Source organism: Primulina eburnea, chromosome 3, assembly GCF_022965805.1.
Source record: "Primulina eburnea isolate SZY01 chromosome 3, ASM2296580v1, whole genome shotgun sequence".
Classification (NCBI taxonomy): domain Eukaryota; kingdom Viridiplantae; phylum Streptophyta; class Magnoliopsida; order Lamiales; family Gesneriaceae; genus Primulina; species Primulina eburnea.
This window is the reverse complement of record NC_133103.1, coordinates 18,668,600-18,740,688: the sequence shown is the minus strand read 5'-3', so window position 1 is coordinate 18,740,688 and position 72,089 is coordinate 18,668,600. Positions and strand designations below refer to the sequence as shown.

At 36.2% G+C, this 72,089-nt stretch overlaps 3 protein-coding genes and 1 long non-coding RNA gene across 4 annotated transcripts; 1 reads left to right on the top strand and 3 right to left on the bottom strand.

The window, feature by feature from the left end:
* Positions 1 to 9,180: 9,180 nt before the first annotated feature.
* LOC140827000 (uncharacterized) lies at positions 9,181 to 10,644 on the bottom strand. The gene has a single exon (XM_073189568.1). The coding sequence runs from the start codon at positions 10,642 to 10,644 to the stop codon at positions 9,181 to 9,183; it is 1,464 nt and encodes a 487-aa protein (XP_073045669.1).
* An 11,611-nt stretch (positions 10,645 to 22,255) lies between these two features.
* On the top strand, positions 22,256 to 25,758 carry LOC140827182 (phosphatidylinositol 4-phosphate 5-kinase 5-like). The gene is made up of 8 exons (XM_073189800.1): positions 22,256 to 23,618; positions 23,749 to 23,916; positions 23,986 to 24,151; positions 24,238 to 24,354; positions 24,426 to 24,619; positions 24,800 to 24,927; positions 25,053 to 25,131; positions 25,220 to 25,758. Exons 1-8 carry the CDS (start codon positions 22,447 to 22,449, stop codon positions 25,506 to 25,508), a joined length of 2,313 nt encoding a protein of 770 aa, XP_073045901.1. The 5' UTR covers positions 22,256 to 22,446; the 3' UTR covers positions 25,509 to 25,758.
* Positions 25,759 to 26,393: 635 nt separating this feature from the next.
* Positions 26,394 to 46,742, bottom strand: LOC140828387 (uncharacterized). The gene is made up of 3 exons (XR_012117173.1): positions 46,617 to 46,742; positions 46,360 to 46,467; positions 26,394 to 26,983 (listed from the first exon to the last, which is right to left on the bottom strand). It is a non-coding gene; the product is annotated as an uncharacterized lncRNA (long non-coding RNA).
* A 19,349-nt stretch (positions 46,743 to 66,091) lies between these two features.
* Positions 66,092 to 68,106, bottom strand: LOC140828386 (transcription factor ORG2-like). Its single transcript, XM_073191365.1, has 3 exons — positions 67,752 to 68,106; positions 66,618 to 66,986; positions 66,092 to 66,452 (listed from the first exon to the last, which is right to left on the bottom strand). Exons 1-3 carry the CDS (start codon positions 68,076 to 68,078, stop codon positions 66,291 to 66,293), a joined length of 858 nt encoding a protein of 285 aa, XP_073047466.1. The 5' UTR covers positions 68,079 to 68,106; the 3' UTR covers positions 66,092 to 66,290.
* Positions 68,107 to 72,089: the final 3,983 nt, after the last annotated feature.

Sequence of the window (72,089 nt, the reverse complement as noted above, 5' to 3'; positions counted from 1 at the left end):
TAAACTTAGTTCTAGTATCCCAATAGTACACGCTTCCGCGGCGCTACTCTGATGAAATAATAAATCTTAAGGTGTCTTTATGTCTCCTCAATCCTAATTAAGTTTGCCTACCAAAATCCTTGTTTGCGAATCGTAATTTAGAACAACTTATGGTAACTTAGTTTTATTCTACTATGACCTCAAATTTTGACTTATCTCACAATTTCTCATACTAGAGATGGGTGTACAAACTTGTCGCACCTTACTTTTCTTATACTATGCCCATATTGTTCATCAATCTATTACAATAGCATTTATGTAGTTCAACTCAAGAAACCTTAGCACAAAAATTTACTAATTGACTTCTATCCTTGGTAATACACTTAAATGTTAAACCTTACCTCAACCCTATAATAATATTAGTCTAAGATCCTTGAATCGAATCTTTATCTTACGGCACCAAACTTACATAACTTAATTATTTACAAGTACATCCCAAATATTAAATTGTCGCAAATCTTAAACTTCGAGTAGTGATAATCCATAAAACCCAAAATATACAATATCCATCTTCTATCTTAATAATAAAACCCTTCTAGCATCAATTACATGCTTAAAATATTATCTTCCCAATTACAATAAGGTTGAGGCCTAAGACCCTTGGACTTTCCTCATTGGAATGAATGTCTCATACTTATGTATCCTCAATGCTTAATTAATTCCAGCGTATAAAACTTACTAAGTTATCCCATGTTAATGTTGGACTAACTCTAGTAATCAAATCTACTTATAACCCCTAGAATTCTAGAATTCCAATATCAAGATTTTAGGTTGATTACTCGATAAAATCTTAACATTCGTCCATTGGTAACCTATGTTGAACACAACTCATTCTTTTTTTTTTTTTGTCACCAAAAACTTCCGTATAAACACTTATCTCAAAAACTTGAAATTCAAACTTACTCAACCCAAATAATAATGAATAGTATCACTCCAACACACATATTCACTTATTCTCATGTTCCTTAATGGCTTTCAAAAACTTCTTAAAACCAGATGTCTACCTCAATTCTTATATGCGTCTATCAAGTAATCTAACCATCGATCATACCCAAATTTCTAGAAATATTAAATTCCAACAAAGATATAATTTTAACTCTTAATGTCATGATTAAAACTTAAGTTCCCAAAATTTTGCTAACTGAATATTTTTTCTTATAACTTAACTAACCGATCAACTTTACCTTAGATAGCCATCACTTTAAATTCTTAATTTGTCACAACATTATTTCACTAACACTTAAATTCTTAAGCCCAAGATTGACTCATTCTACAATGTCCTTGAATATCATTTCTTATAACATTATCACCCAGATATCTCAAGGTTCCAAATATTCCTTCAAATCTAAATCATCAAAATTTCAGTCAATTAAACCATTCGCTTTTCACTTACTGCTAAACAAATCCCCCAAATTTCTTAAAATTATAAAATTAGTTCTTAGTTTCCTCGAATATTTTCCGATTTTTCCTTAATCTCAAGAATCCAACAATTACCCATAAGTTCTTGGCGTTTCTTATTCCATTTTATAGGTTCTCCGTATCATAAAGTTCAATAATTTCAAGCTTATTAAACCCAAAATCAATTCCCATAACCTCGAAAATTATTGATTTAACCCAAGTGTTTCTCAAAAGTTCTAATTTCATCCTTAAAAATTTCGAGATTGGCAACTTGGCCCTTAAAGTCCTCGAAAATTACATTCTTGGCCCTACAACTTTTCGAAATTTGTATTTTGGTCCCCATAAAATTTTCGAATTAGCCTCATTAAAACTTAAAATTCTCGAAACTCGAAATTTAATCCCAAAGTTTGAGAATTTCAAAAATAGTCCCTTAGAATTTTATTTTTGCACTTAGGTCCTCAAATTATTGGTTAATATAATTAGGTCCTTAAAATTCTCAATTCAGGAAATTCAATCCTTAAATCCAACTAGTTAGAGCATGCATCCTAAATAAATTTTACATTTGATACTTCCAAAGATCGTCGTAGTCTTCCAATCATTATTCCTTACATGAAATCCTCAAAATTTAACTCAACTAGCACCATGTACCATCAGTAATTTCTTAGAAAATATACATGTCCCAAAAGCATTCATAATTTTTCATGATTAATTTATGACCCAAAAAGTAAAACATGAGTACTACTAACCACAAATAAATTTAGTCAAATCATTTTCAACCATTTCCTAACGCCCAAAAGCCAAATTCCTAATCATGTCCAATTCTACCACAAAACCAGTATGCATGAAAATCATATGATTTCTCAACTCATGTCGCAATATGCATAAAAAAAATTTCAAACATCTAATCTCAAAACATACTGAGAGATAAACATGTACTGTAAAACGTATATCATGTAAACATGCAGGTGATAGCATTAAAAACATTAAAACATTTCAATCATAAAAGCTTACAGACTTGAGGCTTGAAGACTGAGCGGCAGAAGCTGGCGGTGGCACAACCCTATACAGGACCCTTGCTCTGATACCAACTGTAACATCTACTCATCTAAATTTCGGAATTTTTATTTTCTTTCTAAAGAAACCTTTAAATAAATCCCACGCAAACAATCCTTCTTAAAATCATCGTTTGAAAATAAGCATCAACATTTACCAATAAAATGAAACGGAGTAAAAACGAGTAAAATCCTAACATCCACAATAAAATAAATAGAGTGAAAAATAATCATATCCTCTCAAAAACCATAAATCTTGATGTGCCGAAAAATCATAGGTCCTCGGGTAGTGTCGCCCACCAGTCCCGCTTACTCAGAGTTCAGCACCTCCCGTCTCCTCATCATTAAGCTCACCTGCATCACACACGCCTAGTGAGTCTAAAGACTCAACACACCAGCACCATTAATAGCAAATACATATACATAGCACACAACAGTGAAAAATATCATACTCAACATACCTTTCATGAACTTTAAAACGTAACATAAACGTGTCGTGTAAAACCATGACGTGTCAAAACAACTCATCGTTAATCATCTTTATCATTCATCATTCATCGTTTATCATTCATCGTTTATCATTTATCATTTCCTTTGGTGAATTCAGTTCATTAGAGGTGACTATCGTACATCATCATTTACGATGGATCCATCATACATAGAACCGCGGTACCGGGTGGCTGTCGGACATCAGTGGCAGGATTACCTATCCACTATGCCTAGGCCTCATCATCATCATCATCATTTACATATACATCTTAAACATTTACATATACTTCGATAGCCACAACTAGTTCCCATCATTCAAAACATTATCATTTTCATCACTTATAAAATCATGCACCAATGCAATTTTTTTTTCTTAAATTCAAGCATGCAACGTATATTTTCATAAAATCTTAAAAATCGTGAATCATGATGCATGAACATTTAAAATATCATAATTTTGTGCTCAGGGCGCTGCCGTGACAAAAATCTCACCCCGGGTGGAAAATGACCATTTTGCCCCTGGAAACCCAAAAATTATCGTTTCAACCCTGGACTTCTAAAATTTACCCAAAGCTTACCAAACTCCTTAAAATGTCCCAAAACATTTTTAAAGGCATCCTTAGACGTAGTCTCGAGCCAAAACTACAACTAAATCGATTCGTTTTAAAACTTGGACTGGGGTCCCGATTTTAACCCGAATAGCCTCAAAAGTCAACCAAATTTTTCTCAACTTTACAAAATATTATACAAACACTTAAAGTTCCTAAAAACCATGCAACCAAGCCCCTAAACCCACGGCTAAATATTCCAGAAACTTTACAACTCTCGGCCATCCCTTTCCCTTGATCTCATCACAACACATGTCACCGAAACTCAATGTTCTTACGGTCCTCTCTAACTCCTCCACTTGTCCAGCCTATAACACTCACCATTAGGACCTAACTACTCTACTTAACTAAGCCTAACCCAAGAAACCAGCCGCTGCACCACCCATGAAAGCAAAACAGCTTAAACTACCACTCCCTTCCCAATTCACACCAATCCTCCGAAGGTCGAGCTTCTCCCTCAACCAAACACCCATGACTCCTTCCTAACATCTCACTAGACTCTACACTGTCTGAAACACGGCTGGCATTTAGCCCATGCACAGCCGCATTCTCCATACATTGATCAATCAATTACCGAACCGATAAACGAGAACCGAGACCACCCTTACAAGAGGCTGTGATGATCTCGATTTCAGCCTATCCCTCCACTCTCCTTGGTGATAACAGCCTTCGAACACAACTACAGCAGACCCTTTGCACAAACCGAATGAAAACGTGAGTTACAAACCAAAGGAATACAAGAATTATTTGAGAAATCGTAAACCATGTGAACGCTTGCTTGGATCAGAAGATTTACAGACAAATATACATATTACAGCAAGTATATAACGTGTATGATGCATAAAAGAATGGTGCAATGCGTGCCTTAATTGTATGAACGTGAGAAGAGAAGCGTCGGAGGGCCTTGGATCGAAGAACAAGCAAGAACCGAGGCTCTTACGAAAACCCTAGCTGGAGCCGTGAGAATTTCGAGAGAGGTGAGTGGGTGTCGGCTGATGAGAGGTGCTAATGACTAGGTTTAGGGTTAAGGGTGATTTATACAATAATTAAAAGGTTAAACAATACATTAATGGGCCCTAATGTTATTTTAAAAGTTTAAAAAGAATATTTAGGCCCAATAAGTTTAAAAGTACGTCCATTAAATTCAAACACAATCCCGAAAAATATGTCGTGTTGGAAAGATTTTGAAAATAATAGCCGAACCCTCAAAAAGTCCCCCGATTCGACAAAATTTGCGTACCGTTAAAAATTAAAATCCGACGGGTAAAAATACCCAAAAATTCCCATTTTCGAAAAAATACACTTAAAAACTCTTTAAATTAATTTATAAAAATAAATCGTGTAATAAAATAATTTTTCCTGAAAATTCTCCAGTCTCCGTTCCTCGTTCGGGCGTGAAATGCATCTAGAAACCCTAATGCATGAACTTCTAAAAATATCATGAAATAAATTCTGTCATGCAGTAATTATACATAAAATGCATAAAAATAATTAAACCCTTAATTTAATAAAAACCTAGATTGCATGAACTTTTAAAATTTAATGAATTAAATCCTATCATGCATGAATTATGCATAAAATGCATAAAAATAATTAAACACAATTTAATGAGATAAACATGCATTTAATGCTTTAAAATAGTTAAATAAAATACCAAAGAGATTTAATAACTTGCATGCATGTGGTTCACGTGGACCTTCAGATTTTTGGGACGTTACACTTCGGCTTAAATTTTTTTCTTCCTTTTCTTTACTTGGTACCAGAGACTATGGCAGAAGCCAATTCTCATTCAGAATCCAGCATTTACACCATCCCCAATCCTAATCTCAATCCAGCATTAAAGGTCTGGGTCTTGAGTATTTGCTTCATGAAGATACACCCACCACTCCACCAGAATGCTCGACACCAAAGATTCGACTCTTACCTTAAACAACGACCTCTAGATCCAAGGCTCGAATGACGTAGTTCGAACTTCAACTGCAAACACATAAGAAGTGTAGTCCAACCATGAAGGACCTGTCACGCCCCTAGATGCATGGCATGAACATCGGCAATGTTCTTGAAAATTCAATAATTAAATAAACCAAGAACACTAAGCCTAAACAACAATTTTATTCCCAAGAAAAATTTATTCAACAATTCATTGTCTTACAAACCAATGACAAAAAAACACAAATCCAATGTTCAACTTATTCAAATAAATGTCAATACTAAACAAAGAATTTCAAATTTTCTAGCCAAATCACCATCCCCAAAATTCAGCCGATTCTTGCTCTTCTATCTCATTCTCATCTGAAATGAAATGTAAGGGGTGAGTGATATGGTCGTCACTCAGTAATTGGAGGGAGCATATTTTCAAGTTTTTTTAAAAAGGAAAAATTATAATATTTTTCTTATCATCAGATCATATCTTTAAAACTTATTCCCGAGTAGATCTAAAACAGAAAACAACCAATATCAAATATCTGGCTTAACTCCCCAGATTGAATCATAATATCTTGCTTAACTCCCCAAACCGAATCATATTTATCTGGCTTAACTCCCCAGATTGGATCATGAATGTCTGGCTTAACTCCCCAGACCGGATCACAAGTGTCTAGTTTTACCCTACTAGACAAGGTCACAAACAAGATCAAGACATCATAAAAATATTTGTTGAAAACGATCGTCATGCAATACATCATACGCTCAAACTTAAAATATCATAAAGATAAATATTATAACGTATCAAGAAAATATATGTTTTACTTAAAATCTTTTGCTAGTATTGAAGTTAAGGTTGACTCCAAGAGAACTTGAGAGAGAAAGAGAGATAGAGAGAGAGTTATTTTTTTTTTAACGTAGTGTAGAATGAGAAAAGTGGAGGGTTATTAGTTTTATATACCTAGGACAAAGTTGAGCCAATGTTGTAATTGGGCTCAAGGGCTTGGGCCTCACATTCCTCCCTTCTTATAAGAAGTTTCGTCCTCGAAACTTGGTTCCGAAAAATCTGAAAAGAGGCATGGGTAGAGTTGGCGCATCCTCTCCTCTATCTCCCACGTGGCTTCTTAAGCAGTATGGTTTGACCATTGGACCTTGACATAAGGGATGGTTCCTCGCCTAAGGACTTGATCTTTCGTGTCTACGATTCGGATTGGGAATTCTTCATACACTAGATCTTCATTTAAGCTCCCTTCACTCACTAAGGGTTCTGCCTCCAGAATGTGGGATGGGTCTGATATATATCTTCTTAATTGTGACACATGGAAAACATTGTGAACCCTTGAAAGATTTGGGGGTAAAGCTAATTGGTATGCAAGTGTACCGACTTTGTCTATAATTTCAAAAGGGCCCACGTATCTTGGACTCAGCTTATTGGTTTTGTCAAATCTTGAGACTCCTCGCATTGGTGAAACCTTTAAGTATGATTTTTCGCCAACTTGAAAATCTAAGGGTCGTCTTTTTGTGTCGGCCCAACTTTTTGTCGATCTTGGGCTGCTTTGAGGCGTTCCTTGATTATTGAAACCTTCTCTATAGTGATTTGGATCAACTCTGGTCCCGTGACTGCTTTTTCTCCAACTTCATCCCAATATAATGGTGACCGACACTTTTGGCCGTACAGATCCTCGTACGGTGCCATGCCGATGCTACTGTGGTAACTATTGTTGTAGGCGAATTCAATGAGGGTTAGGTTCTTGCTCCAGTTGACACTGAAATCTAGTGCGCAGGCTCTCAGCATGTCTTCCAATGTCTGAATGGTTCTTTCAGTCTGTCCGTCCGTCTAAGGATGGTAGGCAGTCTAAGTGTCACCTTCGTGCCCATTGCTTGTTGGAAGCTCCTCCAAAATTTTGCTGCGAACCTCGGATCTCTGTCAGATAAGATGCTGACCGGGACGCCATGAATTCTTACTATGTTGTCCATGTAGAGGGTTGCTAGCTTGTCCAGGTTGTAGTTTATGCGTACGGGTAGGAAGTGGGCAGATGTAGTTAATCTATCCACTATCAACCAAATTGCGTCATGCCCTTGATTGACCTTCGGTAGTCCAACCACGAAGTCTATGGAGATATGTTCCCACTTACATTCTGGAATTATCTAGGGTTATAGAAGTCCTCCTGGTCGCTGATGTTCCGCTTTAACATGTTGACATAACAAACACCGTGCAACAAATTCTGCCACATCTTTCTTCATACCATTCCACCAAAAATTATGTTTCAAGTCTTTATACATCTTAGTATTACCAGGATGTACCGAAAATTTCGATTTGTGTGCCTCTGACATCACTTCCCGTCGAAGGTCCTCTGTTTCTGGTACGCATATCCTTCCTTTCATTCATAATGTTCCCTCGTCATCAATGTAGAAACCCGGTGCCTTCCCTTCTTTCACTTGCTCTCTAAGCTTGGCTAAATTCGGGTCGTTTCCTTGATTCACCTTGATGGTCTCCTTCAAACAAAGATGTGCCGTTAGTGATTCTAGAATCGGCTTAATCACATTCTTTCGACTCAAAGCGTCTGCTACTTTGTTGCCTTTCCCAAGTGATAGTTGATTGTCATGTCAATCTTTTAGAAGTTCCATCCACCTCCTTTGTCTCATGTTGAGTTCTTTCTGAGTGAACAAGTACTTTAGGCTTTGATGGTCGGTGAAGACTTCACACTTTGATCCATAAAGATAGTGCCTCCAAATTTTAAGCGCGAAGACCACTGCTGCCAGTTCCAGATCATGAGTAGGGTAATTATGCTAATATGTTTTTTAATTTCCTTGAGGCGTACGCGAGTCCCTGCTTGGATGCATAACTGTAAACTGTGAATATTTCATCTCCAGAGGGTAGCACCAAGACTGGGGCTGACGCTAGCTTTTGTTTCAGCGTCTCAAAGCTCTCTTCACAAGTTTCATTCCATTCGAATTTGGAATTCTTCTGTGTGAGTTTAGTAAGAGGTACGGCTATAGAAGAAAATCCCTCAACAAATTTTCGATAATAGCCTGCCAAGCCCAAGAAGCTCCGAATTTCGGTCACGGTTGTTGGCCTTGGCCATTCTAAAATTGCCTCCACCTTCTTTGGGTCTACAGTCACGCCGCCTTCGGAAACAATGTGACCCAAGAAGACAACACTTTTCAGCAAAAATTCACATTTCTTAAATTTAGCATAAAGTTCTTTTTCCCTCAAGGTTTGTAGTATGATTCGAAGGTGTGTCTCGTGTTTTTGCTCGCTAGAAGAGTGAACTAGGATGCCGTCAATAAATAAAACAACAAATTTATCTAGAAAAGGTCTGAACACTCGGTTCATAGGGTCCATGAAAGCTGCTGGGGCATTTGTCAACCCAAATGGCATTACCAATAATTCGTAATGTCCATATCTAGCTCGAAATGCAGTTTTCGGAATGTCTTCTCCCTTTATTTTGAGTTGGTGGTATCCTGACCTCAAATCTAGTTTCGAGAATATTTTATCTCCCTTCAATTGGTCGAACAAGTAATCTATTCTAGGCAGTGGGTACTTGTTCTTAATGGTAATTTTGTTCAATTCTTGATAGTCTATGCACAATCTCATGTTGCCATCTTTCTTTTTCACAAACAAGACTGGAGGCCCCCACGGTGATGAACTAGGTCGGAACTGTTTCTTGTCAAGCAATTCCTGAAGTTGTTCCTTGAGCCCCCTTCATTTCTGATGGAGCCATGCGGTAAGGTGCCTTGGATATTGGGGCGGCCTCGGGAACAAGGTTTATCTCAAATTCAATCTCTCGATCTGGTGTTGGAGCTGGCAATTCTTCGGAAAAAACGTCAGGGAATTCTTGTACTATTGGGATGTCTTTGAGTTTTACCTCTTCATTTTCTTTAACTTCATTGATGAAGGCCAGAAAAGCTTCATTCCCCTCCTTTATAATCTTCCATGCCCGAGAGGCGGAGAGAATGACTTTCTCCTTAGATTTTCGTTCTCGTATGCTTCCTTGATACTTAACTTCTGCATGGTCTGGCCGTTTAAGTGTCACACTCTTACCATTACAGTCCACAATGGCGTTGTTCTTTGATAGCCAATCCATCCCTAATATAGCATCAAAGCCCGACATGTTGAGTTGTAGAAGGTTGGCGCTGAGTTTGCACCCTTTCAAGTCAATATCGCATTCTCGATAAATGGTGTAGGATACCAAGGTATCCCCTCCGGGAGTTGCAACTTTGTATGGTTCAGTCAGTAACTCACTTTTCATTCTTAACTTTCTAGCAAATCTCTTTGATATGAAGGAATGAGTAGCACCACAATCAAATAGTACATAGGCAGGTAAGTGGCTAATAAGAATGGTACCTGCCACCACGTCATTTGAAGCGTCAGCCTCCTCCTCTGTCATTGCAAACACTCGTGCGTTGGTGCCTACCTTGTTCTCCTTATTGCTAGTAGATGCTGGGGTAATTTCTTTATCTTCTGGCTTTGGGCATTGGTTCATGCGGTGCCCAAATTTTCCACACCGAAAACACGCCCCCACAGTGTAGCGGCATTCACCAACATGCTTTCTCTTGCACTTCGGGCAGTCTTTGGCTTCTTTCTTGTACTGCGGTGGTGCTTGCCCTTGGTATTGGCAATTTGAGGCTAGCTTCTTGAACTTTTGGTTTTGGTTGAAGTTGGACGAAGGCCTCTTGAGCTTATTTTCTTCCTCTCGTCTCTTGATGTCAGACTCTGCTCGAATAGCGGCTCCTATCATGTCTTCAAAATTGTTCGGCTCATAAACGGCTAGTGCAAACTGAATTCGGCTTGATAAGCCTTTCGTGAAGCGGTGTACTTTCACTGTCTCGTCAGCCATAATTGTAGGTGAATAGGTTCCCAAGGAGTGGAACTTGGAAGCATAGTCTATAACCGTCATTTCGGGCGTCTGTTTCAAGTTTTCGAACCCAGACATCTTTTGCAATTTCACCGCAGTTGGGAAGTAGTGTTTCAGAAAGGCTCCACGGAACCTTTGCCAAGTTATGGGTCCCGTCTGCGCCATCGGGGGTGAAACTCCTTCCCACCACTTGGTTGATTCACCGACAAGGAAGGGAATGGATACTTCAACTCTTATATCCTGAGGAACTTCCATTAGCCGCAGATTAGTCTCCATTTCCTTTAGCCATTTCTATGCTATTTCTGGCTCGGGACCCCCTTCAAAGGTGGGGACTCGCGCCTTCTTAAGCGCTTCATAAGGGTACTTGGTCCCTTGAGGTTGTGGAGGTGGATTCGTCACAGTAGGGTTCCGCAAGCCGTGCAAGGTCGTTGCCACTACCATTGCTATCGCCATGAGGTCTTCACGCCTAAGGCCTCCAGGGCGTTGATTGGGTTGGTCATTACCCTCACCATCGGGGTCACGCGTGTTGGCATAGCGAGGGTTGCGGTTGGTGCGGGGTGGTCTGCCTGCCATCTCCTGCCAGGATAGTAGCTAACTAAGATGGTTTGTTGTAATAACAAGTAACATGGAAGAAGATGTAAATGGAAGAGAGAGCAAGTACTGGCAAATCAGGAGCTCACTTATTTGAAGATAAACAGTTGAAGTTTTTAACAAAATAAATAATAAGCATAATAATCATACTCAACTCAATATTTTAACCTCAATGATCCTATAATATTAATAATAAACCACCAATCCTAATAGGATCCCTAGAATTCTATATTATTAACATTAAGACTGAGTTGTTAGCACTAGTCCGTATCGTTCTTGTTTTTTGGGTCTTCCTTGGGTTCTTCCTCATTGCCCACCTCAGTAGGAGAGATTCGTAGTATGGGTCTTCTTCTTCTTCCTCTTCCTTCGGGTTGGTTGGTTGCCGTTGTGACATTGTTCTACCATCTGGTGTCGTAGGTCTGCCCTTTGATAGCGATCAAACATGTCTTTCATCACGGTGGTCTGTCTTCTCTCTTCCTCACATCTAACAACTAGCTCTTGGTTAGTAGTCCGAACTTCCTCAATCGTCCTCTCGGCCTTGGCTAAGTAATACACAAAGCGCTCCACATCATGTCGGTGGTGCTCGACCTCATCCTTGAGGTCTCTTAGCTCCTGTCGGGTTTGTTCCAAGGTTCCTCGAAGTGCGCGATTCTCTCTTGTCTTGGTTTGTAGTGCGTGTTCGAGGATGAGGATGAGAGATTGAGAACGAGTAATCGGCATCTCCTAAATTAGTAACAAGCAAGTTACGTTAGAGTACAAGATCGTAAATAGAGTTAGTAATGTAAAGGGATTTGCATGGTTGTTGTCGATATACGTGAGTTCCTGTTTTATTTTAAATTTTTTTTTATACTGATTAATTATTACTATTAATATTATTATTATTATTTTTAAATAATAATAAATTAATTAACTACTACAATTAATCAATTATTGAATAATTAATTAATTATTTTTTGTTCCATTTTGTCAAATAATTAATTAACTTATACATATTTTATTTTTATTTTTTAAATTTTTTTTCTTAATCGATTAAATAATTAAATAATTTCTTTCTTATTATTTTTAATTAATCCTTCTTCCCATAGTTTAATGGTTTTCAATCTAGTTCAAACAATCTCCAGAATTTGATTAGATTTGATTTCTGGACATCCGTTTTAATTTATATTTATCTTTTAGTTAATATATAAATATATATTTCTCTCGTAAATCGGCCAAGATTAATCCAACCTTGAAATTTGAATAATGATAACACTTTATTTTCAAAGATTTAATTTGATTTTAAAGTTAAATTACTCTTAACAAATTGGATGGATTTGGTGAGATTTGGTGAAAATTCGATTCTATCCTAAACTATTAAAATCTCATATCTTACTAAACACTTAAAAATCTTATCCTACCATCAAAATTGTAATTTGTGATTACTATATTTATTTTCATTATTATTATCATAAATTTTATTCATTATCGTCAAATCTTTAATGATTTTTATTGGGATATTCTTATCTAAATAGTAAATCTTTTGCCACTGCTCTTCTCTTATTCCCTTCGAATTTCGGCAATTTGCTAAAAATTTAATAATCGAGTTTGTGATTTTAAATTCCTGAATAATGCCAAGGTTGTAATTAAGACTAAATGAAAATAAGAGATTATTATCCTAACTCCCAAAAATATCTACCTAATGCCACAAGTGCCTTCCTCCAGCTTCTCAACTGAATTTGATACAATAAGAGTAATTTATATTTATTGATACATGAGATAAGGGAGAGATTGATAAATAATCCTAGGCTCTATTATTCTATCACCATCTAAATTCCAAATATATCAACCACCGAATCCTAGGCTCTGTTATCCTATCACCATCTAATCAAATTTTGATTTTTTTCTTATCCTTACTAGTTACAAATTTAAATTAATAAAATTTTAAATCCTGATCTTAGTTCGAATTACCGAATCAAAATTCCATCTTCTTAAGGTAAACTTAAATTTCCCATCAAGATCATGAACCTTGTGCTCTGATACAACTAAAATGTCACGCCCCGAGATGCATGGCATGAACATCGGCAATGTTCTTGAAAATTCAATAATTAAATAAACCAAGAACACTAAGCCTAAACAACAATTTTATTCCCAAGAAAAATTATTCAACAATTCGTTGTCTTACAAACCAATGACAAAAAAACACAAATCCAATGTTCAACTTATTCAAATAAATGTCGATACTAAACAAAGAATTTCAAATTTTCTAGCCAAATCACCATCCCCAAAATTTAGCCGATTCCTGCTCTTCTATCTCATTCTCATCCGAAATGAAATGTAAGGGGTGAGTGATATGGTTGTCACTCAATAATTGGAGGGAGCATATTTTCAAGTTTTTTAAAAAGGAAACATTATAACATTTTTCTTATCACCAAATCATATATTAAAACTTTTTTCCGAGTAGATCTAAAACAGAAAACAACCAATATCAAATATCTTGCTTAACTCCCCAGATTGGATCATAATATCTGGCTTACCTCCCCAGATTGGATCATAATATCTGGCTTAACTCCCCAGACCGGATCATATTTATCTGGATTAACTCCCCAGATTGGATCATGAATGTCTGGCTTAACTCCCCAGACTGGATCATAAGTTTCTAGTTTTACCCTATCACAAACAAGATCAAGACATCATAAAAATATTTGTTGAAAACGATCGTCATGCAATACATCATACGTTCAAACTTAAAATATCATAAAGATAAATATTTTAACGTGTCAAGAAATATACGTTCCAATTACAATCTTATGTTAAGTTAAGGTTGACTTAGAGAGAGAGAGAGAGAGATAGATCTTATGTTAAGTTAAGGTTGACTCAGAGAGATAGAGAGAGAGAGAGGTTTTTTAGAGAGAGAGAGAGAGAGAGAGTTTTTTTTTTTTTTTTTACGTACTGGAGAATGAGATAGTTAGGATTATTACAAGAGAGAGAGAGAGAGAGAGAGAGAGAGAGAGAGAGAGAGGTTTTTTTTTTTTTTTTACGTAGTGCAGAATGAGAAAAGTGTAGGGTTATTAGTTCGGGTTATTACTTATATATATCTTTTTAACGTAGTGTAGAATGAGAAAAGTGGTATACCCAAGACAATGTTGGGCCAATGTTGTAATTGGGCTCAAGGGCTTGGGCCTCACAGCAGGGACGGATCCAGGAATAAGAGTTGGGGTGGGCTTGAACTCAATATGATAAATTATATATTATTAAAAAAAAAGTACATTATATCGTTCAACGAAGTTGTGCCTTACGGGATTTTAAAACATAAAATTCATCAATAATAGAATTTACATCAATATGTTTAGCTAAATCTCGTTCAACATAGAGTGTCAAACAATCGGCAAGAAAGTCATCCTCCATTTTATTGTGAAGTGTCGTCTTCACATGCTTCATTGCTGAAAAAGCCCGTTCAATAGTGGCAGTAGACACAGATAATGTCAAAACAAGATGAATCAATCTAGTCAACATAACATAAACACTTGACCGTCCACTCTCGGTCAATTGCTGACACAACTCAATAAGTGTAGAAACCTTTAAATTCTGCATCACATCGAGTTTATAAATGTATCAATGCATACTTCAAAACAACAATTTCTTGATCTGTGAAATCTCCAGGATAAAACTTCTTCGCAAGCTTGCAAATATCATCACTGTTAAATGAGTCAAATGAATTTTTAGGATCTAAAACTATACTAAGAGAAAGAAGTTTCACCGATGACTCATTGAACCGAGTATTTAACTCCATCAAAATGAAATTTATTGCTGCATTAAAAACATCAAAGTGGTAATGATGTTCTATTGAATAAACCGTCGTTAATTAAAACCGCCGATCCACCTTTTTTTTATTTTTTAATACTTTAGCGACGGTTTTAGAAATAACCGTCGCTAATATTTGCGACGGTGTTTGATAAAACTGTCGCCTATCCACATCGGCGACGGGTTTACTAAAACTGTCGCAAAAGTAGCAACGGTTTTCAAAAAACCGTCGCTAAAACCGTCGCTAAATAAAAAAAAATGGGCTGGGCTACAGCCCAGTATAGCCCTAGCGTAGATCCGTCTCTGCCTCACAGGAACACTTGAGAAAGATGAAGAACTATGTTAATATGCTTGCTACTTGTGATCATCCTGTTGGTAATTAAAATAAGAAAGAAGAGAAAATACTAAAATTAGATGATGTTTATTGAATGGAAATCAGAACACACCTTTACGTTGAAATGTATTACAATTTAAATAACAAATCACTAACAGACTAATCCTAAAAAAGGCCATGAAAAAATGAACAGCACACACCAACCAACTGCTAAGAATGAAGAACAATCTTGACTCAATCAAACTTAGACTTGTTTAGCAGTCCTAAGCATTTATTCCAACACTCCTCCTTGCTTTAGGAGCTACAAATACCAAGTTTCTGCCTTAGAAACTCAACTTGTTTACTGGAAGTTGCTTTGTAAGCAAATCTGCCAACTGATATTCAGATTTGCAATAAACCAAAGTCACAAATTCTTCTTTCTGCACTTCTCTTAGAAAAAATAACTTTATGTTGAAATGTTTAGTTTTCCCATGAAACACATGGTTATGGGAAATGGCAATGGCAGCTTGGTTGTCAACAAAAATCTCAGTGCTTTCTTTCTGCTCCAGATTGAGATCCATTAAAATCTTCCTCAGCCACAAAGCTTGATTGACAGCAGCTGTTGCAGCAACAAATTCTGCTTCAGTAGTGGATTGAGCTACGGTTTCTTTCTTCTTGGAACTCCATGAGAAAATACTAGCTCCAAGAGTAAAACAGTAGCCTGAGGTACTCCTCATATCATCAATGGAACCTCCCCAGTCACTATCAGAGAAGCCAACCAGATTGAACTCCTTACTTCTTGTGAATTTAACACCGAAATCACTTGTACCTTTGACATACCGAATCATTTTTTTGGCAGCCCTGAAATGAAATTCACTTGCACAATGCATAAACTTAGATAAGATACTTATAGCACTTAAAATATCAGGACGTGTTGCTGCAAGATACATCAAGCAACCAATCAAACTTCTGAAATATCCTTCATCAACTTTATCAGCTCCATTTTCCTTATACAGCTTCTCCTTTTGATTCATAGGAGTGCTTGCTTCCTTGCATTCTTCAAGCTTGAACTTCTTCAAAATATCCTTGGCGTACTTGTTCTGACAAATGAAGACTTCATGCTCAGCCTGAAGAAGGTCATCAACCCAAGATCTGTCATCTCAAAAACTTTCATCATTTCTTGTTTGAAGTCCTCAACCAGTTGTGCATTATTTCATGTCAGCAAAAGATCATCAACATAAAGTGAGACTATCAAAACATCATTACTTTGATGTTTGACATAAAGAGTGGTCTCAGACAGGCTTTTTTTAAAACCTAAGCTCAGAAAATGTTCATCTATCTTGTTGTACCAAGCTCTTGGGGCTTGTTTCAACCCATAAAGATCCTTTTTGAGGAGACATACCTTGTCACCCTTTTCCTTTTTCTCAAAGCCTTCAGGCTGCTCAACATAAATTTCTTCCTGTAAAATGCCATTTAAAAATGCTGATTTTACATCAAGCTGATACACTCTCCAATTCATTTGAGCAGCTATAGCACGCAAACGCCTTATTGTGTCCAAACGAGCAACTGGTGCGAAGGTGTTTGAGTAATCCACACCAAAAACTTGGGCATATCCTTTCACCACAAGTCTTGCTTTATGCTTGTTGATTGAGCCATCTGCATTAAGCTTGGTTCTGTACACCCACTTAACTCCAATCACCTTCCTATTTTGGGGTCGATCAACCAACTCCCGTGTTTTGTTTTTCTCAATCATGGACAACTCCTCCTTCATTGCAGCCATCCAATTCTTGTCTTTCATTGCTGATTCAAAATCTTCAGGTTCACACACGGATACATTGCACCTTGCATAAATGTCAGTGAGTAATCTAGTACCTCTTACAGGAACATCATCCATCATCTCATTCTGCGAATTTTCATCAGTGCTTGAAACATAAAACTTATGCTGTAGATCTGCTACATTTTGGTCATTTTTCTTAGCCTCATCCCAGTTCCACTCTTCATCTTCCACGAAATGAACATCTCTCTTATAAAAATTTTCTTAGTTTGTGGTTGGAAAATTTTATAAGCTTTCGCAACCGTGCTGTAGCCGATAAAGATGCCTGGAAGTGCTCTTTTGTCTAACTTGTCTCTCTCGACTTGTGGAACATGAGTGAAGCACAAACAATCAAGTACTTTGAGAAAACTTAGAGATGGTTTATGATCATACCAAGCCTCATAAGGTGTCTGATCCTTGACTGCTTTTGTTGGTAGTCTATTTTGCAAGAACACGGCAGTATGAGCTGCCTCTGCCCAAAATTGTTTGGGTAGATTGTTTTCATGCAACATACATCTAGTCATTTCTAAGATGTATTTGTTTCTCCTTTCACTAACTCCATTTTGTTGCGGAGTATAAGGAGGTGTTAACTGATGCTCAATGCCAGCTTCTTCCCAAAATGCATTGAAATTTTCTGAGGTATACTCCTTGCCATTATCAGTCCTCAATATTTGAATTTGGTTGCCACTTTGATTCTGCACAATCTTCTTGAACTTCGAGAATACTCCAGCCACTTCTGATTTGAATTTTATGAAAAAAATCCAACACATTCTAGTGAAATCATCAATAAAAGCAACATGATATCGACTAACAGCTAATGAGGGAGTTCTCTGAGGTCCACAAACATCTATGTAGACTAATTGCAGCTTATAGGTGGCTCTCCATGCTGATTTAGGAAATGACTTTCTGTTTTGCTTTCCAAATTGACAAGCCTTACTGGTTGATATGTGATCATCAAATTCTAGAAGATCAATTGCCATATTTTTGGACTTCATTTGCAGTAGCCCTTGGTGGTGATAGTGCCCGAGCCTCTTGTGCCACACCATTGAGAGGCTTTCTTTGGTTAGAAAACCTAATTGTTCCTGCTGCATTGGATTGAGTGAGAAGCTCCTCCCTACCATCTTAACTTCAAACATCTTTTGGCCAGTAGCATCCTCTATCACACAAGCCTTCTCCATGAACATCACTTTGAATCCTTTCTCTATTAATTTGACCAAAACTGAGCAAGTTTTGATCAATATCTGGTACATAGAGAACATCGGTGATCAACTTGGTTCCTGAACAGCTTGCAATGGGTACGGTGCCCTTTCCTTTGACTGCAATATATTCACTGTTACCAATTCTTACTTTCTCAGACTCGGTGCTCTTCAATTCTTTGAACAACTCCCTGTCATGTGTCATATGATTAGTACAGCCACTATCAATGAGCCAGTTTTCACTTGTTTCATGACTCGTGGAACAGGTTGCAACGAAAAGCTGGACTTCTTTTTCTTGATCTGCCACTTGTGCTTCATCTCCTTGCTGCTGATTTTTATTTTTGCAAATGACAGCTTCATGTCCCATTTGATTGCACTTGGTACACTTTGCATCTGGTCTTCTCCAGCACTTGAAAGGAGGGTGATCTTTCTTGCCACAATGTTGACATGGAGGGTAATCTTTCATTGCCACTGATCTTTTATTTCCAATTATGCATCTGTTCCCAGGTGCAGAGCTTTGTCCACTGATAGGCCTCTTATTCTTTTCGTCATCTTGATGCTTGACTCGTAGAGCTCCTTCGACGGCTCCTTCTTGCCTCATTACACGCATCTGCTCTTGTGCTTGCAAAGCACTTAGGAGTTCTACCAGAGCAATCTTTGACATATCCTTCGTGTTTTCTAAATTAGTGATGGTAGCCTCAAATTTTTCAGGCACTGTTACAAGGATTTTCTCAACAATCCTTGAATCTTCCAGAAAAGAACCCAATAACTTGACACGATTTGCTATGTTGAGTAGTCTGTCAGAATACTCCTTTATGGTTTTTGTCTCCTTCATCTTTTGCAGCTCAAAGTCACGAACTAGGTTCAGTACCTGCATCCCTCGAATTCTTTCATCTCCTTTATACTCAGTTTTGAGATAATCCCAGATATCCTTTGCCGTTTTTAATGACATGATACGAGTGAAGATCATGGAGGAAACTGAAGCAAACAAGCAGGATTTTGCCTTGGACTTCTTTGTCTTCTTCTCCTTCTGTGCTTTAATTTGTGCCACAGTGGGATTGTCCGGGAGAAGAGAAATGTCATAGTCTTCTTCCACTGCTTCCCAGAGATCCAAAGCTTCCAGGTATGTCTCCATGTGCACTGCCCAGGTCTGGTAGTTATCTCCATCAAACACCGGTGGAGCAACTGAAGAAAAGCTAGCTTCGATCTCCATAATTGCTCAAACTCACACACAGGTCCCTTAAGAAGAGTGCTCTGATACCAGATTGTTGGTAATTAAAATAAGAAAGAAGAGAAAATACTAAAATTAGATGCTGTTTATTGAAGGGAAATCAGAACACACCTTTACGTGGAAATGCATTACAATTTAAATAACAAATCACTAACAGACTAATCCTAAAAATGGCCATGAAAAAATGAACAGCACACCCCAACCAACTCCTAAGAATGAGGAACAATCTTGACTCAATCAAACTTAGACTTGTTTAGCAATCCTAAGCATTTATTCCAACACACCCTATCTCTGAAGAAGACCATGTCCTCTATGTTCTTGTAGGAGTCGGGATTATGAATCGGTGGTAGTTCATATTATTACCCCCAGATATGATATTTTATCCCTTGCAGATGCTAGTGCACTGCTTCCGACTCATGAAGGGCGCATTGACTCTTACAATATCAATACCGATAGTGCGATGCCTATTATCAATGTTACCATTTTCTCACAATTGAAAGGCCGTGAGAATTCTTATCAAAGCTCCCCTGACCTTGGCCATGGCCGCTCCTTCAAAGGTGGTCGGAAAAGCTGGAACAATGGCATTGCTCACCCCAAATGCCAATTTGTGGCTATTTTAATCATATTGCAGAAAAATCTTTTTATCAATTTTATAAATTCTTTGTTCCGCATCATAGAAACTCTAGCTCTTTTCAGTTTGCTACTCCGCCTCACATGCGAGAGAATCAGTTTTCTCCCACTGCTACTATGGCTATGAGACAATAGGAAGAGCTCAATGAGGAGTGGTGGTTCCCTGATTCAGGAGCTTTTCACCATTCACCAATGACCTTTCCAATCTCACCATTGGATATGAGCACACTGGTGGAGGTAAAGTGTTTATCGGTTATGGATCGGGTTTGCCTATTTCACATATAGGAACTTGTTTTTTTGAATCTCACACTTTTCACGTACATGATTTACTTCGAGTCCTTCATATCACTAATGTGATTTTTACAAGTCAAGAATAAGAGATATAAATAGTTCTGGGAGTGTAGAAAAGAGTAAGTGAAAATATCATATATCCCGAAGATCATCTTGTGTGTGAGGAAGTACCTAAAGATTCAAGAGTGTGAAACAGTGTTATACACCAAGACAAGAGTTTTTTCTTGTAAATCTTGCAATATTCTACATTATAGATTGCCCATCTCCTCTTGAGAATAAAGTAAAATTATGTACTCTATAACCCCGAGGAGAGGGATTATCATGATCTAACATTTCTGGATATAGCTTATTAAAATTCTGATAATCCAATTTTAACACTTGGTCCATTTATGTTATTCTCTTTCGCAAATGAATCCTATACATGTCAGGTTGTGCACCAAGATTGGTAAACACATAACCGTTTGGTTCGTGTGATAGGATAAGTAAATGATATATAATAAGAGTGATTATAAAATAAAAAGTAATGATAAACAACACACTATGATAAATTATATAATGTTTGACATGATTTTAACTTACTTGATTATTTTTATTAATTATTTACTAAAATACCCTCATCATATATTAATTAGTAATATATTCTTAAAATGATTGATTAAATAAATAAAATTTCTAGAATAAATTGATTTAAAAAATTATAAATAGAATTAAAATATTTTATTAATTATTAAATTTTCATTAATTCCAATTTCCGAAAAAAACTAAAAAATCGATTAATATTATAGAAAATTATTAAATTTTGATAATAACATAAATATGCATTTATTGTGATAATTAAAATATTAATACAAATTTGAATATTAAATAATGGTTAATAACAATTGTAATATTATGGTTAAAAATATTATAATAATAAAAATCTGATGAATAATAATTAAATTATTTATAATATTAGTCAAATTTAAAATTTTATTTAAACATTATTTATTTTTTTTGAAATTTATAATTATTTAAACTTTAGGATATTAAAGAAAAATTTAAATTAATCAAACACCATCCATTCTCCCCCAAATAATTATATAATCACTAACAAGATGATAATAATTCATACAATGTGGGTTGGGTGCGGGCTGAACGGACCTATCGCAATCTTAATCATGCACACTAAACACATGATAAATAAATGACTAAAAATCAATCACACCTTATCATGCATACCAAACAATACCTATGTGTACATGTTGTTTCTCATTGCTACGATTTCTAGTCCAAATTTCTCTCTCTACGATGTGGACGAGTATACATTTTCTTTGTCGTTGGATGTGTGAATGGTGGAATTACCAAGCGGCGTACTTCGCCTGATCGATCGGTGTTGTCGACATCATGAGTTACATTTGAATTATTCTTCTCGATGAATTTTGGATACAAATCATTCTTCTAAGATGCCAAGCAATAAATGCATTGTATAGGTTTTTGATATAATTGGTGATGTTAGCCTACAATAATAAATGTCATAGAACACGTTGAATATAACAATACATACAACTTGTAATATTTTACGGCATTGCATCGAAATGAGTTGTTGATCTGTGTAACATATGTAAAAAGCTGTGTCTGTGTTGCTATGTTTAGACCCTAAATTCTCTGAACTTGCCAAATGTAAGGTGGCCTTCATGTCTGAAGCGATGTTAACGTTCGATTAACGAAGTCTTCATCTTAAATTTTATAAGATAATGTGCATAAAAATTTCTATGTTATGGCTGTCAGAGAACAATCAATGTCTAAACATAGTACAGTGAGATTTTTTGACCAAATAAATCCAAATGAAACAACGATCAAAGGGTCTCTTTAAAAAAAAAAGGATTTCCATTACATAAACACAACTTATGCAAATGTAGCAAGAAAGGGGACATATAATATATATATATATATATATATATATATATATACACGAGGTCGAGAATTTCTTTTCTTTTCTTTTCTTTTTGTTTGGCTTAGATTGTTTGCCTCATTGTTTCCATTTTCTCTCCACAAAGGGAGGAAAAAGAAAGGAAGGGTAATGAAAGAGAATGAAAGATTGTTTGTTTGCCGATCTTAATCTATCTATCCTTAACTTGCATGACAAATTCTTCAACAAGAATGGAGATTATATTTCAATAAAACTTATATCTTGGTTTGTTTGATTCAAATTAATGAATATATTCTGTCATTTTGAGATATTTTTAGCCTAGCCATGAAGGCGTGGGAGGCGACAGTGCGTAAAACACAGGCTGCAGCCAAGAAACGTGCCAACACGATATTCGGCACATCTTATGCAGTAGATAATGTTGAGGAAGAAAATGAGGATCAAGAAGATGGCCATGCAAGTGGAGAAGTGTATCATGCAGAAAGATTTCTACCGAATGGCGACTATTACAACGGTTTTTGGGCCGATAATTTCCCACATGGGCACGGGAAATACTGGTGGACGGATGGATGTATGTATGTGGGAGAATGGTTTCGAGGAAAAACAATGGGAAAAGGCACATTTAGTTGGCCATCTGGCGCGTCATACCAAGGAAATTTCAAGAGTGGTTTTATGGATGGAGAAGGGACGTACACTGGGGCCAATGGGGGAATGTACAGGGGTTCATGGGTGATGAATCTGAAGCATGGTTTTGGTTTGAAGGAGTATGCTAATGGTGACAGTTATGAAGGCGAATGGAGCCGTGGTTCGCAAGAAGGAAATGGTAAATATCTATGGAAGAGTGGGACTTATTATGTTGGAGAATGGAAAAATGGGAAGATCAGCGGGAAGGGGACAATATATTGGACTAACGAGAATTTGTACGAAGGAAACTGGGAGGATGGATATCCGAAAGGAAATGGGACGTTTAGATGGCCGGACGGAAGTTTTTATACTGGATATTGGAGCAAGGATGCTAAAGAACAGAATGGGACTTACTATCCCTCAGGATCAGTAGTGGTGGGAAATCTTGAATGGGATCCTCAAGAAGTATTTAATAATGATTTGAAGGATTGTACGGTTTGTCCTGCAGAAAAGGTCCCTATATGGCCATCGCAAAAGAAGCTCGCGGTTTGGAGGTCTGCTAAGGGCACAGAATCGAGTGTTAAGCCGAGAAGGATGTCTGTTGATGGTAGAATAGATGCAGCTGTAGATAAGGATATGGCTAGGATGCGTTTGTCGGATGGAGCTTCTCCTTATCATTGCAGTGCCGGTGTTCTTGACAGGGGTGCAATAGCGGGAAATGACAGTGATGAAACCTTCTCCGGTTTACCTGTTGAGGGTATGAGTACTCGAGGCAGTCCACTCAGGATACCGAAAGTGGTGAAGAGACAAGGGGAGACAATATGTAAAGGGCATAGGAATTACGATCTTATGCTTAATCTGCAGCTGGGAATCAGGTAATTTACCATATCTAGGGGCTTTCAGAAATAACTCTCCCCAGTTGGGCCTGCCTCGGCTTTTAGTAATTGTTCTTGAAATTTATTCTTGAAAGATACAATGATTCTATTTATCCATGGTGATGTGCAGGCATTCGGTCGGAAGACCTGGTCCACCTCCATCATTGGATTTGAAGCCGTCTGCCTTTGACCCCAAGGAAAAATATTGGACAAAGTTTCCTCCGGAAGGTTCCAAGATTACTCCTCCACACCAGTCCTGTGAGTTTAGATGGAAGGATTATTGCCCAAAAGTGTTTAGGTAAAAACACAATTTATAGCTGAGAATAGCAATCTTGGATTCTAAACATAGAATGATAAATTCATGCAGGACTTTGAGGATGTTGTTCAAGGTGGATGCAGCAGATTACATGTTATCAATATGTGGGGACGATGCATTACGAGAACTTTCCTCTCCGGGAAAAAGTGGGAGCTTCTTTTACTTAACAAATGATGATCGCTACATGATTAAGACGATGAAAAAGGCAGAAGTAAAAGTGAGACTTCTCTTTGTTTCCCTGACTTAAAATTCCATCCAACACAAAAGAAGTATTCTTGTTTATGCATATACCGTATGTTTCAGGTTCTTCTGAGGATGTTAAATGCATATTATAATCATGTTCGAGCATTTGAGAACACCCTAGTGACAAAATATTTTGGCCTGCACTGTGTCAAGTTGAATGGACCTGCACAGAAGAAGGTAAGATTGAAAACATATTACGTTAGGCTTTTTAATATATCTTGAAAGACTTAACATGCTTCATGGTTTAGGTACGGTTCATCATCATGGGAAATCTCTTCTGTTCTGAATATATGATCCACAGAAGATACGACTTGAAAGGCTCGACTTTTGGGAGATTGACTGATAAACCAGAATCAGAGATTGATGCAACTACAACACTCAAGGATCTCGATCTCAACTTCATCTTCCGTCTCCAAAAGACATGGTTTCAAGAATTTCGAAGGTAATACCCTATTTAAGCCAATACGTTAGAAAAGGATGAGACAAGCCCTTCTCTTTGCTATTCTTCTTTTTTTTTTTTGGAAGAAGGAAAAGTAACTACAACTTTTAGCATTAAAAAAACATAGCATGTCCTATAATTTTCATTTGGTTCAAGAAAATGAAACTATTTTTTCCCCTGCAGGCAAGCTGACAAGGACTGTGAGTTTCTTGAACAGGAGAGAATTATGGACTATAGCCTCCTAGTTGGTCTTCATTTCATAGAAGCATCAAATGATGATCATACTCCTTCTGGTGCAAGAACACCTGTCGGTAATTACTTAACTTGTCTATCATTATTGCCATTGTAATATTCCTTTTCCTTCTTGATTATTCACAATTGACCTCGAGATATAACGTTGCAATAACCAATAAATCAAATTTCCCATCTGGTGCAGATAATGGAGGTTCAGAAACCGAATCAGTTCCACGTTTATCTAGAGCAGATGTAGATCAATTGTTTCTAGATCCTGAAGGGTAACAAATTTTGATAATACTTTCCATTTTCATCGTCACATTATTAGTTTCAAGTGCCGATACCTTACAAGGCAAACTTTTTTCCCAGGTGGGCTAGCATAAAATTAGGAATTAACATGCCTGTAAGAGTGGAAAGAACTGAAAGAAGGAATGACGGTGAAGTTCAACTCGTAGGAGAACCAACTGGAGAATACTATGATGTAATAATGTTTTTTGGAATCATAGACATTCTTCAAGATTACGACATAACCAAGAAACTTGAGCATGCTTATAAGTCCATCCAATACGACCCCAACTCGATATCAGCTGTTGATCCGAGACAATACTCAAGGCGTTTTCGTGATTATATTTTTAAAGTTTTTGCTGAAGACACATGAAAGTTAATCGACCCCATCTGTGAAATCTTATCATCGTTGCATATATTGTATTATTTATTTGTTCTTTGTGTATATTTTTGGACCTGGTTTGAGCTGGGAAAGATATAGGAAACACCGCAGCAGCCACAAATGTCATTCATCTGTAAAAGATAAGTTGCCACAGTGAGTTTTAACTTATACATTCTAGGATTGCCCTCTTGGGCCAAATTTACTCGGATGAAATTTTAATATCAGATTTGAAATATATTTGCTCGCCAATGGAAATTATTAAGGGATTACCTACAGAATGAAAGAGTTATACAATCAAAAAATAATAAAAAAGAAAATCACAATATGACCATTCTGTGATGGCAAGTTCAAGTTTAAACACTAGCATACCAGCCAACTGAAACCTCAATACTAAGAAACACATATGCAAATTGTAATATCAATACACAAATATAATCACTAGCAATGTCTTCGCAGTAACCAATCAATATACATTGGGGGGAAAAGACTACGAAAGTTGGAGTCCCTTTGACACTTATATAGTCACATACTACCTAACATTCATGTGATATACTAAATCAAATATAACACGCACGAAATACTCCCGTTGACATAGAATATTTGAAAATAGAATTTCAAGGCAAGCTAGATAACTGACAGCTACGTAGACACTAGAGAGCTTGAGGTTGGCGTGCAAGTTAAGTACAAGGACTTCATACCAAGAATCTTCACCGGCTAAAATGCGATTATAGCACAATTTCTCTTAATTCCATCCAAACAACAAAGATTGTTGGCGAATTTTGATATCCTTGAAGGTTTGCTTACCCTGAACTTATCCAACAAGACAAGGCAATCAAGCTTATCAATAACTTCACCGTTTTACACAGAAGTTGGAAAGTGGCTACAAGCTGCATATGCACCGAAAAAGATACATTTTAAGAGAACCATAAATGTATGTAAAACTTGAAAAAGAATGCATGATCTAAAAATCAAAAGGAATATGGTTTAGTTTAAAGAGCAACTAAAGACAAAATAAACAAAATATAATTGAGCCAACAGAAGTAACAAGCGTATAAACTACATCCGTGCAGGTTCCCGAGTATTTCCTCAACAACTAGCAGCTTTATATATGTTTATACATAAATTTCAATTTGATCCTTGCATCAATGCAATGATCTTTAGATACATGTTCATATTTTCAACGGCGCATAAGATGAATTCAAAGTGAAAGTCTCCATGTCTACTCCAACCAACTGGTTTCCTTCTCTAGATATTCAAAGAACCATAGTAGAACTCTCCAGAGACAGGAGATATAGTGTTCTGTTCATCAATGAATTACTTCCACAATAATATTTATTAAAATAATTGCCCAAAATATCATCAATTATTGAAAGCACATATGCCAATGACATGCAATAAGAGAGATGGACAGACAGACGCACTCATACATAAATAAGCAGAAAAACCTGTTCAATAGCAGGTGCCTGCTAGACTCTAAGACCATTTGTTGGATCGGTTTATTACTGGAATAAGTGTTTAGAAGGGGGTTTGAATAAACACTTTTGATTTTGTAGCTTTTGAAGAATATAGTGTCAGTTTTGTAAGAAAATGAAACAGAAAATCTTGTCATCGATAACAATCAGTTTAACTGAGAAAACAGTTACGGAAGTAAAATGACTGAAAGATAAAATATGTAACTGAAATAAAATGAGACACAAGAGTTTATGGATGTTCGGAGATTTAATCCCTCCTACGTCACCCCTTCTATCACAAAGATAGCATATTCACTAAAAGAATTTGATCAATACAAGATTGTATAGACTCACTTCAGTTTTGGACTTAACACTGTCCACACTGAAACTCTTAGTATACAATATTCTTTCAGTTCGTGAGCTGATCTTAGCACAACTTGAATGAATATACAACAAATGACTTGTGCTATTTAAGCTCGAAATATAGCCTTGAATGCTACTGATATTTCTGATAACTGTGAGCTTGTGAATGTTCTTGAGCAGCGTAACAGAAAGATGAATAGAAGCTTGTTATGTTTTCAACTGCTCTTCTCGCCTATTTATAGACATCTCTTTCAACGGTAACAATACATACAATTTGATTCTTTATAGCCGTTGATTGCCACGTCAACATTCTTCTGACAATTGTACACTGTAGACTCTGAAATGCGGTGTTCCACTACGAGTTGTAGTCTGTTCTACTATTTGTCGGTTGTCGTTCTCATCTGATGACGTGTACAGTTGAAAAACACTCTGCTGGAAAGCTCATAACTGATTGTTTCAACTAATCGGTTCCCGATTGATTAGTTAGTTACATTCTGCTCAACTGATTAGTTTCCAACTGATCAGTTCGACGTAGATAAGATTCAGCTGGCTTTAGTTTCCATTGATAATGTACGCATTAATCTTCAGCTATGGGCAACTATCAGTTGTATGATTTTAGTAAGTTAAGCTCATTTTCCTTTGATCAATTATTCCAACAAGTTTAAACTCTTAGTTTGTCAAACTACCAAAACTTAGTTTCCAACAATTTCCCCCTTTTTGGTGTTTGACAAAACTTGTAATGTATGAACTGATCAGCAGAACTTAAGATAGAACTCTGATTTTATTGTAGATAAAATAACTCTTCTAATGTACAGATTCGTACAAAGAATAAAGAATAAAGAATCTTCAACAATTGAACTGAAATCAGTTGATCTTCATTTCTTCTTCTTCCCTTTTTCTTCTTCTGTTTCTTTCATAACTTCTCCCTTTTTGTCAATCACATCCATTTTTCTTGTTAAAATGCGGACATCTGCTGCAATATCTGATACGACATTCAACATAATATTTTGTAGCAGATCTATCCTTTTATTGACTTTTTCTTCAAGAAGTTCAAATCGCTTGCCGACAAGTGCTTGAGTTTGGAAGTGAGATTCAGTCGAAAACCTGTCTTTCTTGATATTTTCATCTGTAGAAAGAGATCAGTCACACTTCTGTTAAGCTGACCCAGTCTCTCTGTTGTAAATTCATAGTTTGAATTTAGCTTCAGGGTATGTGCCAGCTGAGTGGATTGAATAGCAGAAATAACATTCATCATACTGACGAGATTTGATGGAACGTTTTGGAGTTCTTCAAATAGAGCATCAGAGTCTGAAATTCTGGGAGACATGGCTCCGGAAGTTTCTGGAATCTGTTCCCTTTCTTGTGAAGCAAACACAACCATAGCGCCGTCAGTTTGTTCTGTTTCATGCACAGCTATTTCTGAAACTTCTTCAGTTGTAGGTACCTGAGGAGGAGAAGAGACATATAGAGGAGCAGAAGAATTAGAAGGTTCTTTTATTGGCTCAATAACTGATTCTAAAGTTGGTTCAACAACTGGATCTTCAATTGGCAGTTCAGTCGGAACTGAATGCAGTTGATCCTCTTCAGTTGTTTGAATGACTGGTTGTACAGAGCCAAATGAATCGAAAGATTCATGTTTGGTTTGGGAAAACCGAATCGGAAAAAAAGATTTTTTTTGTTGAACGTGTTTGAAGGTTACAGATTCGGCCAGGATGAAGAAACTTATAATATCGTAGCCGCTCATGGCTATTTTGGCCGATTGATCTTCCAATATGCTAGTAAATTGCTTGTTCAGTCACAAATTCTGACTAAACTGACTCTGTAGGTTGTTCAAACAAGATTTCTTCAGCTGGTTCTTCAGAAATGATAGCTTGATCAGCTTTCTCAGTTGCATCTTCAACTGATCTAGTAGAGTCCAGCTGAATATCTGAGGTCACTGATTTGATTACTTCATCTAGATTTGCCAAATATAAATCAGCTTCAGAATAATGCGGTGGATCAACATTAGAAGATAGAGGTTCTAAAGATGAGGATGAAGGAGCAACTAATGTAGAAGGAGCAGCAGCTGGTTCTTTTGAAAGTTCTTGAACTGATGGTTCAGTTGCCTCCTCTGTTACATCTTGAGAGGCAGCTGGGATGATCAGTTCTTAACCTGTTTCCCAGTCCTTGATCTTCATTGTAATGTAATCAGATCAGAGTCCAACTGATCATACACGGCTTTGTCATTGAAAGCAGTCGGGCTAGTTGGATCATAATTTAATCGCAACTGAGTAACTATCTCCTGAAGTCTCTTCACTCTCAGTTGGTAGAAGAAATAATGCTTACGTTCCAAAGCTTGGACGATTGTAGGGGCCTTAGCTACCTTCTGAACGAGATTGTCCAAGTCAACAAATCTTTTCAAAGTGGATTTCTTCTGAAGTTGCTTAGCAAAAACTTCTGTTCTGAATTTTACCCATTGTTCATAAGCCTTGAGCTTGTCTTCTGCAAAATCATTGATCTCTTGCCAAATAAGATCTATATGTGTTTTAACAGCATTTGTTTTCCTGGGCTCTTCATGCAATTTCCCTTTGCCCTTGGGATCAGTTAAGGCATGAGTAAGACTCAACCCTGAAGTGGTTTCATCTAGTTGTTTTCGGATCACTATCCCCTTTGGTCTGGCAAACGGTAAAGGAGTATAGCCAGAAATAGTGATTAAAGGCGCCTTAACTCCAGCAAGTTTCTTTTTATCACTAGATTTGGTGACCTTCTTCTTTGGTAGAACTGAGGATAAAGGCAACTGATCCTCAGTTGAGGGTTCAGTTGGGATTGCTTGTAGTGGGACAGCCTTGATAGGCTGTTCAGCTCCAGACAGCTTCAATCTATCGGTTGGGATTGTCCCAACAACAGTAGTAGGCTTGGCTTTTAAAGTACGTGGTTTCTTCACAACTTTGGGTGAAGGAGTTTTCACAGATTCGGTTTCGCTGACAATCAGCTTACGCTTGATTTGTTTTCTTTTTAATCTCCTTTCGAACCTTCTTGACTGATTTGGGAGCTGCTCCTGTCCCAATTTCCTTCTTCACCTTAATGAACTGCTCAGGTGACATGTCCAGTTTCTATTTGGGCGGTTAGACAGACTTGGCATTGAAAATTTTTATCTTCGATGACTTCTCAGAATCATCAGTCATCAAACCTTTAACTTTTAGCACATGGCTGAGCTGCACCGCAAAGCCTTTTGACTGTTTGGCAGTTTAAAACATGTTCCTCAGAATATTGAAGATGATGTTTCTCCAGTTCATCTTCCTTCCAGTCATTATAGCAGTCATGGCTTGAAATTTTTCGAGAGTGAGGGCAGCAAATGATCCTGCCTTGGCTACAATATCAGCCAGTAGTTGTACTTCTAGTTTCAGTTCCTTCTTAGGATCAGAAACTTTGATCTTCTGACCAGTAACAGAAAGGGTAGTTTGCATTACCTCAATATCATATGTCTTTATCTCAGAAAGATTGATGAAAGAGATTACATAAAAATTCTTCCTCAATAATCAGTAATTGGCCACTTACGGTCGATGCAATATGTCCTTCTTGAGTAACATAGCCAGTGGCGTAGAGTTCTTGGATTTTTTTCACATAGATTTCCTGGGAAGATAATCCCAAAAACTGCTTCAGACCCGCTTCTTCCAATTTCAGAAAGATATTCTTGATTTCCTCCTCTTCCATAGTGAAGATAGAGTCAAAGTCAATCGCCATTGCATTCAAGAGGTGAGTTGGATCTGGTTTGCCATTTGATTGCTAAAATCTGCGAGAAAGAAGATCTGTTGTGGGTAGATTTTTGCTCGGGAAATGCTGAAAGTGCTTGTAAAGAAGAACTGAATTGAAGCGAGGAAGATGATATATGTTGGTGACTTTTCAAATTTTTGGACACGTGCCAGTCCAGAAAAAAATGATTTGAAAATGTGTGTTCGTGTGGTAAAATCATGTGTAACAAATTGATGGTTTACATGAGTCCACGTTTCAAAGTACTAGTCATTGAAAGATAGCTTTAATGCTAATATAAGCAGTCACAACATTTGATTTGGAATAAAATACGATTAATTAGTTAACTTACATGAGAAGATTAGATAAATTATCAACTGACCGATCAGTTGTGAAACTGAATTCTTTCAAATGAAAATTCACTAACTATTGAAAATGTGTGTTCGTGTGGTAAAATCATGTGTAACAATTTGATGGTTTACATGAGTCCACGTTTCAAAGTACTAGTCATTGAAAGACAACTTTAATGCTAATATAAGCAGTCACAACATTTGATTTGGAATAAAATACAATTAATTAGTTAACTTACATGAGAAGATTAGATAAATTATCAACTGAACGATCAGTTGTGAAACTGAATCCTTTCAAATGAAAATTCACTAACTATTGTCTTCTCAGTTAACTTCTTAAAATCGATATTCCCCCTAAATAAATGCATTAAAAGGACGAAGATTTTAAAATGATAGAAACAATGTAATAAATCTTGTGCTTCAGAAGATGAAGCGCCGAGGCTAATGATTACGTCTCTTCAGATGACTTGAACCTGCGCTTATAAATAAGAGCAACAAAGTTAGTTTACATTAGCAAAAATATATCCCTAGATATAATGACAGGTCCTAGTAGTTCAAAGGTTCTTGACTTGGTTGAAGAGTTCAATGAATCGGCTTCGAAACAAGAAGGATTGCTATGGAAGATGAAGTCTTCCACAAAGTTCTCCGCTTTTGGCAAAAACTCCAAGATCTCCAGCTCAGTTTGCAGGGAGTAGCAGGTGCCACCTCCAAACAGGTGGCACTACTGAAGAAATATCGTCAGCGCCGGCGCGTTGATGATGAGGTGGATATCTTCACCGATGAAGGTGTCTACCTACTAATGCTGAAGAAAGAGAAATGGACTCTGAAACGCATCGCGATTTCAGAGAGCTTTCTGAAGACTTCCACGATGGCCATATCTGGTTGGTTGACCTCATGGAGGTCTGCTGTTAAAAAAGAAGTTAAACTTGTATGCTCAATTTATTATAAATGAAATGTTTATCTATTTTATTGTTGTCTCTTTACTTTCTGCAAACAAACCAATATCAGTTGGTAAATATATAACAAACTGAATACGGCAAAAGATAAAAAACTAACTGACATCAGTTGAGAAACGGTTAAAGAACTGAATAATGTAACTGATAAAAGACTAACTGGTATCAGTTGATCAACATCTAATGAATATTCTGATGAGACACTTAAATGAAACCAATTGATAAATATTTTAATGAAAGATAGCACACTGAATAATTAATCAACTGATGAAAACAACCATAAGACTGATTAAGATAAATAAATTACATCAAGTATATTAGAAAAGTGAGAAAACTTAGTCTCTGATAATGGTTAGGTGAAGATATCTGCAGCTTGTTGTTCAGTTGACACATATTCCAGTCTGATAGCTTTCTTCAAAACATGATCTCTGACGAAGTGATGCCTGACATCAATGTGCTCGGTCCTTGAGTCAAGAACTGGATTATATGTAATCGCAATTGTGCTTGTATTATCACAGAATATGGGAGATTCTTTAGCGTCTCAACTCCATAATCTTTCAGTTGTTGCTGAACCCATAGCAGTTGAACATAGTAGCTTCCAGCAGCAACGTATTCTGTTTCAGTTGTGGAAGTTTCTATGGATGTTTGCTTCTTGATGAACCAAGAGATCAATCTATCTCCAAGAAACCGATATGATCCACTGGTGCTTTTACGATCTAGCTTAAATCCTGCATAATCTGCATCTGAATATCCAACTAAATTGAAGGAGGAGTCTTTAGAGTAATGAGGACGACTAGCAGTTAGGTACAATAATGAACCTATTCAACCTATGTATAGTGTCGCCTCAACTGATATTCCCCCTTGATCATTGTCTAGTTTCACTGATGAACTCATGTGTATACTTGCAGCCGAGCATGTTTCCATACCAAATTTCTTGAGCAATTCCTTAGTGTATTTGGTTTGACTGATGAAAGTACCAGTTTCCAGTTGCTTTACTTGCAGACCGAGAAAAAATGTCAGTTCACCCATCATACTCATCTCGAATTTTTCCTGCATCAACTTAGCAAACTTCTTGCATAATTTGGGGTTAGTTGACCCAAAAATAATATCATCAGCATAAATTTGCACAAGTAAAATATGATAATCTTTGGAAATTTTGAACAAAGTCTTGTCAACTGATCCCACAGTAAAGTCGTGATCAGTTAGGAATTTTGAAAGAGTTTCATACCAAGCTCTTGGAGCTTGTTTAAGACCATACAATGCTTTGTTCAAATGATAAACATGATCAGGAAATGAGTGATTAATAAAACCTGGAGGTTGTTCAACGTAGACTTTTTCTTGCAACTGACCATTCAGAAAGGCACTCTTCACATCCATTTGATAGACTTTAAAGTTCTTGTAGGATGCAGAGGCGAGGAATATTCTTATTGCTTCCAGTTTAGCAATTGGTGCATATGTTTCATCGTAGTCAATTCCTTCTTCCTGCCTATACCCTTGTGCTACAAGTCTTGCCTTGTTGCGTGCAACTGAACCATCTTCATTCAGTTTATTCCTGAATACCCACTTCGTACCTATAATAGTTCGCAAACTGGTCTTGGAACTAAATCCCAGACTTTGTTATGGGTAAACTGATTTAGATCTTCTTGCATTGCATTTATCCAGTTAGGATCAGCAAGAGCTTCATCAGTTTTCTTTGGTTCAAATTGCGATACAAAAGCGGAATGAATGAACAAGTTAAGCATTTGATTCCTTGTCCTTATTGGGTCAGATGGATTACCTATTACCAAATCTGGTGGGTGAGATTTCTTCCATCTGAGTTCAGCATTTGTTGTATCAGCAATTGCTTCTGTTGGCAACAGAACAGTTTCAGTTGTAGAAGGCAATTGAACTGTTTCAGTTTCAGTTGAAGTTGTTTCAGTTGGTAACTGAATATCATTTGTTTGCTCTACAACCTGACTTTCAGGAACGACTTCCTGTTCAACTGATTGATCCACAATTTCAGGTTCAGGTGTGAAGAACCTAAAGGGGGGGGTGAATAGGTTCTTTTAGGCCCTTTAGCGTTTTTAAAACGAGTTTGCAAAAATTGCAAGCGGAAGACTTGAGGGACAATCACAAATAAAATGAATGCGTAAAGTAAGTGCGTAAAATAAATGCGTAGTAAAGTAAATGCGTAAAGTAAAGAGGGATAGAGATGTTTATGGAAGTTCGACGAAGAATCGTCTACGTCTCCCCTTCTCGATGAGGATCGAGGTATCACTATATCGACTTGGCTTTAGGAGCTCCAAGCTAGCTTTTACAACCACGCCTCGATGCGTCTACTTGGCCTTGAGGGCTCCAAGGATAGCCACGAACTTTACAACCCACTCGAGAGTATTACTTTCACTCTTTTTCTACAACTCTTTTGATATTACAACTCTTTTAATCAACGCACACAAGAGATAGTAGAAAGCTTTGTAAGAGACAAGAGAGTGGAGTGGGATGATTTAGAATGCATCCTCAAAGGCCTATTTATACTAGTCTTGGACGCCAAGGTTCGGATCTTCTGTTTATGCTTCGGAACGTCCGATGTGATTGAAATCAATTTCCGTAATTTTGGGATGACTTCAGATCGTCCGTTCTTGACTTCGTAGGGTCCGAACATGCGCTTCGGAGGGACCGATCAAACTTCGTATCTTCCGAACAGTTCTTTCAGACAGTGTGTGAACAGCTTCGGAAGGTCCGAACTCAAGTTCGTACCGTCCGAACATTCCCGCGTTTCCAGAGATTTGAAATCTTCAACACTTCGTAGCGTCCGAAATGTCCTTCATAGCGTCCGAAATCTTACTCGATCAATCAGTCATATCAATTTGTCTCCGCATTGAAGTGATTTGATTGCTTGTGTTCGGAACGTCCGATCACGTCTTCGGAACGTCCGAACGCTCTCCTCGCAGCTTCCGAACAGCTTCTATTTTGCTTCTGAATTGCACAATTTCGGACCGTCCGAACCGAATGTCGGATCTTCCGAACGTAACCTGTTCTTAATTTCCTGCATGCCTCAATATAAAACATTAGTACATTTTTAATCCAAGTTTTGGTATCATCAAAACAAAAACTTTGGGATATGTTACAGCATTAAAAACATTAATCTCATCCTCGAGATTTGTATGCGTTTAAGGCGTAACAATCTCCCCCTTTTTGATGATCACAAAACTTGGTTAAAAAATGAGATAACAATAATCAACATAATCGAAATGGTTATTAAATAACTCCCCCTTAATCAAATAACAAGTCTAAGAGGTTGAATTAAGGCGAATTTATTTAATAACCAATTAACAGCAATTTTAACCAAATAAATTCTCCCCCTTTTTGTGATAAGCAAAAAGACATAAGCATAAAGAGAGACAAATAAACAGGTAAAATATCCACTAATAAATGCAAGTCTTTTATACAATGATGCATAAAGATAAAATAAACAAAAATAACAAAAACATAATCTAAGAATCCGCATCCCGCGACTCTCTATGGCTCGGTTCGGACGATCCGAACACGTTCGGTGGATTCCGAAGTAGCCAAGATGAGGAACACCTAAATTTTAAAATATTTAGCACATAAATGAATGTTGAGCCATAATTATGGATAAATACAATTAATTTGTATTATCCGACATTATAATGCTCACATTAATAATACTCCCCCTCAATTTAACAAATATGTACGAGAGTATTCGACTAGTGTTTACAACTCAATCATGCCAAGTTCACCACGCAAACGAATAAAAGTAGATTCATCTAGTGGTTTTGTAAAAATATCAGCAATTTGATTCTTGGTGTCAACATAGTGAAGTTCAACATCATTTTGCTCAATGTGATCACGAATGAAATGATGTCGAATGTCAATATGTTTAGTACGAGAATGTTGAACTGGATTCTTTGTTAGACATATGGTGCTTGTATTATCACAAAAGATTGGAATTTTTGAAAAAGTAACACCATAGTCGAGTAATTGATACTTCATCCAAAGAATTTGTGCACAACAACTACCGGCAGCCATATACTCGGCCTCGGTCGTTGAAAGTGCAACACAGTTTTGCTTTTTAGAAAACCATGACACCAAGCAATTTCCCAAAAAGAAACAAGTTCCACTAGTGCTCTTTCTATCCACCTTATATCCTCCAAAGTCGGCATCACAGTAAGCTTTTAAATCGAAAAATGAGTTCTTAGAATACCATAATCCGAGATTTGGAGTATTTGAAAGATATTTGAAAATGCGTTTTAAGGCGAATAAGTGTGATTCCTTTGGACATGATTGAAATCGTGCACACAAGCAAACACTAAACATAATGTCAGGTCTACTAGCAGTCGCATAGAGTAGGGAGCCAATCATGCTACGAAATAACTTTTGGTCAACAGGTTTACCTCCCTCATCTTTGTCGAGTCTGACTGTCGTGCTCATAGGTGTGGATGAGGCTTTGGAAGATTCCATCCCAAACTTTTTTAGCATATCCTTGATATACTTCCCTTGGTTGACAAAGAAACCATCCTTGCATTGCTTGATTTGGAGACCAAGGAAGTAGTTGAGTTCGCCCATCATGCTCATCTCAAAGTGATCCTGCATAAGCTTAGAAAAATCTCTACACAAGTGTTCATTAGTAGCACCAAAAATAATATCATCTACATATATTTGTACTATCAGCAAATCATTATTTTTAGTCAAGGTAAATAAGGTAATATCAACTTTACCCCTACAAAAACCATTAGACAGCAAAAAGGTAGATAATTTCTCATACCAAGCTCTAGGAGCTTGTTTCAAACCATACAAAGCCTTATCAAGTTTATACACATAATCAGATAAGTGCACATCTTCAAAACCAATAGGTTGCTCAACATACACTTCTTCTTTCAAATCACCATTAAGAAAAGCACTTTTAACATCCATTTGAAACAATTTAAAGTCTCTAGAGCAAGCAAAAGAAAGTAGCATGCGAATGGATTCTAGTCTAGCGACAGGGGCATAAGTCTCATCATAATCAATTCCCTCTTCTTGACTATATCCTTTAGCTACTAGCCTAGCTTTATTTCTAGTGATTGTACCATGCTCATCTAACTTGTTCCTAAATACCCATTTAGTTCCTATGACAGGTCTATCAGTGGGTCTAGGTACAAGATTCCAAACTTTATTCCTTCTAAATTCATTTAGTTCATCTTGCATAGCAATAATCCAAGAATCATCAAGTAAAGCTTCTTCTATGTTCTTAGGCTCTATGTGAGAAAGAAAAGCAAGATAATTGCACATATTAGAAGAGCGAGTAGATACTCCCTTCGATGGGCTACCAATGATGAGGTCCATGGGATGATCCTTGTGTGTAGTCCACTCCTTCGGAAGAGGTGCGTCCTCTTGATCTTTAGGAACATCATCTAGGCTTGTGGACTCCAACTTTTCGCCAAGGATATCTATATCATCATCATCAGAAACAACAGTTCTAGGCAAGCAAGGGTTAGTTTCATCAAATATGACATGAATAGATTCTTCAACTAGTAAAGTACGTTTATTAAAGACTCTATATGCTTTGCTAGAAGTAGAGTAACCAAGAAAGATACCTTTGTCCGATTTAGCATCGAACTTACCCAGGTTGTCCTTACCATTGTTGTGGATGAAGCATTTTGATCCAAAAGCGCGGAAGTAAGAAATGTTAGGCTTTCTCCCTCTCCATAGTTCGTATGGAGTTTTCTTGAGAATTGGCCTTATTGATACGCGATTGATGATGTAACAAGCAGAACTCATTGCTTCAGCCCAAAAATATTTTGGTAGAGAATGCTCACATAGCATGGTCCTTGCAATCTCTACTAGGGTCCTATTCTTCCTCTCAACGACACCGTTTTGTTGAGGAGTTCTAGGACAAGAAAAGTTGTGACCAATGCCTTTGCTTTGACAAAAAATTGAAAAATTTTCATTTTGAAATTCCGTTCCGTGGTCACTACGGATTTGTTTGATCAAAAGATTTTTCTCATTTTCAACCTTTTTGACAAAAATTTTGAAATGATCAAAGGCATCATTTTTGTGGGCTAAAAACAATGTCCAAGTAAAACGTGAAAAATCATCTACAATGACAAAAGCATAAGATTTTCCTCCTAGACTAGTTGTCCTCGAGGGACCACATAAATCTAGGTGAAGTAATTCAAGGGGCATAGAAGTGGATACAAAATTTTTATTTTTGAAAGATTCCTTTGTGTGTTTACCAAGTTGACAAGCATCACAAAAAGAATCTAATTTTAAATTCAGCTTTGGCATTCCGGAAACTAGGTCAAGTTTTAAAAGTTTTTCTATGGTGCTCATCCCAACATGACCAAGTCGTCTATGCCAAAGAATGTTGTCATCAACATTTAATGTTACAAGGCTTTTTATTTTTGAAAAAGATGAAATCTTTAAATCGACCTTGTAAACATTTTCACTTCTATAACCTTTGAAACTAATGGTTTTGTCAGTTGTGAGTGATACAGTGCAATCGTGTGGTGTGAATTTGACTTCATAACCCCTATCGCACAATTGACTAATGCTTAGGAGGTTATGTTTAAGCCCTTTCACAAGAAGTACATCATCAATAATAGTAGAGTTAGATATACCTATTGAGCCGATGCCTTCTATGATCCCTTTGCTGTTGTCTCCGAAGGTCACCGATCCCTTTTCTTTTGGTCGAATGGATTGTAGCAACTTCTTTTCTCCCGTCATGTGTCGAGAGCATCCACTGTCAAGATACCAAGTGCTCGATGACTTGTCTCCCCTTTGTCCCTACAAGGTTGAGATACAGTTTGATAGTTGGTACCCGTTTCTTTGGGTCCTTTGGGGTTAGTAGTAGTTGGGGATTTGGGGATCCATTTCCAATAACTATTCTTGTTGTGTTGGTGTCTAAGTTCCTTGCATTTAGGTCTTATGTGGCCTATCTTACAACAGTAAGTGCATGTTGGTGGTGTTTTTGGTTTTGCCTTTGCGATAAGACTAGCGAAGTTGACTGATTTCTTTTCATATCCTAGACCTCCTTTGTCGAAGTTACACCTTTGCATGCTCAAGAGGTTTTCTAGTTTACCGCTACTCACATTGAACTTGTTGAAGGCTTTCTCTAAGTCTCTTAGGTTTGTCTTGAGCTTAGTGTTGTCATGCATCCTAGCTTCTAGTTCAGTTTTAAGTTGTTTATTCTCATTTCTAAGTGACTTAGCCTTATTGTACATACTAGTGTAAGCGGAGAGTAATTCATCGTAAGAGGGTACCTCGTCGTCATCCGAGTCGGTCAGATGATCTTCCTTCGCCATGAAGCATAGGGTAGACTCCTCTTCGTTGTCGCTGTCGCTCCACGTGGCTAGAAGGGCCTTTTTCTTGTCTTTGCCGGCCTTCTTCTTGGAGGGACACTCGTTTGCATAGTGACCCTTTTGTTGACAGTTGTAGCAGGTCACTTCCTTCTCAAACTTTTTGTCTTTCTTGTTGAAGTTGGAACTCCGCATGAATCTTTTGAACTTTCTAGTGAGGAGTGCCATTTCTTCATCGTCGCTATCTTCAAGTTGACTGGTCAAGGCGATCCCTTTCGCCTTTACTTTGTCGTCATCTTTCTTTGTCTCCTTCCGGGTAGATACTTCAAGTTCATGGGTCTTTAGGGTCCCATGAAGTTGATCAAGGTCGTAGGATGCCGCATCTCCCTTGTTGGATTCAATGATAGCCGTGCGCTTTGCATCCCATTCCGCCGGTAATGCTCGAAGGGCTCTCCTCCACACTTGTTTAGTTGGGTAGTTCTCACCAAGTTGGGCAAGCTCATTGATGATTTGGGTGAGCCGCCGGAACATGGTGTCGATATCCTCCTTGGGTTCCATCTCAAAGGTCTCGTACTTGAGTTGGAGAAGGTCTATCTTCGTTTCTTTGACTTGATTGGTTCCCTCGTGGCAAATCTCCAATTTGTCCCAAATCTCTTTGGCGGAGGTGCAAGCCGAGATTCGGTTGTATTCATTCATATCTAGAGAACAATGAAGAATATTCATAGCTTTAGCATTTTGAGAGATAAGTTTCATATCGTCCTTGGTGAAGTCATCCATTCCCTTAGGAATTTCCTTATTATCCACCGTTTTCATGGGGATATAGGGACCTTTCACCGTTATTTTCCAAAGGTCGTAATCGACGGATTGGATGTATAGAGATATTCTATTTTTCCAATATCCGTAATTTGTACCATTGAAAAGAGGGGGACGATTTGTGGATTGTCCTTGGGCATACTCGCTTGCTAGATTGGCCATTTTAAAAGATTTTGAAAAACCTTGCTCTGATACCACTTGAAGAACCTAAAGGGGGGGTGAATAGGTTCTTTTAGGCCCTTTAGCGTTTTTAAAACGAGTTTGCAAAAATTGCAAGCGGAAGACTTGAGGGACAATCACAAATAAAATGAATGCGTAAAGTAAGTGCGTAAAATAAATGCGTAGTAAAGTAAATGCGTAAAGTAAAGAGGGATAGAGATGTTTATGGAAGTTCGACGAAGAATCGTCTACGTCTCCCCTTCTCGATGAGGATCGAGGTATCACTATATCGACTTGGCTTTAGGAGCTCCAAGCTAGCTTTTACAACCACGCCTCGATGCGTCTACTTGGCCTTGAGGGCTCCAAGGATAGCCACGAACTTTACAACCCACTCGAGAGTATTACTTTCACTCTTTTTCTACAACTCTTTTGATATTACAACTCTTTTAATCAACGCACACAAGAGATAGTAGAAAGCTTTGTAAGAGACAAGAGAGTGGAGTGGGATGATTTAGAATGCATCCTCAAAGGCCTATTTATACTAGTCTTGGACGCCAAGGTTCGGATCTTCTGTTTATGCTTCGGAACGTCCGATGTGATTGAAATCAATTTCCGTAATTTTGGGATGACTTCAGATCGTCCGTTCTTGACTTCGTAGGGTCCGAACATGCGCTTCGGAGGGACCGATCAAACTTCGTATCTTCCGAACAGTTCTTTCAGACAGTGTGTGAACAGCTTCGGAAGGTCCGAACTCAAGTTCGTACCGTCCGAACATTCCCGCGTTTCCAGAGATTTGAAATCTTCAACACTTCGTAGCGTCCGAAATGTCCTTCGTAGCGTCCGAAATCTTACTCGATCAATCAGTCATATCAATTTGTCTCCGCATTGAAGTGATTTGATTGCTTGTGTTCGGAACGTCCGATCACGTCTTCGAAACGTCCGAACGCTCTCCTCGCAGCTTCCGAACAGCTTCTATTTTGCTTCTGAATTGCACAATTTCGGACCGTCCGAACCGAATGTCGGATCTTCCGAACGTAACCTGTTCTTAATTTCCTGCATGCCTCAATATAAAACATTAGTACATTTTTAATCCAAGTTTTGGTATCATCAAAACAAAAACTTTGGGATATGTTACAGCATTAAAAACATTAATCTCATCCTCGAGATTTGTATGCGTTTAAGGCGTAACAAGGTGTTTGAAAGATGTTTCGATTGATATGATTTTATTCTTCATGATCATCCTCCAAACTGATATCTGTAAATCGTTCAACTAGCTCAATTGGATAAGTTGGCTTATCAGTTAGTACAGTTTCATCAAAAACAACATGTATAGACTCTTCAATATTTAGTGTGCTCTTGGTAAAAACTCTATAAGCTTTGCTGACTGAAGAATATCCCAGAAATATTCCCTCTGCAGATTTAGCATCAAATGCTTTTAAATGATTTTTGCCATTGTCAAGAATAAAACATCTGCAGTCGAATATTTTGAAGTAAGAAACCACACTTTTTTGTCCATGCCAGATCTCGTATGGTGTTTTCAAATGATTTTTATTAATCATTGATCTGTTCTGAGTATAACATGCAGTGTTTACTGCTTCTGCCCAAAACTTTTGAGAAATACCAGAATCAGCAAACATTGTTCTAGCAGCTTCTTTTAGGGTCTGGTTTCTTCTCTCAGCTACACTCTCAGCTACACCATTTTGCTGAGGAATTCTTGCTGCTGAGAGCTCATGCTTAATTCCAGTATTTTCTAAAAAATTTGAATAGTTTGATTGATAAATTCAATCCCTCGATCAGACCTGATTCGATCAATCTCAACTGATTTTTCATTGATAATCTTTTGAAAAGCTTGATCAGTTGTGCAGCAGTTTGGTCTTTAGATTTTAGAAATATGACCCAAGTAAATCTTGAAAAATCATCCACAATCACCAGAGTGTATTTCATTCTCCCTAAACTCATTACTGGTATTGGACCAAAAAGATCCATATGCAGCAGTTCTAAGCATCGGGAAGATGATTTACAACCTCTGTTTTTAAATGAGGATCTTACTTGTTTACCAAACTGACATGCTAAACAAATTTTCTCTTTTGAAAAATCTATTTTGGGCAAGCCTGTTACAAGATTTTTGTTACTCATATAGGCAATAGATTTAAAGTTTAAGTGGTTCAATCTCTTATGACATAACCAGTTTTTAGAAGATTTAGAAGCTATGAAACAAACTGGTGTATAAGAATGCTAAGTCCAGCTAACTTTGTATGTATTTTCACATCGATTGCCAGTTAGAATGACTTCATCAGTTGAGTTTCTAACTGAACAAGTGTGTTTATCAAATTGTGATGAGAAATTATTGTCGCATAACTGACTGATTCTTATCAAGTTATACTTCAAATTCTCAACTAGCAATACATCTTTAATTGTAAAGTTACCATGGATAAGCTTACCCTTACCCACAGTTTTACATTTGGAGTTGTCCCCAAAACTGATGATAGGTCCATTGTATTTAATCAGTTTGGATAACATCTTTGCATATCCTGTCATATGTCTTGAACATCCACTGTCTAGATACCACGTGGATTCTTTGATTATACCTGCTTCCTGCAATCACACACAAAATATAATTTTGGTACCTTTATTTATTTGGGTCCTAAACTGATTAGTCCTTTAGGAACCCAGACTTAGATCAGTCTAATTGACCTTCCAATTGCAGTGTTCCAGATAACTTTTCCAGGCTTTTGGTTGTTGGGTGTGTGAAATGAGGAAGAGACAATATGATTTTTGTCCTTTTTCAACTTACTGTTCATTTGATATCGTTTCTGAACTGGCTTTTGGTTCTAGTAATTGTAATAGCCATTCCTAGAGTACTGTCTTTTGTAACTGAATCGTTTAACTGACCAGTTACCTGATCCAGTTGAACTCTCATAGCCATATCCAATACCATACCTTTTGCCTTTTGTTCTTACTTTCGATCTTTTGAACAGCCGGTTTACTTAGCTCTGAAAATTCATTTTCCATAGTTGATTTTACAAAAGTAATATATTTTCCTTTGCCTTTATTCAACTTTGGTTGAGCATCATTTGCAGAATAATCAACTTGATTTTTAAATCTCAAACCAGTTTTATCATCAATTGAATTTTGAGCATTCTGCATTTCAGTTAAAATTACTGACGACTTGTTCCAAGTTTGTATCCGTTCAGATTGTTTTGAAATTTCGATTCTCATTCATTTAAAATTACTGACGACTTGTTCCAAGTTTGTATTCCTTTCAGACTGTTTTAAAATTACTTACGACTTGATTCTCATTCAGTTCAGCTTTCTGCTTTGCGATCTCCCCTTTTAAATTCAACACTTCAACTGATTCTCCAGTTTCAGTTTTATTTTCTTTGGGATCATTTCACTCAGCTTTGACTTTCTCGAATGAGCGAGAAAGTTTTTTAATACTCACTTACCATGTCGTGCAGGGTGGTAATGAGTGCCTCTCGTGTAAAATAAGTTGAGCTAAAATCAAATACCTATTCGCTAGCTGATTTTAGTTGGACATCATCTGTCATTAGAAATTTTACTTCTTCTTCATCTTCAGTTGAGCTGCTTGAGCTATCTGGTTTTGATTCATCACTATTAGTTTCAGCCCATTTGGATTTGCTCACTTCGCCTAAGAGCACTTCATGCTTCTTTCTGGATGATTTCCTTTCATCCTTAGTCCTTCTTCTGTTATCATAGGACTTCTTCCCTTTATCAGTTGGCCCTCGACTGTCTTTCTTTGGTTTAGAACAGTCAGCTATGAAGTGACCAGGTTTACCATTGTTGTAGCACACATAGGGTTCTTCTTTAGTCTGGTTCTTCTGAAATTGCTTCTGAAAGCTTCCTTGATTCCTTCTCATGAATCTTCCAAATTTCTTGATAAACAATGACATTGCACCATTGCTCAATTGATCAGCAGTTTTGTCAGCTGAAGCAGTTGGCTCCAGTCTGACTGCAGTTAAAGCTGTTGTTGCAGATGGTGTAGAAGGCTCTCCTTCTCTGGTATGGAATTCAAACTCGTAAGCCTTAAGATTGGCAAACAAGTCGTGGAGTTCTATCTTGTTGAGATCCTTCGACTCCCTCATAGCCATAGTTTTCACATCCCACTCCTTGGGAAGTCCTCTAATAACCTTCAGTGCTACTTCTTTATTTGAATACACCTTTTGCATTCAACTCATTGATGATTCCACTGATCCTTTCATCATAGTCATGCATAGATTCACTAGCTTTCATCTTTATGTTGTCAAACTTCTTAACGGCAACCAATAATTTGTTTTCCTTTGTTTGCTCATTGCCTTCGCATAACCGGATCAACTTTTCCCATATTTCTTTGCTGGTTTTACACATCTTGATTTTATTGAATGTGACTTTATCCAGCGTTTTGTATAATATATCCTTGGCCACGTTGTCCAAATTTGCTTTTCTTTTATCCTCAGCAGTCCATTCATCTCTGGGCTTTTTAATTCTATGAGGTGCCCCATCGGTGATGGCATGTGTTGGCTTTCAATATTTTCATCGGACCTTCAGTGATGACATACCACATGTCATCATCTTGTGCAGATAAGTGAGCCTGCATCATGATTTTCTAATCATTGAAGTCTTCTCTGGAAAACATAGGGATTTTATTGAAAGATGCCATGGTAATCAGTTTAGTGAATGAAATTATTCTTAGAAAGATTTAATTGCGCTCTGATACCACTTGTTGGAACTACTACTGGAATAAGTGTTTAGAAGGGGGGTTGAATAAACAGTTTCGGTTTTGTAGCTTTTGAAGAATATAATGTCATTTTTTAAAAACTGAAACTGGAAATCTTGTTAGTCGATAACAATCAGTTTAACTGAGAAAACAGTTGCGGAAGTAAACTGACTGAAAGATAAAATATGTAATTGAAATAAAATGACACACAAGAGTTTATGGATGTTCGGAGATTTAATCCCTCATACGTCACCCCTTCTATCACAAAGATAGAATATTCACTAAAAGAATTGATCAATACAAGATTGTATAGACTCATTTCAGTTTTGGACTTCACACTGCCAACATTGAAACTCTTAGTATACAATATTCTTACAGTTCGTGAGCTGATCTTAGCACAACTTGAATGAATATACAACAAATGACTTGTGCTATTTAAGCTCGAAATATAGCCTTGAATGCTACTGATATTTCTGATAACTGTGCGCTTGTGAATGTTCTTGAGCAGCGTAACAGAAAGATGAATAGAAGCTTGTTATGTTTTCAACTGCTCTTCTCGCCTATTTATAGACATCTCTTTCAACGGTAACGATACATACAATTTGATTCTTTATAGCCGTTGATTGCCACGTCAACATTCTTCTGACAATTGTACACTGTAGACTCTGAAATGCGGTGTTCCACTACGAGTTGTAGTCTGTTCTACTATTTGTCGGTTGTCGTTCTCAACTGATGACGTTATACAGCTAAGAGATCAACTTAAAAACACTCTGCTGGAAAGTTCATAACTGATTGTTTCAACTGATCAGTTCTCAACTGATCAGTCAGTCAGATTCTGCTCAAATTATTAGTTTCCAACTGATCAGTTCGATGTAGATAAGATTCATTTGGCTTTAGTTGCCATTGATAATGTACGCATTAATCTTCAGCTATGGGCAACTATCAGTTGTATGATTTTAGTCTTTTAAGTTCATTTTCCTTTGATCAGTTATTCCATTAAATTTAAACTCTTAGTTTGTCAAACTATCAAAACTTTATTTCCAACACCATTCATGCTCTCAGAAGAACTTAACAATAGCCAATCTGCAAAGGCCACAGACGAAATATTTTCACCAAGCAACGGACATTCGTTGTAGGCAAACTGGTGACAACCATAATTAATAAAAATCAACGACTTCCTTAAATAATAGCATTATATTAACAAAAACAATCTAATAATTGTAAAAGTGAAAAAGGAAAATAAAGCAAATTAACCATGAAAATTTATTGACACGGAATAGAAGAAATCACCTTTATCATCTATGTTTGCACGTTCATCTCACACAAAGAAGCGACCATCGGGGAGAGTTCGTCCTGGATACTACTGTGGAGGCCTTGCTTGTTGACTTCCTTTCTGAAATTGTTGATGCTGCTCCGCAAAAGCCTTCAAAGTTTCTGACAACTGATAATCCTGATGGCCATTCTGGTTCTCATGCTGCACTTGCAACGCCGAACATTTCTTCCCAGGGAAAGAGAAGTTAGATATCCCCGTTGTACTGCTATTATTTCCCACAGACTCTGCTGTAGGTCCCACTTGATTAATGGAAATGTTAAATCCAGCTTTATGATCTGATGATGGCAACTGATAACCATCGAGCCAGCTATAATAATCCATTTGTGTGATTGGAGGACTTTCATTTCTCACAGCTATGTTAAATGACTCATCCACGACTTTTGAAGGACAGTGTGAGAACCTGAAACTCCAGCAGTAGCAGCAGCTGGCCAATTTCAGCAGAAGCCAACAATTCCAGCAGCAACTCATATTTTCAGAAGATGGCATTTTCCAGCAGACCAGAATCCAGCAGATCAAAATCCAGCAGACCGAATCCAGCAGCAGAAGAGCGAATTCCAGCAGACAGTTACTGATTCAGCTATTGAGTTGTAACTGAAGCATTTATCACGGAATAAAGGTGGTTAATGGCAGATTATGGCCATTTAATGGGAAGCTAATATTCAGAATAATTGCCTATAAATAACACTCTCAAAGCTCTGAATTGGGTTACACAAATCTTGAGAGTATCACTTGAAATTAGAGCTAAGAGAGTGCATTTTCGAAGCTGTAAAATCCAGTAGCAAGGCAAGCAGATTTCCAGACCTCAACCGAAATTCTTTTAGCAAATTACTGTAAGTGGGCTTATGTATAATTAGCTTGAAAACTGTTTGATGATTTCTGATTTAAAGCAAAATATAGTTATCTGATTTCGAAGCACTGAAACTTAGTGAACTAATGGTAGGAATATATATTCTGAACATTACTGATTACTGATTACTGATTACTGGCCTCACCCCTTAGAGGAGAGAACATATAAGGGACTGATATCAGTTTAGCCATGAAATTCACGAATGTGCTCAGTGCTTATTTGATAAACTTCTGATTTCCGACTACTGAATACCGATTACTGATTTCTGAACACTGAACACTGATTTCTGTTATGAAAATAAGAATTTCTGTATATTTTCGTATTACTGTTCTGTATAAAATGATTTCGAAAACTGGGAGTTATTCCCACCCCCGCTTACTGAGTGACAATCATATCACTCACCCACCAAACCCATCTCAGAAAAGAGTACTGAAGAAATGTTAGAAGAAGAGGAGCAGATCCAGTTCTGGGGCTGGTGATGAAGACTGTTGTTCTCAGTTTATGTTTATTTTATTTCCGCTGCATCTGTTAAGATACTGTAATATTTGGTTTTGCATTTCCGCTGTAAAACATCAGTATTCGAGTTGTAACAGACAATTGATTGATTTCGTATTATGAATAAAAGACTGGTTTTTGAGATTCTGTACTTCTGAGGCTTGTTGTTTTCGAATGTAATATTTGAGAGCATCGCCGGTGTCAACCAACCCCCGTCCCAGGGCGTGACATTGAAGTGGTATCAGAGCAGAACCGGGTTTCATAATCTGGGGAGGAGGAACTAGAAATAATAAGTTCTTATAGACTTCTGAGAATAAGTTCTGAAGGTTACTAAAATAGACAACTGAAAATAAGCTACTGTAATAGACTACTGAAACGAAAAAAAAAAAAAAAAAAAAATCAGTAGGCCAAAACCAGTAGACGAAACCAGAACCAGTAGATGGAAACCAGTAGCCGAACCCAGAACCAGTAGAAGGAAACCAGTAGGTCTGAAGGCAGGAGACTGAGTCAGTAGACTCGGAATGTAGCAGACAATGCTGGAAAAGCAGCAGACTGATTGCAGAAGCATCAGAATTGCAGTAGACAGTGTATTCCAGCAAGCAAATGCAGTAGACCTCGCAAAATGGCATAGAAGTTGAGGTGTTTTTCGCGCAAACTTCAAACGGCCATAACTTTTGATCCAGGAGGAATTTTTACCATTAAAAGTAGGCGTTGGAAAGCTCTCGACGAGGAGAACCTAATCTAGAACTATTCATCGTTCTAGCACCACCGACGAAGCCCAAAATCCATCGTTTAGATAGGGATATCATCATTTCCGTAAAATTTTCCAACTTTTCGAAACTTTGAGGAATTTTCATTTCCAAATGGCTTAGTATTTTTGCACCAAACTTGGTACCATTCATATTCTTGATGTGAAAGATTTTTAGTAAATTTTTCACGCCATTCTGAGACCGAAAATTTTGAGCTATTTTTCTGCTATTGAATGTTATAGGCTTACTGACTCTATTCATTCCAGTATTTGTCTATAACTCGACCTATATTCTTGAGATCATTTCTGAACCTTTACCCTTATGCTTTTGGATGTAGGATATGACGGACCAAAGTAGCTACATTAAGAGCTTAGAAAGGAAACTAGAAAAGCTCAAGGGGAATAACTACTGTTTAAAGTTGGACAAAGATGAGTTAGAGTGTCGAGCAGAGCATTTAGAGGGTGATGTTCAACGTTATGCTCACTATCTGCATGAAGCAGAAGAGAGGAATAGGAAGACTCAAGAGGAGTTTGAGATATCCCAAGAGACTGTGGTAGAATTCATCGAGTTACGTGATACACTACTCGAGAAGATCCAAATACTCAAGGATCAAAATCACCAACTCGTGCACCAGCATAATCAGTATAGTGCGCAGACTAATGCTCATATTCAAGAGTTGTAAGATACTGTTGAAGTTCTTAGCGACCAGAATGCGGTTCTGCATGGGCATATTGAACATCTCGAAGCAGTAATAGCCAATCATGAAGATGAACCCGAGGAGGATCCCGAAGAGGAAGTTGAAGAGGATCATATGGATTTAGATTTGGGAAAAGTGATAGATTAGAACATTAGTAGTAGCCCTGTGACACTTGTCCCATTTAAATTTCTATTTCATTTTCAAAGTTCATTTGTAATTGCACTTTCTTGAAGAATTAATAAAAGATTATTTCTATCCATTGGTTTTCATATTTAATTTCGGAGCAATTACTCAATCATTGTGATTCTTTTGATTAGTCTCTATTCTGCCATCAACCTTAGAACTTTCGTATTTGTAGGAAATGGACGGAAGACCAGTAAGGAACAATCGCAACTCTCGTCACAACAACCGTAACAACAACCGCAATGATGAGAATGCTCAACAACAACAACAACAACCACAACAGCCACCAGCAGTTGGCCTCAGCCAAGTGGATTTAATGGCAATAGCCACGATTGTGGCAACCACGTTACAAGGGTTAGTCAACCCAAATGCTAATCAACCACCGCCACCACCTCCAGCTCAGAATGGGACTAAACAGCATTATGAGTCGCTCCGAAGAGCAAGAGTTCCTAACTTCGATGGGAGCACCGATCCAGAGGTCGGACAGAATTGGATGAAAGAGGTGGAAAATCATCTTCGACTACTTGAGGTTCCCCAAAGGATCAGAGTAGAGGTGATTACACCCTTTCTTGTCGATCAAGCTGCCAAATGGTGGGAAGGAGTCTCACCAGCTATGATAGAGGCGGGACCTATCACTTGGCAAAGGTTCCGAGAGGCATTCCTGAGGCAGTACTTTCCGACAGCAGTTCGAGTGCAGAAGCTGTCAGAATTCGAAAGCTTGGTTCAAGAACCAAACATGACAGTGGTGGAGTATTCGTCCAAGTTCCACTCGTTGGGAACTTACTCCCCAACCATCATGGGAGACGAAGCTTTGAAGATGCATCGCTTCAAGAAGGGATTGAACAGCCGTATTCAATCTGCCCTTGCCGTTATCGAGCCCAACAGCTTTGAGGAATTGATGGGAGCCGCCATTAGGGCTGAAAATGACATTAAGAGGCGTGAAGGAGAAAACAAACTCAAACGTCCTCAGCAAGGCCAGTACCAATCGGGCCAACAATTCAAAAGGCCTAGGTTTTCAAGCAACCAATTCACCAGTCATCCAGCCAAAGGAACCACTTCTTCCCCATCAAGCAAAGAGGGAGTCAAGTGCCAAAATTGTGGATTCACTCACACGGGTGAATGCCGTAAGAATTCGGGAGCTTGTTTCCGTTGTGGAAAGATGGGTCATCGCATTGCTCAATGCCCTTTTCCAGATCTGAGGAATGGTCCAGCAGGCGGAGCAACTCCAAATAAGCCTAAGGAGAACAAGCCAAATGCTCGAGTCTATGCTATAACTCAAGAAGAGGCGGACAACTCCAATGATGTCGTAGCCGGTACCATTCTAATCAATAATATATCTGCTTATGCGTTATTTGATTGTGGTGCTACGCATTCATTCATGTCTAAGAGATTTGCCAAGAGGTTAGGAGCTAAGCCCGATGACTTAGAAGAACCATATAGAGTAGCCACCCCTGCAAATCGAATTTTAGAAACTCGCACTCTATATCGGGAAATTAGTGTTCTTATAGGAGATCAGAATTTCAAGGCAAACCTGATTTAACTAAACATGGTGGAATTCGACATAATTCTTGGAATGGATTGGTTAGCCAAGAATCATGCCTTAGTTGATTGTTATGCGAAGACGGTAACCATCCAAGCTCCACACCAAGAGAAAATTTTATTTCATGGCAAGACCGAAGAACGAAAGACTCTCCTTTCTGCTTCTCAAACTTGGACAGCCATGAAGCATGGAGAAGAAGTTTACCTAGCTATGTTAAGCGAGGTAAAGAAAGAAACCACACTCACGCTTGAAGAGATTCCAGTAGTGCAAGAATTTCCGGATGTCTTTCCTGAAGAACTCCCTGGCGAACTTCCCGATCGCGAAGTGGAATTTGAGATTAACTTAGTGCCCAATGCCGCACCAATCTCAAAAGCACCGTACCGAATGGCTCCAGCAGAGTTGAAAGAACTCAAAGAGCAACTTCAAGAGTTGTTGGACAAGAAGCAAATCCGACCAAGCGCATCTCCGTGGGGAGCTCCTGTCCTATTTGTAAAGAAGAAGGACGGAAGCATGAGGATGTGTATCGACTACCGAGAGCTGAACAAGATCACAATCAAAAACAAGTATCCGCTTCCAAGGATAGATGACTTGTTTGACCAACTCAAAGGAGCTTCAGTCTTTTCCAAGCTCGACTTAAGGTCAGGCTATCACCAACTCAAGGTCAAGACAGACGACATTCCGAAGACAGCCTTCAGAACAAGGTATGGACACTATGAGTTCACAGTGATGCCGTTCGGATTAACAAACGCTCCGGCAGTATTCATGGATCTCATGAACAGAGTGTTTAAACCATTTCTTGACAAATTTGTTGTGGTATTCATCGACGACATTCTAGTATATTCGTCAAGTGAAGAAGACCACAAAGAACATCTTCGTCTCACCCTCCAGAAGCTGAGAGAAAAAGAACTATACGCCAAGTTCAAGAAATGCGAATTCTGGCTAGAGAGCGTTGCATTCTTGGGACACATAATATCAGCAGCAGGAGTATCTGTGGACCCTAAGAAAGTAGAGGCAATCACGGATTGGCCTAGACCAAAGAGTGTGACAGAAATTCGAAGCTTCTTGGGATTAGCAGGCTATTATCGAAAATTTGTTGAAGGATTCTCTTCAATAGCCATACCCCTCACCAAGCTCACACAGAAGAACTCTAAATTTCAATGGAGTGAAAAATGTGAGCAAAGCTTCGAGACTTTGAAGAAGAAGCTTACATCCACACCAGTGCTAGTATTACCTATGGAAGGTAAGGACTACACCGTCTATAGTGATGCATCCAAAGAAGGTTTAGGATGTGTACTCATGCAAGAGGGAAGGGTGATCGCATACGCGTCAAGACAGTTGAAGCCGTATGAACAGAATTACCCAACACATGACCTTGAATTAGCTGCAGTGGTGTTCGCACTAAAGATTTGGAGACATTACCTTTATGGAGCCAAGTGTGAGGTGTTCACCGATCATCAGAGTCTCAAGTATTTGTTCACTCAAAAGGAACTAAATATGAGACAAAGGCGGTGGATTGAACTCATAAAGGATTACGACTTGACAATAAACTACCATCCAGGCAAGGCCAACAAGGTAGCAGATGCTTTAAGTCGAAAGAATATGAGGAAGGTAATCTTGACATCACTTTCCGCAAAACCATGTCTTCGAGAGACAATCAAGATAAGCCAAGATAAAGATTCCGCTTTGGTAAAACTGAAAGAGCAAGCCAAGGAAGGGAAATCACAAGATTTCGAGATAGACAACAAAGGAATCTTGTGGATAAAAGGACGATTGTGCGTACCAGACGTTGATGACCTTCGACAAGAAGTAATTTCTGAAGCACATAAGTCAAAATTTTCAGTACATCCTGGCAGTACCAAGATGTACAGAGATTTGAAGAGAAATTTTTGGTGGAGTGGAATGAAGAAAGACGTGGCAATGTATGTTTCCAAGTGTCACGTGTGCCAGCAAGTCAAGGCAGAACACCAAAGGCCTGGAGGACTTCTGCAACCGCTAGAAGTTCCAGAATGGAAATGGGAGCATAATTCTATGGATTTCGTTGTGGGTTTACCAAAGACGAGACAAGGTCATGACGGAATATGGGTAATCGTAGATAGACTCACAAAATCTGCGCATTTCTTACCTGTCCGCATGAACTATAATTTGGATAAGCTAGCCACATTGTACATGAATGAGATCGTACGATTGCATGGAGTTCCAGCTAGCATACTGTCAGACCGAGATCCTAGATTTACGTCTCGATTTTGGAAGAGCTTTCAACAAGCTATGGGGACTAAGGTTACTCTTAGTACGGCCTATCATCCTCAGACCGATGGCCAAACAGAGAGAACAATTCAAACTCTTGAGGATATGCTGAGAGCTTGTGCTCTAGACTTCAGTGGTAATTGGAGCGAACATCTGCCCTTGATCGAATTCGCATACAATAATAGTTACCACAGTAGTATTGAGATGGCACCATACGAAGCTTTGTATGGACGAAAATGTCGATCACCACTGTATTGGGATGAGGTAGGGGAAAAAGCCATTGTTGGACCCGAACTGATCCAAGAAACAGTGGAGAAAGTTGCCTTGATCAAAGAAAGATTAAAAGCTGCACAAAATCGACAGAAAAGTTGGGCTGACTTGAAGAGACGACCCGTGGAATTTGAAGTTGGAGAGAGGGCATATGTAAAAGTGTCACCCATGAAGGGTGTAATCCGATTCAATAAGGCTGGGAAACTGAATCCCAGATACGTCGGGTCATTTGAAATTCTTGAGAAAGTGGGAACACTTGCTTATAGATTAGCACTTCCAACCGAAATGTCAAGAATTCACAATGTATTCCACGTTTCGCAGCTAAGGAGATATATTTCTGATCCAAGTCACATCCTGGAAGCTGGACCACTTCTGGTTGGGAGCAATCTAAATGAAGAACTGAAGTATGAAGAAATTCCGATTCGAATTGTGGATTTCAAAGACCAAGTACTGAGACGTCGAACTATTCCATATGTCAAAGTACAATGGTCCAATCACACCGAAAGAGAACCTACTTGGGAGTTGGAAGAAAAGATGCGAGAACAATACCCTTATCTCTTTAAAGATCATGCTTAGCCAAGTTTCGAGGACGAAACTTCTTATAAGGAGGGAGGGATGTGAGAACCTGAAACTCCAGCAGTAGCAGCAGCTGGCCAATTTCAGCAGAAGCCAACAATTCCAGCAGCAACTCATATTTTCAGAAGATGGCATTTTCCAGCAGACCAGAATCCAGCAGATCAAAATCCAGCAGACCGAATCCAGCAGCAGAAGAGCGAATTCCAGCAGACAGTTACTGATTCAGCTATTGAGTTGTAACTGAAGCATTTATCACGGAATAAAGGTGGTTAATGGCAGATTATGGCCATTTAATGGGAAGCTAACATTCAGAATAATTGCCTATAAATAACACTCTCAAAGCTCTGAATTGGGTTACACAAATCTTGAGAGTATCACTTGAAATTAGAGCTAAGAGAGTGCATTTTCGAAGCTGTAAAATCCAGTAGCAAGGCAAGCAGATTTCCAGACCTCAACCGAAATTCTTTTAGCAAATTACTGTAAGTGGGCTTATGTATAATTAGCTTGAAAACTGTTTGATGATTTCTGATTTAAAGCAAAATATATTCTTGAATCCTGTTATCTGATTTCGAAGCACTGAAACTTAGTGAACTAATGGTAGGAATATATATTCTGAACATTACTGATTACTGATTACTGGCCTCACCCCTTAGAGGAGAGAACATATAGGGGACTGATATCAGTTTAGCCATGAAATTCACGAATGTGCTCAGTGCTTATTTGATAAACTTCTGATTTCCGACTACTGAATACCGATTACTGATTTCTGAACACTGAACACTGATTTCTGTTATGAAAATAAGAATTTCTGTATATTTTCGTATTACTGTTCTGTATAAAATGATTTCGAAAACTGGGAGTTATTCCCGCCCCCGCTTACTGAGTGACAATCATATCACTCACCCACCAAACCCATCTCAGATAAGAGTACTGAAGAAATGTTAGAAGAAGAGGAGCAGATCCAGTTCTAGGGCTGGTGATGAAGACAGTTGTTCTCAGTTTATGTTTATTTTATTTCCGCTGCATCTGTTAAGATACTGTAATATTTGGTTTTGCATTTCCGCTGTAAAACATCAGTATTCGAGTTGTAACAGACAATTGATTGATTTCGTATTATGAATAAAAGACTGGTTTTTGAGATTCTGTACTTCTGAGGCTTGTTGTTTTCGAATGTAATATTTGAGAGCAACGCCGGTGTCAACCAACCCCCGTCCCAGGGCGTGACAGACAGAACAAAAACCAGGAGGTGGACCAATTTGTTGTACCGCCTTATAGATGGAAATTGGTTTATATTGTTGTTCTTATTCATTCGGAAATGAATATTCAGTTTATTTCTTGATTCAAAATTTCTTTGTTTTGGTTTTTTTTATTATGATACAATAATCTTTATTCTTTGAATGTTATTGCTTTATTTAATGAATTCATTCAAACAAGTATAGACATTAAAACAAAATTAACCACTGAGAATTTAGTTGCGTTATGACACAAAAGATCGGGTCATATCTCTGAAAAGATAATAAGGAGACTTGCGTAGGACGAATTCTCGAACCATTATATTACACAAATTTTAATAAATGTGTAAATTGTATAACGGGAAAACAAACTAATAAAAGGAGATTTGAAGGTAGCATATGTTCAGTTGTCTTAGAACTTATACATAGTTATATTTGTGGTCCATTTCCTTCGGCTTCCTAGAATATCAACATTTTTTTTTAACGTTCACAAACGATTTTTCATGATATGGCTTCATTTATCTCATTCATGAAAAGATACGGATGTGTTCAAAAATTAAAAAGCTGAAGTTGAAAATCAACTTGGTTTAAGGATTAAAAACGCCAGATCTGACCGTAGTGATGAATACTATGGTAGATATGACGGTTCAAGTAAACAAAATTCATGACCATCTGCTAGATTCCTATAGCTATGCGGTATAGTCCCAAAGTACATTATGTCGGGTTTGTCCACTATGAATTGTGTTGCTAAAAGATAAAACAAAACACTTAAGGACATGATGAGAAGTATGATTAATCATTCCACCTTACCATAATCACTCTTGGGAGAAGCACTAAAGACCACGCCGTATATCCTTAACAGGGTTCCAACTAAGACAGCGACCAAAACCCCTTATGAACTTTGGACAGGCAAACCACCCAGTCTTAAGCATTTTCATGTGAAAATGGACTCGAGGACGATCAATTGCTATTTTATTGGGTACAAAGATCTATGGGGTACAAGTTTTATTATCCCAAAAGTAAGTCGATTTTTTTTGAGTCAGGAAATGCTTGATTATTTCGAATGTTGAGTTTGCCGGGGGAGATAAAATAAGAGATATTGTCTTTGAAGATGAATATGTTAATATTCCCACATGTGTCTTGGACATCACATTCCTTTCCTCACTTTGACCAAGACATAATACAAAAAAGAAAATAATAGGGATCATCTCATTCTAGTTGACCAAACTTAAGTACCTTCAGAACCTATTCCATTAAGCAGATCCACTAGAGAAAGGAGAAATGCAATGCCACATAATTAAATTATATTTCGTCAAGAAAATGAGATAGACATTGGAATGATTGAGGATGATCCTATCAACTTCCATCAAGCCATGGAAAGTTCTAACTCTCAAAAGTGGAATGATGCCATGAATGAGGAAACAAAGTTCATGAAGGACAATGATGTATGAGATCTTGTCTTGTTGCTTAAATGTGTGTAGCCCAATGGTTGCAAACTGATATTTGAAATCAAGAGGGATTTGAAAGGCAATGTGGAAATATATAAGGCTCGTCGCTAAAGACTTTATGCAAAAAAAATGCATTGATTATAAAGAGACTTTCTCTCTGATTTATTCTGAAGACTCTTTAAGGAAAATAATAGCTTTCATAGCACATTTCGATCTTGAGCTTCATCAAGTGGATGTAAAGACTTTGTTTCTAAATGGTGACATTATGAAATGATTTATGAAACCAGAAAATTTTATGTCCAAAGACACAAATAATATGTTTTGCAAATTAAATAAATCTATCTATTGGCTCAAGCAGACATCTCAACAATTGTAAGGCCTTGTAAATTAATTATTCGCTAATTTGGCATAATCAGAGTGATTATTTAGTTCATTAATTAAAATAATTAATTTTTCAAATAAATTCAGAAAGTATGTTTAAAATATGTATTTTAAATATTAAAAATTTAATCCAATATAAAATACGGGTCTTTTATCAAATTACCGTACTTTTGAATCTCGTTTATCAATATAACGTACTTTTGTAAGATTTATAAAAATATTGTAAAAAATAAAAAAAAAAAAAAAAACTTGTACTCCCCCGCCCTTCCAAATGGGGGGGGGGGGGGGGGGGGGGGGGGGGGGGAGTAATTGTTTTTTAATTAATTCTATTCTCCCCCGCCTGTGGGGGTGGCGGGGGAGAGTTTTAATTAATTTTATTTTTAAAATATTGCCCGCCTACGTAAGAGGCGGGGTAGAATTTAAATTATTTTATTATGTTTGCCCCGCAATTTGTTTTTTGTGTAATTATCGGTTGCTAATAGAAACCGACGAAACTGTATCGATTTGATCTATTGTCGTTATATATGAATTGATATGTGGTCTTATCTTATCATGTCTTTCAATGTCGACATAAATATCGACATGAATATCGTCAATTATTAATGTTTTTGTATTTATTTGAATCACGATTTTTCTATAATTTTTTTTTAAATATAGGCAATAAAGAATTCATGTATTGTTTCTCTATATATATCTGAAGTTATTTTTCTTGTTTTGCATCTTTCTTGTTTTGCATCTGATAATAAATATTCTTTCCCGAGTTGTGGTTCCGTCGGTGAATTTAAGGAGTGAAGAAATATTTGGAATCCAGACTGATTGAGGTATATCGCTAATTTTTCAAATATGATATATCAATTTTTGTTTTGAAAATTACATCGATCAAAAAAATAATTTTCATATAAATAATTTATATTCATAATTATTTTTTGTTGTAGATTGAACGACGAACGAAAGATTTGTTCACGATAAAGGACATCTTTTTCTAGGTATATATCATAATTTCATAAATTAAATCTTATTAGATAAATACTTCTATTATTTTTTATTGAACGAACCTAATTATATATTTCAAAAATATTTATGATCATTGATAAACATAATTTTTTTTTATATCTTGTTTATAAAATATATGTGTGCGTAATATTTATGTATATTAAATCATGATGTATAAACAATTTATTATATATATTATATATATACACACACACACATATATATATATATATTATATTGTTAATATTTATAATTCATCGTATTTTCCTGGTTTATATCTCATAAAATTTATGAATTTCAATGTTACGAACTTTTTAATATTTTTCGTACAAATCGTTCATAATTATTTTTGTGGTAGATTGGAAAGTTATGATATAGACCACGATAAGTAGAAAGTTGTTGTGGATTATGTGCTTCAATATTTATCCTACAAATATAAAATATTAAAGTGATATTTTTATATACATCTTTATTGTATTTTTTATTTACAATTATATGTGTACGTGATATTTATGTAAAACAATATTATGACATTGTTTGATGTCTTTAGTTTGTGTATAATATAATTTTTTAGACATATGAATTTTATTTGAAATGTTAATACTAGAAATGTTTTTCTTTAAATTGAAATTTTTTTTTACATAAATTTAAATGCAGGCATGGATACAATTTCAGCCATTTTATATATTGGCGGTGATGTTATCGTAAGACATGGAACAGTCAATTATAGTAATAAAGGGGTAAAGTTAATTCGTATATCTAGATCTATGTCATTATGCGATTTGATTGAAATAGTTCATCGGAAGTTAGATATCGATCCCAGAAAATATAGGTTGAACCTTTCAACCAAATATTCGTATATGGACAAGTCGCGTTCAGTAGAAGTTCATGTTGTCCTTGACGATGATACTTTACAATTTATGTTTGGTCCTGGTTCCGATGTGCAGTGCATAGAGTTGTATATTGAATGTGAGGCCATTGAAGATAATGTAGTAACAAATGTTGTTGAGTCATACATTCCATGTATTACCCAAGGTCTAAGTATGATAGGATATTATCAGTCAGGTGGCACTTCGTCTGCTACTTACAATGAAAATGTTGATCCACCTTATTCTTCCATGGACAATAATATCGGGGACTGGGATCAATATATTATTGGATGCACAAATAAAGATAATAATTGTTGGCCGAACGTGAATTCTAATGCATCAAGTTTGGCTCGTGGAGTCGTTGCAGTGGCAACAGATGATGAAACATCACGTCAAATGTTTGCTGATTCTGCATTACTGGAAAGTCTAGAGAGTGACAGCGAGCCTGAAACACCAGTGGGTGATGATTCAGACGAGGAGGGTAACGAGGACGCGTTCGAAAATGTTAGTGAGCAATTACATGGCGCAACTTCAGACATAGTTCCACTTGATGTTTCTAATATTTATGAGATGCCACAATTTTTTAGTGCTGTGTATGAAGAACAATGTCCTGATTCTGTAGGTGTGTCATCTGGGTCACAGACGTTCTTTTATAATCCGGAAAAAGGAGAATTACATAAAAACATGGTCTTTAGAAGCAAAAAAGAATTGATTGCAGCTGTTAAAGACTTTTCTGTTAGATGTGTAAGGCGTGAATATCGTGTTGTTGAGAGCACACCGACTTTATGGAAAGTTCGGTGCAAGAATCGATCATCGAGCATGGATTGTGGATGGGGCCTCCGAGCTTGTTTGAAAGCAAATTTGGGTTATTTTAAGATCACTAAATATGGTGATCGACACACATGTGTTTCTAGCCATGTTGGGATTGACCACAAAAACCTAGACAAAAACATGATCGCCTCGAATCTTATTGGTATTGTGCATTGTGATCCATCTTGTGAGATTAAATTTGTTCAGCAACTTATCAAAGACAAATATGGTTATGAAATTTCGTATGCCAAGGCATGGTACAGTTTGAAGCGTGCTGTTGAAAACGTGTATGGCACATGGGAGAGTTCGGTTCGCATTTTGCCAACATACATGGGTGCTCTTATGAAGTTCAATCCCGGAACAATCGTTGAGTGGAGACATTTTCCAACAAACAACCCATCAATAAAAGTTTTAAACTATGTTTTTTGGGCCTTTCGACCATGTGTAGATGGGTTCCGATATTGCCGTAAAATTATCAGCATTGATGGCACTCATTTATATACGAAGTATAAGCACAAGATGCTTATTGCTGCAGGTTTGGATGCCAACAATCAGATATTACCCCTGGCTTTTGCACTCGTGGATGAAGAGAGTTATGATTCGTGGAAATGGTTTTTATGACCTTTTTTAATTGGTCCTGCTATTTCACCTTTGCCGATAGTTGATGCAGTACACAGTTCACGGTAGAGGAATGCTAGTACAGCACTTCCCCAACTGTATTTTGAAACTGATTCGTGTCTCGGAGAAGACGTAAGTACATCAAATTTACGGAACAACCATCTGAATCAGGTAACATACATCCTCCGATAATCATCAATGCCACGCACCGAGTATACCGCTCAACTTCTACATGTGTGCTATTATCGTTGATCAAAATTGATCTACAATATTGATCCAGCACTGACATTACCAATTTATTACCTCTGAATTGATTTACGTGTGGCATAAAACCCAACCATTCAGCACATTGACTTTGCCACACGTGTGGCTTAAAAGATTCGTCAACACCAGTAACAGCAAAACCGTTAATATTTAGATTCCATACCAGCTCAACATCTTGCAACGTTATTGTTGCCTCACCAACACGAAGATGAAATGTATGAGTCTCTCTACGCCATCTTTCAACGAGAGCCGTAATCAAATGATTATCATATTTGAAGAATCCGCAACGAATAATGCCATAAAGACCCATATCATTTAAACGTGTAAGAACGCGATGATGCAGTATTTTATCTTCACACAATTTGGATATAATATTGTCGGATCGCCGCACCCTTAAAGTTCTATCCAAATTGTTTTTTGAAATGACACTTGATATATGAGTTTCTTGTCTATATAAAACATTACCATCTATTGGTCCAGCGTTAAATTCCATCTGTATTTCATATATAAAAAATTACCAGTTAGAAATAAATACATATTTATATATAATTTCATTGTAATTTAATTGATATAAATTTAATTATTATAGTCCATCTTAAGACACTATTTTTTAAAATATTCTTGTTTGTTAAAAATTTTATTATATAGCATTGCATTATTTTATAATCTTCAACTATCTTTTTCACTATTACAACTTTTATTTTTGATCAAAAAACATTTGACTCATTTTATTCCCTAAAATTTCTCGAATAATAATTGAAATAAATATATTATATTACGTGATCTTTAATTTAACACTAAAAAAATAATAAACATATAAAAGTTTATCTTGATGATTAAATTCATGTCTAATAAATTTTTTAGATTTTATTTTATTATTTATGTCTAATATTTTAATTAAATGATACTACTAAATCATAATATTTTCTGCTACATTTTACAAATTATTAATATTACAAAATATTAGATCTAATCTTAAAAAAAACGCTACTACATACAAAGTAATAACTTTAGTACGAAATATTACAAAATATTAGATCTAAATTTTAAATTCTCAAAGAATAGTTTGAATATAATTGTGAAAATGATTATTTATATTAACAACGTCCGTATTCATAAAAACAATGTAAAAAACTAATTAACATATTTAACAATTAACATAATTAATATGTTAGTTTGATTAGTTATTTAATCTAATACTAAATTTAATTATGATGATAATAGGAAATAATCTCTTTTATTTGACTTAATTTAACGAATATAGATTAAAAATTTCTAAACATAAATTAAAATTAATATAATACAACTATCAAATAAATTAATTGAATACAAATAAATTTAACAACAATTAGAAATATTATTTACCTGAGCACGATAATTTCAATATCTACACTTCCTGAAATAAATCAAGATACAGGAGATATAAAATTATTAGAATTCAAAATTTTATCATACCTTTGAAAAATGAAGTGAATTTGCGTGAAATGAAGTGAATTTGCGTGAACAACTTCGGATAGAAAACACAAACTAACTTATCGTGGAATTTGCGTGAAATGAAGTGAATTTGAGTGAACAACTTCGGATAGAAAATACAAACTAACTTATCGTGTAATCGTGTATATATAGGACTTTAAAAATATTTAAATTTGCGGGTAAGAGAAACTCTCTCCCGCCTGTCGTACAGGCGGGAGAGAATTTAAAATCATTTCCCTCCCCCGCCTCCCCTACAGGCGGGGGAGGTGAAATAATTTAAAATCATTTCTCCTCCCCCGCCTCCCCTACAGGCGGAGGCGGGGGAGGTGAATTGAATTTACTCCCCCCCATTTGGAAGGGCGGGGGAGTACAACTTTACTTTTTTTTTTTATTTTTTTATTTTTTACAATATTTTTATAAATCTTACAAAAGTACGTTAGATTGATAAACGAGATTCAAAATTACGGTAATTTGATAAAAGACCCTATAAAATACATCCGAAATTTTTAATAACACACGATAGGAAAAAAATACGAAATAGATGGGATTGTTTTACTATTTTAATAACCAATTAATATTAAAATGCATATATCTACATACAATATAAACACACACTCTTACCATTTATAGATAAAGGAAGGAGAAAGAAAGAAGAATAGAAAACAATTCAAGCTCTTCCTTTGTTCCCGTGACCATCTTGAGCAGCCACCGTAGATCAGTTATAACTTCTTCGTCCGATGCTAGAATTTTTGCATTTCTTGAAGGATTTGTTTCCTCACATCTTAAGCTTCGATTTTAACTACAAATCAAAATTTAGAGCAAACATTCAGCCAGAGTGAAGTTGCGGTTAGCTATTTTTTGGCCTTGAACTCCATCTGCTTTTCGTGTGGGTTTTCTCCATTGTCAGACCTTATTTAGTTGGTAATTGAACTTTAATTTGTATCTCTGACTCAATTTTTATTCTAAGCCGCGTTCAACTATTTTCCCTTCGGAACAGCTCGATCCAAGCCTTTCTCGAGATTCAATTAGGTGAGTTGTTCTTCGTGTTGCTCCAATTTGTACAATGAGAATATGTAGTTATGATCTAAATAAAACTTGTAGCAATCTGTGATGGATTTATTTTGTAACTAGAATAATCGAATTTCAATCCATTATAGATTAAATATAAATTTTCTACCAAAATGTGTCTAAAATGTATTATGTATTTGAGTTGGGATGAAAACCTAATGTATTCGGGGAACCTGAGCTATGTGCACTAGGATTATGGAATTTTGGTTAAAATAAAAGTTGTAGATATATCGTTATCTTAGAAATGAAGCTAAAATCATTTAATTCTATTAAAAATTAAGATAATTGTACATTTTTACTTGGAACTGCTCTGTTACAGATTTATGTCATTGATTTGGGATGATATAGTCTGTTCTAATAAATTATGGGCATAAAAAATTAGAGCTTGAATATGTTTTCAACTAAAAAAAAAACTTAAATATTTGAGTTTTCTTTTATTTCCAATTGATGGATATTGATTTGAGTCAATAATGAGTTAGATATGAATTTTATGTTATTAAGTGTCAAATCTTCAAACTGTAACAGAACCAACTGCATTTAGTTATGTTTTTGGGTATATGAGCATGTCGAATGATCAAATAGTACATAAATGTTTTTTTGTTGAAATATGAGAATTCGAGTTATGATTTCAGGCATGTATGATAAGTATATTTTGGATAAGTATTTGGTTGAGTTGGATTATTTTAGTTTTCTCGAAAAATTGTTGAATTATTAGGCACATTATCTTTTTGTTAGGCCGAAGAAAACAAATTTGAGCTTGAGAGTTGTTCAAAGTTGGTTTAGGTATGTTACAGTTCAGTAACATACAACGTATAAACTATGTTTTGAACATAGTTATGTATTGCTAGATATGTTAATGTGATTATGTGGTTTGTATGATTTGTTAAATGCCTCGTTGATTATATGTTTGTCAATTTGACATATATTTTGGCATTTAGTTTACGACATGATATTATGACATTCATGTTGAGCTCTATCATTCTTGTGACTCGTTCCTTTTGTTATATTGTATTCATGGCACACGTCGTTATTTCGAATCAGCTGGCAGTTACGAGTCGAGTTATCCCTGATACCGAAATTATGATTATCTGTTTCTTGACGAATTTTTTGTCATATTCACTTAAAATATCGACATCATACATTATTAGTTATCGTTTCTTCCTATTATAATGTTATTGTATCAGCTATATAGAGGTCAATCAATTCGTGAGTGTTTATTAGTCACAACGGCATACCCTACATACTTGATAGGACCGTTTAGCTGCATGACGATTAGTTCCCTGTGTGTTATTGTTTGAGCATTACCCATGTTGTTATCATACTATTTATTGGCTTCTATCCTCCTATTGTTATTGAGTTTTTTTCATGCATTTCATATTTCATTCTTTTACACGTTTATGTATAATTTATGTTTGCTTTTGTTATTGTTGAACTGTTTCTTACCAAAATCCTAACATCAGTATTTTATACTGTGGGGGGTGGGGGGGGGGGGCTACTGTGGTTGTTGTTGGACACCATGGTAGATCACCCGAGTAGTTTTGCAGCACCAGGCGGAAGTTCTAGCTGTGAGCTCATGAGTGAGATATGATTACTCGGTTGTCAGAGTTGAAGTCTCCCAATTAGTCCATTTATATTATATGGAGTCGTGTCAGTTTCATGTAAGAGTCTATTGACCAGAGAGAAGCATCATGTATTTTTTTGGTGTTCTTTAGTTGTTATGGTGGATTGAGAGTTATTTTATGTTGTATGTGATTTATTGAATTGTGTATGGTCGGCACTTGTGTGTAATTGTTTATGAATATCACAACGTCGTTCTAGAGTCATTTTATCTTTATATATATTTTAAATTTTTGGTATGTCCTAATTACGAGGAGGCCATGCCGAAATTTTTTTCAGACCATGATATCCATTTTAAACCATTTTTCGCTACAGATTTAAAGAAAAATAATATTTTTCGATGATTAATTATAGTTTTAATAACTGAGCCTCACAACAATGATATTGAGATGAATTTGGTCAATGATTGTGTATACCATAAGTTCAGTGGGAATGGAACAAGTATCACATGTGTGTTTTTGCTCTGGGCTGGACTTCAGCCAATAGTAAGGGGCCTATATAATTATATGGTATTGATTATATATATATATATATATATATATATATATATATATAGTTTTTATATGATGCATAATCATTGCACTCACCCGCCGTATTCATCGATGATGTGCCACTTACCTATTGGATACATCGAAGCAAATCAAAATTGTATATTCAATAAGTCAGTGTCACAACAGCGATGAGAACATATGTGAGCACGATGGATGAGAAACATATAAAACTTACATAACGGATTTTTTCAAATATTTTCCAAAATAAGTTCAAACATGTTCAACTTCAGCTCAAGTGCGATAAATTCGAAATAGAAATAAACTCTTTTTTCTAGCCGAATCAAAAAGTTTGCGATCCATCTATTGTCTCCTATGTATTCATTTTGGTACTACTTCTTACATAATTTCAATTTTTGTTAGCGAAACTTCTCACATAATTTCGGTAAAATTATTGTGTGTGTGTGTCTATATATATATATATATATATATATATATATATATATATATGACACTTCTGAGTTCTGAGTTGGGCTTGTGTCGTGAGCCAAGCTGCTGAGTCCTGATTGAATTTATCATTACTAAATTCTTGAAATATCACCAAGTCGATGATCAATTTATTCCTCCCTCCACCTTATTTGTATACTTATTCATGTATCTGTCATGCATTTGCTTTACCAGCATTTTGTATATCACAACGTAATAAGTAAATTTAAAACTGACAAATATAACGAGGATGTATGATCATTTTAAAACGTGATTATATATCTCAAATATCAATGTTATTTAACTCATTATTTATAGATACATAATTGACATTGGGCATAGATACTAATCTCTTTTCCGCTTCTCCCATTTTCTCATTAAACGACAATAGTTTTTCAATCAAATATTGTTCGTCGTCGCCGACAGTACCCAGGCTTCCTCGTCCCTGTTAGATAAGAAAATTATAAATCAAGAGTATTGTTGAATCAATAATTGAGTATATATACAAAATTCTTAAAAGGTAAATTCCCCTTATTTTTGTTAATTTTTGGGGTGCATGCATTATACTGTTGAAATATTTGACATTTATACGTGCATGGGTCGTACGTACCTGAAGAAGCATGTTGTTGAAAATTCTGCCGTCACAAGATTCAAAACAAGATGCATTCAACACAAGAAACCCTTCCTCCTCCAACTTCGACAGAGCTATAGAAAATGAACCTTTTTCGCCCTTCGGAGTCGAGAACTGACAAAGTATATCTCCGTTGTCTGATCGTTTTGCAGATATTGCTGACAACGACGACCTAGTGTGCACGGTTTTTCTCCGTTCATTAGTGCTAAAATCAATGAATGAATCTTGTTGCCTTGAAATCTTTGACAGAAGTTGTTCCTTCTTCTCACTGAATTTTTGTACTTGTTTTTGTACCTCAGGAATGTATTTTAGCACTCTTGAAACTGTGGCAGGAATGCTTAATTTTTTCTACACAAACATGAAATTAATTAATATATCACAATTACTATAATTTAAATGCAAAACAAGACTACAAATAAATATAAAGGCTATTTTAATTTCCGACTCAAATTTTATATTAGATTAAAAAAAAATTATTTCTCCCTTTGAATTGCGTCACCTTTGGCAAGTTGTGTATTTCAAATATTTATTTTGTCCCGTTCTTATCATTTTGGCTAGTTTGTGTTTTTTTTTTTCTCTAGATTAGTTAATTCTTAATTTGTTCAGTTTCTTCTCTAGATAAAAAAATCAAGAATGCTACAGTTGACTCTTGACAGATGCAACTCTTGAATTTGGAGGATGATTCAAAGTTAATGCAAATCTGAGATCAAATGGAAGAAGATTCATAAATTTTGATAATTGGCAACTTATAATATTTGAAATACATATTTCTGGAGAACATAAACTTAATTTTTTTAAAAAAAATTATTTAAATAGGCAAGACATTTTAAAAGGGTGTGTACTAGTATTTTTCTTTAGAAAAAAATCATGAATTTCTTTAAAATACACACAAGAAAGCAAAGGGAAAAAGTTAATTTTAATCTTCGTCTCATTATTTTGATCCTCAATTCTTTTAATTTTTGACAATGTATTTCTTTTTTCAGTAGGATTGACGTAGTACTGCATACGGTCTACGTCATGTAGATTTCACGTCAGCTCTACATCGGCAACACATAACACCAAAATTACAATTTTCACGAAGCAAAAGAAAGGGGAAAAAAGTTAAGAACTCACTGGTTGATCCTCATCTGGAAGCAACGATCGAAGAGTAGCATACATAGTATTAATCTTTTTACGACGGTCTCGTTCGGAGGCGTTATGGTTGAGCTTCTTGGCCGCATTATCTGTGTCCCCTTTCTCAATAAATCCGTCATGAAAACTCGAGAAATCATCATTCTTAGGATGTGCAGTATTGGAAGAAGGAGAATGGAGACAATCAGCATTAACAGAGTTCGGAATTTGATCTGTTCTTTGTATGCACGAGTTTTCTTGGTTTTCAATTGTGTTGGGATCTTCCCAAAACCATCCAAAATTCGAAATATGAGGCGATAAGGCCAGCATTTTAGTGAGTTGAGAAGTGTTGTGGAATTTTTTTTTTAAGTCTGAGTTGTGCAGTTTCGACATAAAGTCTGTTTATATAGTAGTAACTGGAACCATTTAAAAATAGTCGTCCCATAGTTTAAACATGGGAAATTTTTTTTCCCTCAAACAATTTTTTTTTTGTCCACTAACTTTTCAGTTTTTTATCTTAGTACAATAATAATTTCTGAATTTCAGATGTTTTGATCCCTCTATCATCGAAATGTTCAATTTTTGCAAAAAAAAAAAAAAAAACACTGATTAGATGATGGTTAAATTATATTTTGTTGTCGCAATTATTGAATGATTATAGTGGAATAATTCATAAAACTTGTAAAGTTTGTTCGACTTGTTCGGCTTTTTTATGTTGATTTATTTCAAATAAATTGATTTTCCTTCAAAATAAAAAAAAAATCTGCAAAATGTTTGCAATTTTAGCTTTAGGCAACATGTAATCAGCATTTTCCGACAAAAAAACGAACATTATGTTAGTAGATTGACCAAAATAGCCAAAATTCATAAGTTATTGTACAAAAACCCAAAATTTAAAAGTTAATAGACAAAGAAAAAAAAGTTATTAGACCAAAAAAAAAAAATTCTCTTTAAATATAGTGTCCTAAATATATAATAAATAACATCTTACAAGACTTTTGCTCCCTAATATAGCCTTCACTATACTAATTAATTAATCTCTTGTTTAATTTCGGTTTTTGTTTAAGTTGTATTTGGATAGACAGTACAATTTCAGTGAAATTTCACATTCTCCAACATCGAACTTATATATGTATGGGAAAGGTTTCAAATAACTAATACTACATGTTATTTCAAATCCATAGATTTTTATTTTTTGGAAACTTAGATTCCAAAAATGTTGAAAGGGAATTACTTATTTAATTATGAGAACAAAATATACAAGTTAAATGGTAAATTACGTCTAAAGTTTTATCCCTACAAGCTAGGCCCTAGCTAGCTAGCTACCAGTAAGCATATATTTTTCTTATATTACCAGTAAACATATATTTTTCTTATATTAATTATATATAGCTGTATTATTATAATTATACCTATTAATTTGACATGGACTTGTAATTAATACTTAATACAGAAACCACAAATTAATCAATTAGTTACCTCACTGATCAGTCACTCCAATTTGGAATATTTCTTGTGCAAATAGTAACTAATTTTTTTTTGTAAATCCGATGGACGGCACACGAAGGCTTAATGGTTCTGTTTTGTTTATTGGATAGGTTGAAGAATATGTGCATGTGATGCACGAGCCATTGTTAGGTTTTATATATATACACGGGTAGGTCTCATGTGAGACCGTCTCACGGATCATAATCTGTGAGACGGGTCAACCCTACTCATATTCACAATATAAAGTAATACTCTTAGCATAAAAAGTAATACTTTTTTATTGGTGATCTAAATAAGAGATCCGTCTCACAAATATGACCCGTGAGACCGTCTCACATAAGTTTTTGCCTATATACACAATGGCTTTAAGTCGATATATATATATATATACATATATATGAATGTATGTATCACGAGCTGATATATATGTATGTATGCATCACGAGCTGTTATATATATATATATATATATATATATATATATATATATATATATATATATATATATATATATATATTGTGTGTGTCTTCGGATGAGGAGCATATATTTGATGCCAAAAGGTGAACTATTTAGATATTTAGTGTTTAGTCGAATCCGATATCAAGATCTCAAGTTTGGGACGAAATATCGGGTTTGAGACTCAGTTGTAATAATCACTTCCTAAGTTGGAAAAAAAATTATGTTGTTTCAAAATTTTTAAAACAATTTTATCCCAAACAAAAGTCATTTTTTAAAACGAAAAGATATTTCTAAAAAAAGTAAAAATAATTATTTAATAAACTGAAACATGAAAATGGTAAAGAAATAATACTAGGAATTGGAAATATGTAGCACGAATTACGAGAATTGGAAAATGGGTATGTTTGAATATATTACTTTAAAAGTTATAAGCTTTTTGGTAAAAAGGTTTTTTTTTTAAGAAATATGTTAAAAGTTTTTATTTCATCATATTCTGCATATATGACAGAATTTGTCTTGTTTTGTCAACGAATTCGAATATTTGACCGATACTTGTCCACTTTTAAAGTTTTTTAAATGGGTAAGTTGGAGATAAATTCTTAAATACAAATATAAATTTATCTTAATTTTTTAAGCCCAAAAAACTTTATTTAAACTCCCTAAAAGAATAAAAATGACAAAAATATCCTTATATGTATTGATTGTAGTGATTGATTTTACTTGGCCGTAAAATTGTATCAGATCTTAAGGTAAAATTATTTCTAACATACAAATTTATTATTACTGTGTAATTAAATATTTGAGTATGAGAATTTTCTCAAATAACAAGGATCTGAACTCAGGTTCGAGATTAATTATTTGCATGATTTATTCCAAAACTTTTGAATATTTGAAATAGGAAGATCTAACTAAGGTTAGATATTAAGAATAAAGTAGAACTTATTAGAGTCCTAAGCTAAAATTATCATTCAAAATAATACATTTTTAGAAATAGTATCGGATTCCTCTAAACTTTCCTGAGATCTTAGAGAAATTCAAAAGACAGTACAACATTACATCAATATATTGTATTATGCACCACACAATTTAGAGAAAATCCTTGAAAACCAAGAAAAAATATAATTACACCAAATCCTTGGTAAAGATTCAAACAAAAATTCAAACTCTAGACTAACAACCAAGTTAAAGTAAAAAAAACTTCAGAAGGAAGGTTACCACCATCTTTTAGTACTGAACCCTTATTACACCAAAAAAGAAAGATCAAAGTAATGTCAAAACCTTTAACTGATAAAGACAAAATGATAAATCTAATTAAATATGTCTCAGGAAAAAAATTAACATGATGACAACTTTAGAAAGGATTGATATCGAGGATCTCCAAGACCTTGCAGAATCTTTTGCAAATCTCAAGGTCGTAGATCTAAAGATGAACACAACTGAGAATGAACCACCCTCATAACCTGGTCATCTTCTCATTAACCACCAAGAGAAAGTGTGAGATCTCATAATAAAAATATGAGAGGACCCCAAATAGATTTTCATACTGGTGGAGAATCACATCCAGCAGGAACAAGGTCAAGGAGAAGTCGAATTCCCTAGCACCAAATACCATATGGGAAATCTATTTTCAAACATGTACATCTTTATGCAGTTATGCTTAACCTTGATGTAATGGATTTCAAAAACAGAGAATATTTCATAGATGACTGGACATCATCTATAAGAATCGTAGCAGGAACACTTGATCTAAATAGAGAAGGATTCATTAAACTTCTAGAAATGAGTCTTAAGTTAAATTGCTTGGGACATGACTTCCGTGGAAACCAAAGAATCAGTCCTAGCTAGAGAAACACTCTTAATGAGACAGTCGGAAGATTGACTACTCTATTTAAAGCACAACTATACAGAGTGGCTACCCTATTTAAAGCACAATTTATAAAGGTAGGCTATTTTAATAGTCAAGATACAGAGAAGAAAAAGAAATACACTTAAGCTCTGTATAGTCTTGAATTACATGGAATATGTTTAGTGGATGAATATATTATGTTATTCACAAAATATAGATGAAATTTCAGGGGTCAAAGAAAATATACCAATGCAACTTTTCTTCGCCAAAATGCCAAGCCCTTGGAAAAGCCAATTTTCTCAAAGGAAAATGGGCATAATGGTGTCATATGACAGCATTACAAATAATTAAGGGTATTAAACAAACATACTCCTTTGTGCTGTAAAGAAAATGATCTTCCAACAATTATTGTAAGTAAACCACAAAGACAGAAGAGGAAGAGTTTTAGATCTCATCCTTATGCCAGAAATGAAAGAATTTTTAGGAAACCAAGAACAGTATGCTCTAGACAAAATGCTAAATCTTACAAATTTGGGCAAAAAAGAGAA

What these genes read in the sequence shown, in the direction of transcription:
- LOC140828386 (XM_073191365.1), bottom strand. Translation starts at nt 68,078, where the DNA reads ATGCTGGCCTTATCGCCTCATATTTCGAATTTTGGATGGTTTTGGGAA. An exon ending in TTCCAGATGAGGATCAACCA is followed by an intron (nt 66,987 to 67,751) that starts GTGAGTTCTTAA and finishes ATGTTTGTGTAG; the next exon opens with AAAAAATTAAGCATTCCTGC. An exon ending in TCAACAACATGCTTCTTCAG is followed by an intron (nt 66,453 to 66,617) that starts GTACGTACGACC and finishes CTTATCTAACAG; the next exon opens with GGACGAGGAAGCCTGGGTAC.
- LOC140827182 (XM_073189800.1), top strand. Translation starts at nt 22,447, where the DNA reads ATGAAGGCGTGGGAGGCGACAGTGCGTAAAACACAGGCTGCAGCCAAG. An exon ending in AATCTGCAGCTGGGAATCAG is followed by an intron (nt 23,619 to 23,748) that starts GTAATTTACCAT and finishes GGTGATGTGCAG; the next exon opens with GCATTCGGTCGGAAGACCTG. An exon ending in TATTGCCCAAAAGTGTTTAG is followed by an intron (nt 23,917 to 23,985) that starts GTAAAAACACAA and finishes AAATTCATGCAG; the next exon opens with GACTTTGAGGATGTTGTTCA.
- LOC140827000 (XM_073189568.1), bottom strand. Translation starts at nt 10,644, where the DNA reads ATGGAGACTAATCTGCGGCTAATGGAAGTTCCTCAGGATATAAGAGTT.